The sequence below is a fragment of the Eulemur rufifrons genome, chromosome 3, assembly GCF_041146395.1.
Source record: "Eulemur rufifrons isolate Redbay chromosome 3, OSU_ERuf_1, whole genome shotgun sequence".
NCBI lineage: Eukaryota > Metazoa > Chordata > Mammalia > Primates > Lemuridae > Eulemur > Eulemur rufifrons.
This window is the reverse complement of record NC_090985.1, coordinates 80,443,063-80,515,151: the sequence shown is the minus strand read 5'-3', so window position 1 is coordinate 80,515,151 and position 72,089 is coordinate 80,443,063. Positions and strand designations below refer to the sequence as shown.

The window sequence follows — 72,089 nt, the reverse complement described above, 5'->3', positions numbered from 1 at the left end:
GCAGAAGGTGTTTTGGATCTCTTTTAGAGATGAGTAAAGCCTCAGAGAGCCTCAGAGAGCTTATGTGACTTTTCTGAGTTTGTGAGGCTTATAAATGGCAGAGCTTGGACTGGACCTCCTGTGTAGACTCCATACCACCACCTTCCTCCACGACCACAGATGCTGCTTGCTAATTTGTCCTTAGATTCACTGTTAGATGTAGCAAGTGCCAGAAAATTTTCTTGGAACATATCAGGTCTAGGTTGTTATTGACTTCTTCAATTACAGCTTTGAACAAGTCAATTAACGTCTCCCAGTTTCTGTTTCATTGTATGTTAAGTGGAATAATCATCATTACCCCAGCTTGCTGTGAGCATTTATAGAGATAACTATAACAGGAGCTCTGGGAGGAAACTGCTAAAGGGCATGGGTAAGAAGGCTAAAGAAGGCACATGATCTAGCTGTTACCTCTTGATCCAGATCTCTCTCTCTGTCTCTTTCTCAATTTAAAAGATATCAGATGCACACAAAGCTTCTTTGTAACTGTTTTGGCTGGTTAAATTCCTCTATCACTCTATCTTCATTCCTAAAGACAACCTCTATTCTAAACTGGTGTGTATCCTTCCCTTGCATGTTTTATAGTTTAACCCATATATACATTTCTATACATAATGCTATGTGCTTCACAGAGTTCCCAACATATGACAAGTTCCAATAGTGTCAGTAGGAAAGTCCATCTTTCTCTACATCCTGGTCAAATATTGATATTGCCAATATGATGAATTAAAACTGGTGTCCACTATTTTAATTGCATTTCCCTTGTTACCAATGAGGTGGTACATTTCATAAGTTTATTAGACATTTACTTTTCTCCTTCTAATCTTTGACCATTTCCCCTATTGGTTTATGCTTCCCTTAATGATTTTTGAGGTTCTTTGCTTATTCTGAATACAAATCAGTCAGTAATATTATAAGTTACAAATATCTTCTTTTAGTCTCTGATTTGTCTGTTGATTTTGTTAATGGTTTCTTTTATTATACCAATGCTATTCATTTTGATCATAGCAAAACATACCAACTTTTCCTTGGGGTATTGTGGTTTTTCTTACTTAAGAAATTCTTTTTCTATCTGGTATTAAAAAATATTCCTCCTACATTTATTCTACAAGGCTTAAGCACTCCCCTATCCCAATAAGGGTCTTTAATGGAACTGGCATTGGTTTTGTTTGTGGTATGAAATAAATAAATAATTCAGTTCTCCACAATGAAGGCAATTTCTTACAGCACCATTTATTGAATGATTCAGTCTACGTCTTCATATACAATGCCACACCCATTATGTACGAAGTTTCCATGTATGTATGTGTTCTGACCCATCGGTCAAGTAGTCAATCCCTGAATCCAGAGAGCATTTTTAATAACACGTAGAGAACACTTTGTTAATAGAATATAACTAACAAGAGGCTCTGCATCCAAGCACAGCGACATTATTGGCTATTTTTCCTTCAGATCACACTGTAAGGGTCTTTACCTCCTGTGGTTATGCAAAAGTCACCATGGCATGCTATCTACAAAGACTAGTTCCCTGCCAAATTAGTGCTGCCTTCTTGACTTACTACATACTTCAAAGGGTAACAAAATTCTTTAAAAGGATACATGAAAATGATCCAGCTGATCATAGTGCTCAGTTACAGATGTGATTCCTTCAAAAAGATCTCCTTGGAGGGTTAAAAGCTTAGAAAAATCTGTGGGAAACGTTCCTTGCTAAGACAAATTCCATGAAGCTTTGCCAACCATGGTGCTCTAACCTGTAGTAGTAAGCACTGCTTTTCCTAATACCTAATCTTTTTGTGTCTTGACCGGAAGAGAAGACCTCATTCAAGTTACCTACTTCTGTTTATGACTGGAATTATTTTCTACTTTTTCAATTGTACCATCTTCTGAACCTACAGCTAGAATCATTCCATTTCTTTAAGGTTTATTCAGGCCAGTCTTAGAAAGGGAGAGATTTGGGGTCCGTATAGATATACTTTGTCTTGTTTGGGCCTCAGAAATTGAAAAGAATATGACTTTGATATATAGAAAGAATTGAAATCCTCCTATGCATTATAAATTTTTTATCCCATAAACTAGAGCCAATAAAAACAATTAAAATATATGTGAAAATCTTCAACCTAGATAGAGTAATGGGGTGGAACCCATTAGTTCTAGTTTTATGACCAGATATTAATAGTATACACATTCGTCGCATCAAAAGCTGCATTTCCCCAGTGGTTTTTCCCTTCTTTCCCTTTATCCTATAATCCCCTCTGGCAGGGGATGCACTTGGTCTTGATAGTGGTCAGAAAGCCATCAGTCTGTCAAGACAGCCAAGAACCTCATCTCATGCAGCTTCACGGACTAATCCTCAGATTTTATCCAAAATAATGTAGCGATTCCACTGGAAGACAAATCAAGTACAAGACACTTTGATTAGAGTTCTAAGCACTCAACTTTTAGACATCATAAATACAAAGTTGACTGGTTGGATTTTATCTATAAACTTATTCTTCTATTTAGAACCAGGAATAATTGAGCTATAAAAACATAAGAAAGGGCATAGAAAATGTCCATGTGTGTTCAGTCCTCCATTCTTTTGAATTCATTAAGTTTTATTTGTTAAACTATGATTCTATCAGACTTCAGTCCAGAAGCAAAGGTTATTTCTTGTACTGGAAACCTACAAATAGCAGTGAACTAAAAAGAAAATAGTGTTAGTGAAGCTGGCAAAATAGGTGGAAATATTTTTTCAGAATATGGAACCGATGCTATTAGTTGTCCTTAGCAGGCATGATGGCCTTTGAGTTTGCCATGTTTAATTAAATGCATATAATAATGAAATTGATATCTTGAACACACTTTGCTTTTTGAGATATTATCTCTAGTGGTTAAACCTCAAGACTGGACTGACCTTTGGCTTTCACTGTTCTCTCATAGTCATGAAAGACATGAGTCTTACACTTGAGAACAGACCAAGTCAAACCAAATTATGACATTTTCCTGGCAGAAAACTCTTAAAGTTAGTGCAGTTTTAATTTTTAAAAATTGACGATGTTTTGCCAGTAATTTGGCTTAGTAAATGTATATGCATCAATACAGTAGTGAATTGGGTTTTTTGTTTTACTTGAGCTTACTTTTCAATAAACATGAGTAAGGAAAATTTCCTTCTAATATACCTTTTTATCTATTATTATGCCAATAATAATTTGAGGTTGCTCATTTTTATAATCACGCCAAGGGACTTTTATAAAAAGGTAGTTACCATGTTATTATAAAATGGATGAATAAGCAAAAGTTAAACTGATGAATAAAATACATTAGTAGAGGTTTGTTGAAACTCTCTGTAGGTATTTTCACGGTGTTGATTACCAATGGAACGCAACCAAAGTCATGTAGACTTATGCATCAGTAAGTCATAATTACTGAGTATTCATGAAATGCCAAGACAGAACTACTTCTGTCTAAGGATATTATATTCTCCCTTAGACAGCCACAGTAGTACGGTGACGCCAAGGTTATGCCACAAGCTGAAGATCAATAGCAAGGTATATTTTACAAAATGAAATAGCTAAACTTTCTTTTTTTGTCAGAAAACAATTCTTAATGAATGTTTAAGATAAAAACATGTTACTATTAAACATAAAGTGGAGCATCACAAAGTTTTGTCTTTCAAAAGAGATAGTTAGAAAGGGAAATTGTGGACAGAATAAAAAGGGAAACAGTAAGAGTTTATTGTATAACTTTATATTATTTTTCTCCGTGTTTGAATTCCTTTAATTCTATTCCTATCCCTTGGTTTAACAAAGAGAGCCAAGGGCAGATTTTAAATAAATTGTGAGAAGCCAGAAGTGGAACAGAAAACCTGGTTTGATAAAATAAAGACAATTTTTTCAGCATGTGGGACCAGTGCTTCATCTTGCTAATAGACGGTCTGTGAGCTGCATTGTTACTAACAGATAAGCTATTAATTTAAAATAGAAATTGAATCCACCTTATGGGATTTGCAGAAGTAATGGTTTTTCTTCCATGTTCCTTTCCAGATGTTCTTTATATAACTACAGGCAATCTTAATTTCCAAATATTCCAAATGTATAATTAAAGTTACAGTTTCACCTCAATTTAAAGTATTCAATCTTGAATAAACTTGGATAGACTGCTGCTTTGGCAAACCAAGAAAAGTAATCTTGAATTCTTCTGATTCCTCCTTCAGCCTCTCTGTCTGCCACCTGGACATCAGCCACTCTTCCCTTCTCAAAACATGCACACCTACTTCTTCCTTCCTGGCACAAGCTTGACCCTACTTTGCAGAACACAACTTCCTTTATATAATATTGCTGAGGGCAGAGAGCCTTTGTGCTTCATTCTCCCTTTTCCAATATCAAGAAATATGTCTGACCTTGGATTGGAGCTATATGCTTCCTGTTGTTCATGTGTTTAGTCAAGTGAATGTGCCTTTTTGCACCACTAGACCCTTCTAAACCCCAAGAATCTCGCTCAGATGAAGCATTCTTTCAAGGATTTTTTTTTCTACTGTTTTGTTGTGTTTGGGGCTTTTCTTTTATCATGTGCTTATTTCTTAAAATAGAACATTAGCTTGAGATTGACTAGAATAGAAATTGATTTAAATTTTCAAATCAAGAAATCCTTTAGGAAAGTGGTCCGCTTCTTCAAACTAGGAGCAATCTCTAATCCTAGATCACTGTGGAGCAGCATGATACAATCTTTCATCTACCATCTTCCTGTCATTCTTATAAGTTGAATCATATAGACACAACTTCTGGTATTTATTCGTTATTTTGTTAAGAGATACCAATTAACATATGGTCAAGCCTCTCAAGTGTTTAGTCACTAATGAGGGTATTTAGCTGTGAGTAAGATTTAGAAACTTTAAAGCAAAAATGCTTGACACATATGTTCTCTATTAGTTTGCTTTTTCTTATCTAGGGTTCCCCACTTCCAATGCCATTTTTGCATTTTCAAGATTCTTTTCTTGTACCTGAAATAGAAAGGCATAGTGGGGGTGGGAAAGTGTGGTGGTAAGGAGGGAAGGTTGTGGTAAGCACAATAGCTTTGAGAGAAAGGTTTATCAGCAAATTCCATTCAGGTCACAGTCTCTGTGAACCTCCATAACATTTATTTCACAGAGTTGTTACAAGGTTGATACATCAAATATAAAAGTATTTATTTACCAGTCTTTCCCTGTTATAGTTTTGTGCGACAGACAACATTAAAATCTTAGGGGCTTATTAAAACATTTATTAGGTATTCATGGATCTGTTTGTGCAATAGACAATTCAAAATACCCTGATTTCACCATCACACAGTGTATGAATGTATGAAAATATCACATATACCCCATAAATATGTACAGTTATTATGTATCAATAAAAAAGGAGTAATTTACCTTTTAGGAAGAAACAAATCTTAAATAACAATTATCACTTTATAACTGCAATTTGTTTACTATTTTCTTGATCTAGTCAATGTGAGGAGAGAAAGAAGAGAGGAATAAATAATGAAAGAAACCAAGTAAAACATTTTAAAAAATCTTAGGGGCTTATGAAAACATTTATTGGGTATTCATGGATCTGGCAGGTTGGCTGTGGTCTTGGCTGGCCTCAGCCGGATTGGGATGGACTCCAGGGTTTAGGTTAATTTAGACAGACTCAAACTAAAGGAGCAACAGCCATCTGGGCATGCTTTTCTCATGGTAGAAGGTAGAAGCTCCAAGAGGGCAGGCAGGAACTGCCATGCCCCCAAAGGTGCTAGCTTGATACCAACACTGTCACTTCCACCCACATTCTACCAAGCAAAGCAAGTCACATGGTCAAGCCTAAAGTCCACGGCAAGTGAAAGAAGATTTGAAGGAAAAATTCAATGTATTATTACCACATAGAATATAGTTGGTTTTCAATGAATGCTTTTTTAAAAAATGAAAAGTCACGTTCTTAAAAAGTCACATTTTTATATCTAACTTCTAGCACGTACATATTAAATTTAATTTTGCTGATTGTGAGTTTGGATTGCTAAATATTTATTTTAAATAAAGTAGTGTATACCTTCAAGATCCTAATATCTGGATCACCAGTGGAATTAAACCTTCCACTTAAAGAACAGGGTATTCTTAAATCTAAAAAACATGTTTTTCCTGTTAATGGTGGCTTTCCTTGAGTGCTTTAGGGTATGTGTAGATTTTAGAGTACAGGTAGAATATTTCTATATGAGGACAATTATGATAATTTATTGGAAGAACTAGGATTTGAGATTAAAGTTGAAAGGAAGGGGAAGACAGATACATGCAGTCACTGAGAGAGATGTTGTAACTTGGGGGAGAATTTGGGCAAATGACACAAAGACAGGAATATTTAGGAGGCAGTGAGATGCCAAGAATGGGTACCCAAGTTCAGGGCACAGCATATTTTCTATTTGTTCATGTGCTCTATTTATTGTTTATAAAGTCATTATTTATCGTACCAAAGCCTTTGTTTTGTAGCTATTTCATTTTATTAGACCAAAAGCATTTTTAAAATCTGTGTTAATTCTGGGGTCTACTCTCAGGAGATTAGTTAAAGGTAACATTGCAAGTGAAAATTTGCACATTTTCTTTCATATTTCCCGTGTTTTCCCCAAAATTTATCTAATTAACATTAAATTTTCTTAATCTCTCCCCTGCTATCTAGTGAAATAATATGTTTAATATTCAAACATTATACACACAGGCATATACACATACAAGTTTTTAATTGTGGAAGGTATGATTTTCTGGACAACTGGGATTTTAATTATTTCATTTTTGTTAAATATGATTCTTTACAATTACCATTAAAAGTGGACTGCAGGGTTTTTACCAACTATTTCTTCATGGGCTAGCTAACGACAGTTGAGAAAGCTTTCATCTTCCTTATATTAGGATGAAAAGCCCGTCTCTGACATTAATTCTGTAGATGAAAGGGTGAATACTTTTCCTTTTACAATGCTCGCCTTTCAACAGCCTTTCCTGGTAAACCTTTCAAGGCAACCTCTAACCCAGGCACATTGTGAAGCAATTCTGCAGATCTAGGGAGAAAAGAGATCATCAAAAGATGGAGCTGCAGCTAGATTTCTCATGTCACCCTGAATGTACTTCAGAAATACTTCTTTAATTTAAAAAGTTTTTACTATTACCTACTGTTCTGGATATTGTGATTTCAAGAAATTAAAATATAGTGTTTCAACTGGATTGATAGTTTTATATCAATGGGTAGCCATTTCAGTTTTATATCTATAGCTCTTGCTGCGACTCACAACGCTGTAGATGCTCATACTATGCATACACCAGCTCCTCACATAAGCAATAAAGAGATTTACGGAAATATAAGTCATCAATTGATAAAGCACATATAGTGCAACATCAATGAAGTAGAGCGTCATTCTGAAATACAACTCTTAGCAAATATTTGACTCATCTCTCTTTACTTTAGGATACATTTTCCTATCTTTGTTTAGGAAGGATATACTGAAAAAGATGAGTCTAGAAATGGATTGCATTCCCCTTTTTCTTTTAAAGTTTACATGCATAAATTTTAATCCCAATGAATGGCTTATGGCTGCACTTCTTAAACTGCTTAAACACTGAAAAGCTGTGAATGGTAGTCCATCTGGAGACACTGCAGAGAGGAGTTATGCCAAGTCCGGTTTTTACTTTTAAAATGATCTGAATTGCCTGTCTGCTCTATGGCACATGTATAACAGAAATTTTTGCTTTAATGCCTTCCCTCAAAAGAAAAATCTCCAGGTAAAAATCCTCTCTAGCATGCTGTGCTTTGTTTATTTCATGGACTGTAGTTCTCCTGCCCACGGTTTACACATCCAGGAACACGTGAGTACTCCTCTGAGAAATACAGAATATTCCAAAAATCCAAATTCATTTGTTCATTAAACATACATGGTAAGGAATAAAAATACAGAACCCGATCTCTGTTCTCAAGGAGCTTTTAGCATTGTTGGAGAAATACAACAAGCATACAAATAGCTATAATTTACAAAACAGAAAGTGAAAAGATTTAGAGAACAGTGAAATAACAGAGAACGACTGGTTAGATCAGCAAAAATTTTTGTGAGCAGGATATTTAGGGTGTAGGCACTCAGAAAAGAATAAATGGAAGCTACTTCAAGTAGTAAAAGTATCAAGAAAAGCACAGAAGCATGTACAGAAATTATTGATGTTTTTCAGATGCTTGGTGGGCAGTAAGGCTGGTAGGAGACAATTTAAAAATGCATCATTACATTTAGTGATTGGTAATCAGTCAAAATTCAAATGGACAACAAAATAGGTCTTCTACAAATCTAAAAGTAAGCTTAAAATGATTACTTTTCTACAATCAAGAAATAAGGAGTTTCCATTAATATGGATCTCAGCAGTTATAGTTTTAAATAATCCAACTAAAGCATTATAATAATTCTAGATTTAAAAAACAATGGCATTTTCTATCTCTTAATTCTGAAATTTGAACTTTCTTCAGAACAAATTCATGAAGTGTTTTTTAGTGATAACTACAAGAAATACAGATATAATCACTGTAATCTTATATTCCTCCTTCACATTATAACACAAAAAATCCATTTCAGATGGATCAAAGACCTGATTATAAGATGTAAAATAATAAAGCTAGAACATAACATAGGAGGCTTTTCTTCATGACTTTGGAACAGGCAAATATTTCTCTAAAAGATCCCACACAGTGCTAACCATAAAGAAAAAGATTGATAAATTGGACTTCCTTAAAGTTAGGACATTCTGTTGATCAAGAGACATGATTGAGAGATTCAGCAGGTAAAGCAAGGAGAAGAATAAGAAATTTACAGTGTACTTTATACCTAAAAAGTATATGTACGGCACACTTGCAAAAAATTCCTACAAATCAATAACAATTAAATTGTACATAACACGGTTTAGGAATCAGCAATTCTACTCAAGCTATATGGCCAATTAAAAAACAAGCATAAATCTGTCCAAAAAAAGACATGTATAAGAATGTTCTCGGTAGCATTATTTTTAATAGTCCTAAACTTAAAAAAAAACCCTAATATTCAACGACAGAAAGGATAAACTATGGTATGTTCATCAAAGAAAAAGAACAAATTACTGCCATATATGACAACATGAATGAATCTTATATACATATGGAATAAAAGAAACCAGACAAAAAGAAACCAAACACTGAAATTGTCTATTCTATGTTTCTAGTTATTTAAAGATGAGAAGCAGGACAAACTAATTTTAGATAAGAAATTAGAATATTAGTTACCTTTGGGGAGGATGCATTGGGAAGGAGTCAGAAGGAGTCTAGAGGGATGATTATGTTGTCAATCTGAAGTTATGTGGTTTTCACATAGGTGTGTTCACTTTGGAAAATTTCATTGAGATGCATGATTAAGATGTTTGCACGTTAATGCATATATGTCACATTTCAATAATAAAATTTTAATAATCAATTACATACTTGCAGTTAGAATAGAAAGGCTGTATATGTCATTCATTAAAATTTTGTCATGTAATATAGATGTCCTAAATATTATTGAACAGAGAACATTTTGAAATACTAAATGAATATATGTTAAATAATATATATATATATTCATATATCTTCAGATCATGAGGCAGAGACACGTGGCTGCTTTGGATAAGAATGAAAACCGAGTTCCACGGGAAGCATAATTGAATATTATTTCAGCTATGAGAAGAAATTCACTATACATTGCAAAAAATATTACAGACTGTTATCATGTAGCCAATTACTTCTATTTAAAAAAGATAAACTGTACTTCATTGAAATATCAAACCTTTTCATTTTCATCAAAATATCAAAACTTCTGTGTTGCAAACTAAACCATGAGGAAAGTAAAAAGACAATCCACAGTAAGGAAGAAAATATTTACAAATCATAAATTTAACAAAGGACTGGTCTCTAGAATACATAAAGAATGCTTACAGCTCAATAATAAAAAGACAACCCAATTTCAAAGTGAGCAATGAATTTGAAGAGACATTTCTCCAAAGAAGATATGTGATGTCCAATAAGCACATGAAAAGATGCTCAATATCATTAGCCACTAGGGAAATGCAAATCAAAACTACAGAACATCACTTCACATCCAAAATGATGGCTATAATCATAAAAAAAAAGACAACAATTGGCAAAGATATGTAGAAAACATAACCTTCACATATTGCTGGCGGGGATGTAAAATGATGCAGCCACTTTAGAAACCACTTGGGCAAATCTTCAAAATGCTAAATACAGTTATCATATCACCCAACAATTCCACTACTAGGATTTACCCAAGAGAAATGAAAACATATATACACACAAAGACTTGTATGTGAACTCTTCATAGCAGCATCATTCATAATAGCCCCAAATAAGAAACAATCTATAATAGATGTCCATCAACTAATGAATGGACAAATAAAATGTGGTATATCCATACTCTGAACTATTTAATACTTGTCAATAAAAAGAAATGAAGTACAGACACATGCTACAACATGGATGAAACTTGAAAACATTATGCTGAATGAAAAACACCAGTTACAAAAGGACAAATACTGTATGATTCCATTACATGAAATGTCCAGAATAGGCATAGCCATAGAGACAGAAAGCAGATTAGTACTACCCAAGTAGTACCCAAGGACTGGCAGGCTGGAAGGGATGAGGGAATGGCAATTACTGCTAATGGGTATAAGAGTTTCCTTTAGGGAAGATGGAAATGTTCTAAAATTATATTGTGGGGATAGTTGTACAACCTTATGAATATATATTTAAAATTTGAACCATATTATTTAAATGGATGGATTTTATATCATGTGAATTATATCTCAATAAAGCTGTTTCAAAAAAAGGAAGGAAAGAAAAAAATAGTTAATTTTTTAACTGTATGATATTTTGATTAATGCCCATTAAGTTTATAAAATAGCAAATATAAAGCCTTTAATTCATTTCTTATAGTAATTTATCCCTTATTGAGTACTTTCTACTTACCTGTTACTCTTTTAAGTGCTTTCGTGTATTAACTCAATATACAAAGTGACAATGTGAGATGGCTACTATTATTTCCCTCTAAAGAGGAAGGACCCAGGGCTCACAGAGGCCAAGTAGCATAATTAAGGTCTAACGACTAGTGACACTTCATGAATCTAACAGGCAGCTTAATTTAAACTCCATATTTTAAAACTTTACACTATATTGATTCTACCTCCCAACACAACAGGAGTTCTATTCTTATTATACAATTCCCCAGTGGAGCATGGACTTACCAATAATGTGGTGATAGAACAACTGTGGGGTCATGAAACTATACAGCAAATGAAATTTCTGGAGATGAACATATACTCACTTTTGTAAGTATATCGATAGAAAAACACAGAAGAATAGATTTAAAGATAACTCCTAAATATGCACACAGACAGAAAATAATAGCAGCATGGAAAAATATGACATTGACATAAAAAGGTATCTATTTTATATAAATGTACCTGTCAGAATCTTTTTGGCTGCAAGTAACTGAATATCCAAGTCACTGTGACTTAGACACTACATTTATCATCTCTTACAGCAAGGAAAATAGATGCTCCAGTGATTGGTCAATGGCATGAAGACTCAGGCACTGTTTATCTTTTTCCTTGGCCAGATTGATAGGTCTCTGCCCTCTGGCTTGTCCCTCTTCTTTGTACAATACAAAATGCATCTTTAAATTTTACAGATTTGCACATTAACACCTAAAGAGACATTTTCTCTTCTGCAGTTCTTTTTTTTATCACAGAAGAAAATCCTTGCCAACACTTCTCACCCCTAAGTAGGAAATCCTTGCCAACACTTCTCACCCCACTTCCTTCCTTTCAGCAGCAAGGGTTGCATGACATGCCCATGCTAAATCAGTCACCAGTAGTAGGGATACATTGTGATAACTGGCTGTGACTAATCAACATTTACCTCTTGAGGATGCCAGTTTGACAGCATGTAAGAGGGTGGACAGCCCCAGTAAATTGTAGGCTATGGGCTTGGAAGGAAGAAAGGGGTGGCAGGCTGGTTGTTGGTTAGGTGACCAACAGTGTCTGCCACAAGAAAGTAGTAATGCTAAAAACAACCATGCCTTTACAAGTAATAGCCTTAACCACAAACCAAAGTGCCATTTCTACATGAATTCTGTGTGGAGAAGACATTTTCTTATGTCTACACACAGATTTCTCAACAACAAATAAATATGTGAACAGTATCGTCTTTGAGTATTCAAGAATATTGTGTTTGATTTTCTCTTCGAAATGGCATTTCCAACATATATGCTGAATCAGGCATGGTAAGATATATCATTGAAATGTTAATGTTTAACAGGGTGAATATTTAAATCACTCTTTTATAATAAAATATGACCTGCAGTACCCAAATTGGAAGCCAATAGAAATACTGAGTCAAAAGATACATATTTTTTTCCTTGCCTAGAGAAAAATTTGGAATTAAAACCTTTAAAACCAAATTTATTTTCTTTAATGTAAGCCATTAGGTGTTGGATTCATACATTGTGTAGAAAGGTTTATAACTGAAACAGTCAAGAATTACCAATGCATTTAAGTTCATTTCCTCATCATTTTAATTTTCTTCTTTCCAATTTAAATTCTCTTTGAAAATATTTCAAGTAATTGTATTACTTTTCATGTTTTTTATTCCATACTCACTATACTTTTCAATACCACATTAAAATTGCAGTACAGAAACATGTTCTTCATCTGCTATAACAAAGACAGTTCTTTTAACATGAACTTTGGAAGTCTTCTATTAGTCTCTAGGAGGGGAAGGCAGTTTTCTGAACCCTGTGCATAAGAATTATGAATAACTACTTGAAAAATACAAACTTAAGAATCCCTTTGTTCTTAAACTACTATACAATTGCAAAACTACACTTCTATGAAAGGCTTATGTGCACCATTTTTCACCTCTGCGCCCTGCTAATAGGTGATGTTTCCTTTTTCTTCTTTGTGAGAGGAAGAAAGGTCTCACACGTATCTGAGGCTTAGATCCGAGTTTTTGGGTGTGATAGATACAGTGTAGTTGGATGGCAGAAAGAGGTAGCGGTTTGGGATGATTTGAGTTACTATCAGAATGTTTCACTTTGATCATACGCTAGATACTCTACATTTTAGAAATAATAAAAATTGAGATTACGACTCACTACAGAAGGAAAGCAAAGGTAAATAGATTAAATAAATGCTCTTTCAATAAAAAAGCAGCTCCATATTCAGTGGGGTGAGCCTTTGTGAATTTAAAATTAGTAATTTTCCTACTTCAGATTACAATTTGAACAACGGAAGAACTGAGTCTCTCCTTTTACTGTCAGTCCAGGGCTGGGGTTGGAATTCCTGTCAAAATAGCACTAAGGGTACCCTTTATATCAACTCCGTAAATGTATACATCATTAGGGGGAAAAAAATGCAGCGGTCACCTTGAGAAGACAATGCCTTATATTTTACGGGTGAGGTGAGGCTCTCGACTGTCTTACAATCCTGAGATCGCCCCAAATTCTGGGGACCCCATTCTCCATCTGGTTCTCATCCAGGTTTAACGAAGCCAAAAAGAACAACTTCTCCATTCTAGATGGTAGGTCCTGGAAACAGATGCGGACCCCTGGAGAAAATAAAAGGAAAAGGGTTTCTCTCTCCATCCCATCCCCCAGCTCTCCTGTGTCTCTAAGACTGAAGGTGTTAACCGACACCCCCTCCCCATGCCGTGCTCTCTGGGGCAGCTCCTTTTCCGTAAGGCCTGTTAAGGATGAATTTTAGCCTCTCATCAGAAGAGAACCAGGAGGAGGACCTTTGAAAGCAGGGGAGCTGTGAGGGGCGGGAGGAGTTGGGGGCAGTCCTCGCACACAGCTCCCGCAGGGTCCGGAGCTTCCCCGCTCCGCTCTCAGAAGCCCAAAGCACGCCCACAAAGGCCAGGCGCCCGGTCGCTGCGCCGGGGGAGAAGCAGGGCGGGCTGCTCCTCGCGGCTCGGGCGGGCCTCGGGCCAGGGCTGGAGGGAGGTGAGGTGGGGGTGGGGGTGGGAGCGGAGGCGGGGGTGGGGTGGGCGAGGAGGAGCGCTCGTGTCACGTGCGCTCGCAGGGGCTGTAATAAATGCCCGCGAGCTCTAGGGAGCGGCGGAAGCGCTGGGCGCCTGGCTTTGCGCGCGCGGCTGTGCAGAGCAGGAGCGCGAGGTCGCCGCCAGCCGTTGCCGCCGAGTCCGGCTCGAGTCCCCGCCCCTCGCTCCTGCAGATAATGCTCGGAGACGCTCGGGCGCCCACTCTGGCACGCTAACGAGGCAGCGAGCTCCCTTTCCGCCCCAGCTGCACCGTCTAACTTTGGAGCGCTTTCCTGCCACTTCTTCCAGGGTACAGGGAACCGCGGAGGCAGAGCCTCGCGTCCCCTTGCAGTCCGCGCCCTCGTCGCCTCCGGCCGCGCAGTGCCCGGGTCCTGCCCGAGCGGGGCGCTCTGTTTGCAGCAGTGTGTGAGGACGCGAGGCGGCTGCGGAGGCCGACGTCCTGCTCCGCTAGACTCTCCCCGGGAACTTCACACTGGAGAGGTAAGGGCGATTCTAAAATGCATCGCTGCGGGGTCAAGCTGCCAACTTTTCCCATCTCATTTTTTTTTTTCTATTAAAACCTTACTTAAAAAAAAAAAAGGCAACTTGTAGAGAATGATCAGGCACGGAGGGTGGGTGGGCTACTCGGCTAGCAGCGGCCTTGGAGATTATCGGAAGCTTGTTCTTGTAAGTGACTTTGTGGGTTCACCTTCCTCTGTCGCGCGCTTTCCTTTTGGGTTAAATGAATAGTGTGCGGCTGCAGTGTATGGGAGGAAAACTCTGAGGTTGTCGGGGAGCTGCTGGCATTCTCGGGTGCAAGCCACACGTTAGGCACAGACTTTCCAGGAAATAATGATTGAGTTCTTGACCTGCGTCCGGATAAGAGATTTCTCCCAGTGACCGGAACCATTCATTCTGAGTAATTCACAGGCCGCCCTGGATGTACCCATGGATACATGTATGAATAGCCTTTTATTAAGACATTCACCCTCAATTTGAGAATACTGTGGACATTATGAATGCATGTGAACCAGCGATGGGACACTGGAATAAAATATACCTTAAACGAAAAATAATACCTTAAAACTCACTACAGAGAAACATGGACCTCTAGACTAAAATAAAACATTCTAGTTTGCAGACTATATGTAATATATAGCCATTTAAATCTTGTAATGCAAATAGTATTTCCAAGTTTTGGCTCTTCTGGGCTACTTTGGCCATTTATTTTTGGCCTTACGGATATTACCTTGGGAAATATAGTTGTCTGTTTTCTGGAAACATACACTGTGAAAAGTCCTATGGAAGAAAAAATGGATTGGAGATAAGTTATTTCAAAAGCGGGTGTCTGTTGGTGTTATATAAACAAATCAAAGTGGCATACTCTCATTGTAACTTTTGCTTTTGTTATTAAAAAATTAATATCTGCCTGTATTTTCATCTTAATCGCATGACATGCCGTTATAGCCAAAAGGAGTGGAAGAGCCTGTCTTGGAGATTTTCCCGGGGAAATCCTGAGGTCATTCATTATGAAGTGTACCGCGCGGGAGTGGCTCAGAGTAACCACAGTGCTATTCATGGCTAGAGCAATTCCAGCCATGGTGGTTCCTAATGCCACCTTATTGGAGAAACTTTTGGAAAAGTACATGGATGAGGATGGTGAGTGGTGGTCGGCCAAGCAAAGAGGAAAAAGGGCCATCACAGACAATGACATGCAGAGTATCTTGGACCTTCATAATAAATTACGAAGTCAGGTGTATCCGACAGCTTCTAATATGGAGTATATGGTAAGGAAATTTTCAAGTGGTATGTACAAAAGAAATGTTTATTTATGTTTTCAGTCACCACGGTGAAATTTTCTTATGCTATTCTTTAATCTGTAACCATTTGTCCAGTATGGAATTTAAAAAAAAAGATTTTCTTCGAGAGTGTCTTCCTCTGCATTTTCTTTTATTAGCATTCCTCCTGTTTCTAAGAGCTCTTGGAATTTCAGAGTAGAATTAAATACCTTTAGATGCGATGTTCCTACTAAGTGCTCTAAATTCGACTTCTACCAGAAGGTTACTAATACTGAGAATGCTGAATAGTTGGTGTATTTGCTTTTAAGTGGCTTAGTAGACAAATTACTTCCTAATTCCTAACTGATAGAACCTTCTTATGAATAGTGGATCTGGAAAATTCAGAGAGACTAATAATTTCAAGAGCTTTCTGGAGTGCTGATTTTTATATATATGTTTATATATATATATATATATATAGTTTCTGATGGGCCTTTGTTTCTTACAAATGTGTAAATGACATTGTAAAGGTTACATTTCTATGGTTGCTATATGTTAAAGACTACTTTGGCAATGGCTTTTCTTTCTGGATTTATTATTTGTGAACTTTGAAGTGTGAAAATAAGCCCTGGCAAATGATTAAATAAAAATATGCAATTTATCCTTAATGATCTTGTACTTACTTTTAAAGTAAATTAGAAAGTTTGAGAAACAAAATTACTTCTTTAAAACTATCAGCATATAATTCAATATACCATTATTTCATACCCTGAATATTTAGACAACTTAAAAAAATCTATTACTTCCATGAATTAGGAATGCATTAGTAAAGCCTGATAATACATAATTTTTGGTGAGGGCAAAGTTTATTTAATGAAAATTGGAAATGACATTTCTCCTTGGGGTACATTGTAGGTTGCAATTAATTTTAATGCATTCTAGTTTTTCTTCTTTTCTGCATTTACTTTAGTTTTGATGGGTATTCTCCATTTAGGTAGCTTCCATGATACATGGAAGTTCTAAGTTCTCATTACCGATTACAAAATATGCCATTATGTTAACTTTTACTGGAAAAAAAATTTTATCCTAAAGAGCGTAGGTAGCACTCAAAAGAACTAATCAGACATTAAGAATTGGAACCCAGGAATCAGGCTGTGTAGGTTTAATTTATGGCACTGACACCTACTAGCTGTGTGACTTTGGGCACTTACTAATTTCTCTCTACTTCAGTGTCCTTGTGTCTAGTATGCGTACTCACCTCAAGGGGTTGTTGTGAAGATTGAATGAGATAACCTGGGTAAAGTTTAGCTCATTATCAGGCATACTGCAAGGTCTCCGTAAATGTGGCTAAAACATATATTCTGAATTTTATGTCTCCTCATACTGTTTAAATATGATATTCAAGGAAGTTGTTAGCTCTTCTCAAAATTCTATGCAGGATATGACATCTGTAATGTCTCCTATTTCTGCTTCTTGTGTATTTTAAAGTGTTTGCCCAGAGTGAAAAATTCTATGACTTCTTCATCTGTGAGACTTCAAACAGAAAAGCCAATTATGGAGTCTTTCCAACCAGGCCACTGGATGCTTATTCCATGTGGATAGATACTCAGTTGCATTTTATTTAAAATAAGAACGAACTTGGGAGTTCAAACCCACCAAAAGTAATCTGAGAATATTTGTATGTGTTTTAAGTAATATGGAAATCATGAAAGAACAGTTCTGTGATTCGTTTTCATGTCTGACTTCCAAAAAAAATAACTGCTTATTGTATGATGTCTGGTCTGGGATGTTTATATGAGTTTCATTTTAGTTTCACTGGTTTCATTCTATCCTTGAAATGTAGATTCAGAAACCAGCCAGGGTTTATATTGTGTTGCCCTTAGATACTGTTAGCACTGGAACGGTATCTCAGCCATTACCTAGGCTGCAGAGGAGTACATTCCCCAACTGTAAAACTGGAACACATTTTCTAGAATACGCATTTAAGGGAAGTCTAAAATAATAATTCTATTTTATTTGAGATACTGTTGATTTAAGTATTTAATAGCAGTGTAAGTATAAATGTAGATCATTCTTAAAAAGATACAATTTATTCAGTTACTTAAAGTGTATTTATTTGAAAAAACAAAATTAAAAACTGGCTAAAGAGCTATTTCTTGTAAAATTTGCAGTGTTCTATGATAAGTGCCACCACTGTTGGCCACTTGTACCCTATATGTCATTTCATGTTAAACGCTTGAATAGCCAGTTACCTTATTTACACTTAGTGTGTATTTTACTCTGTTCTTTGTCTTTGAACCTATGGCAGACAAGTTACATCCATACTTACTAACATTACATTCCTATATCACTGCCCCTAAATTGTAGTGTTAAAAATTGAGAATGGAAAGTCGTATCTTCCCTTGAAGAGCTTATGGGTTGATGGAGAAGAAAGAATAGACACATTTGACACATTTCTAGTAAGCAAGGACACAAAAGTCTTTGTTTATGTGTATGAATAATGCCAAGGGAGCACAGAATAATGGAACATTCCTAATTGTGAGAGTTAATCAGTGGGGAAGCTGAGCTACATGTTGTTTCTTGAAGGTGGTCATGGACATGAATCGTAAGAAAGGGTGGAAGGTAGACATCATTTAGAAGAAGAGGAACAGAAAAACACAGGGTGGCAGGAATTGGCAGACTAGTTGTAGGGAATGGGAAGCAGATTAGGCTGATGAAAGTGCAGATCTTGTGGCAGAATTAGGAAGTAGACAAATGAATTGTTGGTGATAGAAACCAGTAATCCTAAGTAAGGAGATTACCTACATTTAATTTAGGGTAAATCGAGAAATGGGGGCTTTTAGGTCATCCAGTGAACCTGTTGCCTCCAGATTTTGGAGGAAGAAATACTAAGCATTGTTTTTCTCATTGGTAAAATCAGTGAAAGAATATAAACCTCACAGGTTGTAATGAGATAAGACATTTTTGATACTTCTGAACAGATTCACTTTCTTCAAGCTCTTTCTTCCGTGGGTTTTAAGACCCCATTGCTTGGTTCTTTCATCCCCATGTCTATATTTCCTGCTTGTCTCTTAAAATTAAAGTTTGTTCCCTAGGTTTTCACTTTCGTCCTTCTCGCTTCCTACAGGGCCTTACCTACTGCTTTGACTTTTAAGTACCATTGTGGCTCTGTATTCTACATCTCCACCCAACGACAGTGTCTTTAAGCTTCATTTTCCTGTTTCCTACTGCCCATTGGATCATGTCCACGTGATATTACTCCACAGTTACATCAAGCCAAAAATGTCTAAAAAGAAACCTGACTGCCTTATCCTTTTCCCCTACCCTCACCTGTCTAACCTACTTCCCTTCCTGGGTTCGTTCCCAGTGAATCTCATCAACATCTGCTCAGTTGTTTCTAAGAATCATACAAAACCTCCTGCCCCCAAATTGGACACATTCTCAATTCCCACCCCTCATTTCCGTGTAACATACACACGTAAACATAAATACACAATTACTTTCCAAGCTTTATAAATTCTATGTCAAATGTCTTTGGAATCCATCTCTTCTATTTCATCCTAATATTTGCTCCTTGTCTCACACCTACCTTGGTACTACAGCTTCCCACCTAGCAGACCATGCCAATATCTTCCTACTTTATTTCTAATTTAGCCCACTCTCCTCACTGTTACTAAAGCTGACTTTTCCCCTCACACAAATCTGCGCTGGTTGTTCAGCTGCACAAAAGTTCTTTTGACTCCTGGCTGCTCACAGGTTAAAGCCCACCATGATTAGCTTCTACATGGAAGCACATGTGGTACAGTCTGCTCCATAGCCGTTGACTTCCTTGTGCATATTTAAACCTGTGTTCACATTGAACTTGCTGTTCTTAGAGATGGTCATGCTTCCTCATGCCTCTGTGCCTCTTTGCTCATTTAGTGGTCTCTGTGCCTGGAATGCCAGTCTGTCTCCTCCTAACAAACTTTTACTTATCCCTCAAGATTAAATGCAAACATTGTCTTTCCTATAAAGCTTCCTCTGATACACCTGTTCGTCTGCCCCACTCCTAAAGTACTTTATTGAAGCCTATTTATAGTATTAAAGTTTTGTTGCAATGAAATATTTACATGTCTGTTTTCCTTTCCAAGACTTTGAATTCCTAGAAGGGTATGGGTCGTACCTTATTTACCTTTATAACCCAGAACCTGGTGCATAGAAGAGGTACTCAGTTAATGTTTGTTGATTGAATATTGTTGAATGCTCGATAAATATGTGTTGAATGAAGGGATGGATGGAAGAATAGGTAAGATCATATATGAGACAAATACAGAGGACAGGTAAGAAAGAGGAATTATAATAACAAAAGTCTGAAAGGTAGAATATCACCAAAACCAGAGATATTGATGCAGGAAATTGGAAACATTTGAGAGGAAGGCATAAGTCCTTCAAATAATTCAGGATCTTTTTCTATTTTTCAAATAATTATTTTATAATATAGAGCCACTAAGCTAATACTAAAGGTATTCAAATGTTGCAGAATTTAATAAAATGAATTAATGGGTATTTACCTCTTATTACAAATTTTTAATCTATAGCCTCTAAAACATTATAGATTGACTAAAATGCAGAGTAATTTACAATTATACAAAGTGCACCTAAGTCTAGAATGTACTTTAGCTACCAGGGCACTTGACCTAAAAAGGACACACCGGCCAATGATATAGACCATCTCTCCCTGTTACTACTGTTTCCATGTCTCTTTGAGAACTGTTGGCAGACACTGTGGTGGGAGGGCTGATGGCTGTGTATGTTTCCTCTCTCACCTCACTGACGGGTGAGGATATGGGCAGGACCTTGGCAGGCACTTTTTGAAATGTAGAACAAAATACATCTGAATACCTCTCCTTTTGCTAGGCAACCAGAGGGTGTGAGTCAGATAACCAGTGGTGCTTTCAGGCCGTGGTGTATGTTGATGTAAATGATGGCTGGGTTCCGGTTTGTTACTTACATTTTTTTCTAAGGCTATGCTTAAAAGTGGAACTCATGTTTTGCTTTGTTTTCTCTGTGCTTCCGTACAACAGATAGTTCCAGAAACTGAACAGGGGACAACCTCGTTTGTTGAACAGGGTGATTCTAGTCTGAAATGTGCAAAAGTTATTTTTAGCTTGTGTGTGTTGCTCTGTTTATTCTCCTAAATCCATATTTTCTGACATTATTTACCATCAGTCAGTGACATACATCCAGAATAAATACAGTTACAGAAATGATGTCCTTACAATTTGTTTACCATAGCACATGTCTTAATTTTGATAAAAGTGTCAGGAAATCATTGCAATTAAGGTTTTATTGCAATTAAGGTCATTGCAACTCTTGATTCTTTTTTTGTTGAGACAGAGTGTCACTGGGTGTCCTGGGTAGAGTGCAGTGATTGTAGTCACCGTAAGCTTCAGGTCCTGGCTTGCGAGCGATCCTTCTGCCTCAGCCCCCTGGGTAGCTGGGACTACAGGCTCATGCCACAACGCCTGGTTGGATTTTGTGAGCTGCAGCGATCCTCCCACCTCGGCCTCCCAGAAAGCTAGGATTACAGGCGTGAGCCACTGCGCCTGGCCACAACTCTTAATTCTTAAATAATAGTTTTCTCTCTGTATACTGGTGCTTGCCTGGTAATTTTCAAAAAATAATATTTTTACCTTTTATTGATATATAGTATCGACATGCACTTACAGGTGCATGAAATCTCTTTGTTGATTCAAAGAATATCATCAATATTTAAATTACTATATTTTTTTCCTAAATTTAAAATAGCTGGTTTAATTTTCATGAAGTGTTTTTTATTTTACTTTAGTATCATTTACATACAATAAAGTTTTTTTTTAAGCATCTTTGTCTATAGAGTTTAAAAAATTACAAAACCTTAATTTGAATAGTATCTGTTAAGACATTGACACTGTAATGTATTTTTCTTTTTGAAAATTACACCATAGATTGCAATGCCTCTAGGAAGAAAATAACATTACAGCCCGGTTGTATTGAAGTTAGTAATTAATTACCCTGGAGTTCTGGGAGAGTAAAGATTCTTCCATAAATGTTAGGCATAGCCATATGTCTAAGGGTTTAGATTGGCAGGAGAGAAAAATAGTTTTAACAGAATAAGGGAATAGACCAAGAAAAATGCCACAAAATTTTGGAATTGTATTGTTATTTATTTCTTCATCCAGCATATATTGTGAGTTTACCATATGCCATACACTGTATAGGGCCCAGCAGTAAACACAACAAACATTCTTCCTTGCATGAAATAGATGTGAAGACTTTGAATCCCCTGGACTCAGCAAGGGGGCCCACGTGTATGAAAGAGTGTGAGCATGGGAAGTGTAGGAAATGAGATCAGAGATTTAACTGGGGAGGGCAGATGCAGGTCATTGTAGAGACCCTCACTTTTATTCTGAGTAATAAGAAACCATCTGATACATTTGGACAGAGCAGTACATGATCTTACTTATACTTACTCAGGATCATTCTGGCTTTGTTGAGAACATACTTCAGGTGGTAGGAAGAAGGGCATGGCTTTGAATAGGAAGACAGTGATTGCAATAATCCATATAGCAGTTGATGGTAGCTAGGAATGGAATGGTAGTCAGGAAGGTGGGGAGAAATGTTAAGAGTGTGAATATAAACCCCTTTGTGATCATAACATTAATCCTGAAAAATTTAAGAAGGCCTTATTGCAAGGTGAATGAAATTGACTTGGCTGTGAGGCAGCCAGTAGGCTGGGATTTCCTGCATCTGATGCAAGGTCTAAATCTATCCAAGCCTTGGCTACAGTGTTCTGAAAACTGATGGCAGTTTCCACTCTGGTTTAAATATCAGTGGGGAAGATTCTGGATCCTTTAACTTGCAGGGACTTCCAGAATGGTTGCAGAGATTCCAGAAATCACCAGTTACTTGGTACCTATTTTACCAACATAATTCCAAGAGATTAGAGGAGGTGAAACCCAACTTCTGCCTTCCCACACTTCCTGGGCTAGAGATACGTACGCCTTTCCCACCTGGTCTGCCCTTCCCTCCCCAAACCCAGTTTTCTTCCTCCTTCCCTCCATAAACAGAAGACGAGAACTTTAGCATAAGTAAAATAGGAAGTGGTCCAGTTCCTGTCCAGTAATCACCAATTTTACTATCATGGGGAATCTCATTGGGATTTTATCTGATTTTGGAGGTAGCACAGACAGATTTCAGATGGGAGGGGGAATGTACAGTTGAGGAACTGGAAGCATTGGAGTTGCCATTTTCTAAAGTAGGAAATAGTGTAGATAGATCAGCTTTTGGTAAAGAAAGCTGAAACTCAGTTTTGAACATATTAAACTTGAGATTTAGCTTAAATATCCAGGTGAATGTGTCAAGTATGCAATTAGATACATGTAGGCCAATCTCAAACATAAAAAATTAGGATTCATCAGCATTTACATGGTATTTAAAGTCAAGAGGATGGATGAGATTGTCAAGGTAATGAATATAGATAGAGATCTTCAGGAAGTGAGCCCTTGACACATATTAAAGTGTAGAGGAAGGGAAGGTGAGGAGGAACAGGAAGGGGACTTGAGAATTAGGAATAAAACCAGAGGAGCATGAAGGCCTGGAATCCAAATGAAGAAAAGCAGAAAGTGTGATCAACTCTGTCAAATGCTGCTTATAAAAAATTCAAATAAAATGCAGATATGACAATATTATAACATATTTGACAATATGGGAGCCACTGGAGGTCTGATAAAACAGTTTGGGTAAAGTCATAATGGTCCAAGAGTGGTTCAAGAATGGGATGAGAGAAATTAGCATGCTTATTTGTCAGACATGCAACATCTATGGGCCAGGTGGTATCCACAATATTTTTTTTTTGTTTTTTGAGACAGAGTCTGGCTCTGTTGCCCGGGCTAGAGTGCCATGGCGTCAGCCTAGCTCACAGCAACCTCAAACTCCTGGGCTCAAGCGATCCTTCTGCCTCAGCCTCCCCAGTAGCTGGGACTACAGGCATGGGCCACCATGTCTGGCTAATTTTTTCTCTATATTTTTAGTTGTCCAGCTAGTTTCTTTCTATTTTTTTAGTAGAAACAGGGTCTCGCTTTTGCTCAGGCTGGTCTCGAACTCCTGAGCTCAAATGATCCACCCACCTCGGCCTCCCAAGTGCTAGGATTACAGGCGTGAGGTATCCACAATCTTAACTCTTTTCTAGCCAAAAGTTTTCAACTTTGGAAGAGCTTTGGAAGAGATAATTCAATTGGGGAATATATCTCAGATTTTATGATAGTCAATAGGAAAATGTAATTACTTGATTTTTTTTTGCAGTTGCCTTTACTGAATTCATCTATTAAAAACTGAAAATATTAATTTATAATCATATATAATCACAGTTAAGAGTGATGTTTAACTCAGGAACATTCTCTCTTTGCTATTGTTCAGCCTGTGTGCTCTCTCACATATTCCTTTCAGGACATTATACAACCAAATAATTGCACATAATTTAAAATTTCAATTCTCTTTTTTAATGATTTTTACTAACTCAGTTAAATCTAAGTGTTTATAAAAATGGCAATAGGTCATTGTTTTATATATATTATGTATACTATATACAATATGGATGATATATAAAATATATAATGTGTGTGTAGATACAATAGTTTATGGAAAGAAAAATGTGAAAATTCAAAAGGTAATGAATTATCTGGTGAAAATATTTCAATATTTATGTCTGAGTAACTCTGTCTTTATTTTCCTAAATATAGTTTAAAGAAGATACAGCAAAGCTTTTTTTTATAATTGATTAAAGCAATTTGTTGTTTTTATTGATAAATTCGTATTTAGGAAAATACATTTAATTCAACAAATATTGATTGAGTGTTTATGTGCCAGGCACTGTTCTTGATGCGGGGGAATACGTTAGTGTATAGAAAGTTTGGCAAGTTAATGAAAATAAGCAGAGTGAGATGACAGAGAATGATAGAAGTGGAGCTAATTGTAAGAGTATTTAGGGAAGGCTTTTCTGAGTTGGTGGCTTTTGATCTGATAGCTAAATTACAAGGAGTCAGATAAACAGAGAGACGTATCATTCTGGGCAGAAGGAATACCAGGCATAAAATCTTAAAGTCAGGAAGGAGATCACAATTCCACAAAGAGGCCTGAGTGGCTGAATTTTATTCTGGAATAGGGGAAGTGTTAGAAAATGAAGTAGATGTATAAGCATGGGCCAGAATCCTTTGGAGTCTTATAGGTAAAGAGAAATTTGTATTTTATATTGAGTGAAATGGAGAGCCATTGGTCATTTTCCTGCAAGGGACTGACCTGTTCTTATTTCCAAATTTTATAAAATTTCTCTGACTACCATACTGAGAATGGTGTGAGGGAGAGGCAAGGCTCGAAAGCAGAGAGCTGAGTCGGAAGCCCTTGCTGTGTTCTGTGTGAGAGATGATGGCGACTTGGACCAGGGTGATAACATTGGATAGCTTTAATGTGAACAGGAAAGGATGAAGAGGAATCTGGGATGTTCTTGGGTTTTTCAAGCCAGTTTGGGGGTAGCTGAAGCATTTTCTGAGATAGGAGAAGAAACCGGAGACAGTGAAGATAAAATTGGGAGTTTCTTTTTGGCTAAGTTTTGTTTGAGATGCATGCCATCTTAAGTTGCCTTTCATGGTCAGTGGAAAGGTGGAACTCGATAAAAATGTGAAAATCCTGTAGATACCATTAGGAGTCATCTAAACTGAACTGACTGAACATCATCCAAGGAGAGAAGATTTTTTATCCACAAGGCTTGGCTGCCATAGATTGATTGAGGACTAGGGCACAGCACTGTGTAGAGGTTGAGCAGAAAGGAGACGTTAGCAAAGCAGCTGAGAACAAGTAGTCAGTAAGGTTGGAGGAAAAGGCAGGAGAGACTGGTGTCCCCGAGGTCAGGAGAACAGAGTCCAACATGAGAGAAGTCAACTGTTTTCAATATTGCTGAGAAGCTGCATTAAATGAGGAAGAAAAACCAACAGTGGTTTTGTCAATACTGAGGTCATTAGTGATCGTCATAAGAGTGATTCCAGTGGTCAGGTATGCACGGAAGTCTCCTTTCGGAGGTAAGAAGAGAAGGGGAGGGGAGGGAGTAGAGAAGTAATTTTAACTCCTCAAGATGTTGCTGTGAAGGAGATCAGAGAAATGGGATAATAGCTAGAGGGAAATACGGGAAAGCTTTCGTTTTTGTTTTTTGGAGAGTATGTTTATATGTTGATGGCAGTGAATGGGTTGAGAAACCACTTGGTATGGGAGGAAGAAAATGCAAGTACAAAGTCAGTTCATTTATTCTGACAGGAAAGCCGGAGGTTTTTGTACAGAAGCAGGTAGTTTAGAGTATTTGATGAAGAAAAGAGAATTGTCATGTGAATGCTTCTCTTCCAGTTAACTACGAAGCAAAATCATAGTTGAGATGAGATTGAGAGGACAGAAAGAAAGAGGTCTGAGGACAGGACATCATGAAATAGCTTTAGGGATATTATGTAGAGATCTTTTGTGGTGTCACATGTATGGGAGGTTTTCGGGTGATATAAGTTCACTTGTTTCACAGTGCTTTAAGTTTAGAAGTCTAGTAGATATGGAAGAAATTTACTACATATGTCAAGGTGTTGCCAAAAATCAGAGATTTAAAGTAATTCTCTAATTTGCCATTGGTCACATTACTTTATAGGGTGTCACCTGCTTGACCTTTAGAGACCCCTGGAGATGAAAAAGAGATGATCAAAAATATGTCGGTAGGAGATTGATTTTTAAAGTATTCAGATGTGAGATAATACAGATCAAGCACAGATACAGACCAAATCGTGTGTTTGAGGTTCACCTTGCAAACGATGAAGAGGCTTGAACTATAAGGTTCCCCATGGCCTAATGTTTAAATCGATCTAATTGGAGGAGTAGGAAATGAAATCTCAAAATTATTTAATGACAAAGTTCTGTTGGATGGTGAAAAGTGAAGTGCAGCCAATAGTGGGGTAAACTTCAAAGGCCGTATGAGTGGGGAGGGAAGCAGTAGAGTTTCAGAGTGGGTAAGAGTGGGGGCGGCAACCAGGTAATAGGATAATGAGCCATTAGGTAAGACCAGGATGAACATGGGAGTTACTGTTTATGGATTGTCCCCGGTATGTTATCACAACTCAAACAATGCAAAGTAACCGCCAAAACACTGGACAATCTGGTAAAGGTGATGGCAATAAAACATAAAACTGTATCTTATACTTGCTCAAGACGTGGCAAATGCATGTCTGAAACACTGAATGAATGACAGATCAGATGTAGGCTAGAGGAGGGAAACCCAAATGATAAAAGTGTTGGGGGAGGAGCGGCTCTTGAATGAAGATGAAATAGGAACATCAGAATTCCTGTCTGGAAAGAAAAGATCAAGAGGTCTGTTAAATCAAGGGTTCTGCGGACAAAGTGAATACAACCCGAACAAATGAAAATCAGCACTATTTCACATGACCATCTTTGCTGGTGTTTCTTGATGCTGAACAGCCAGCCTGCTCCCCTTTGCAGATGTGAAAGTGCTTTATGCTTTCCTTGCTTTCTGTCTGCTGAATTTCTCCTCTTCCTCCAAGACTCACCTTAAGCAGAATCTGCTTTTGTCTACACCCTCCATACAGAGTTCGGTGCTGCCCCCAACCCAGTTCCCTGGTTTCCATAATCTCTTAGACATGACTCTGCCTGTGCTGTTTACATCCTTGTCTCTTTCTCCAGCCTTCCATTCCTTTGTGGCAAGGGACTGTGCTACAGACTTATATTCATCTCCCACTCTCCCAATTCCTGATTGTGTCTTTCACTGGCCAATCCAAGCAGAAGCCAGGGAGCAAGAGAGCCTGAGTAACTCATTAATGTGGAGTTGAACCTGGAAGACACAGAGCCTGGCAGCAAGGGGGTGCAAATGGCTATGTGGGGACAGATGAAAAATTTTCTTCTTCAAATTTTCAAGGACTTTTGAAAACTATATATATTTTAAAAATCATCACCCTTAGTCATTGTTTAAATGCTGAGGAAGATAAAGTAAAAGCGTATCCCTGAGGAATACCTGAAAATCTGATTGAGAATGCTATGGTTATTAAACCAGCTCGAGCTTCCTAGCAGTGGAGGAAAATAGGTTTACACAGCTCTCGCTCTCTGTTAGGAGGCATTTAAATTTGTCATTCTTAAGGCAAGAATTTATTAGTGAAAACAAACACAGAATTCTCAAAGAAGCAACATAGGAATAATGAGCAACGTTATATAGCAATTTCATTAAAAGTATGTAAATCTGCATTTGAATATTTCTTATATTAGTCTTTAAGTTGAAGTTTTAGTGTTGAATTGTAGGTTTCAGTTTCTATGTGTCCATAAACTTTCTCTTTTACTATTTTGTCCAAGAAGTTTTTCATTTGTTAGATATCTTTTTTCATTTTGAAAATTTGACATCCCCAAGTACAAAAAATAAAAGCAATTTTTTAAATTCACTTTCAAAACCTAAGTTACTTTTATTTTGACATTTAAATATAAAACGTAAACTAATCCATAAGTAGATATTATAAAGTGATTTATTCTGAGAGTTTTTCTTTCCTATCATGCATTTTTCTAGCCTTGACTTTTAGATCAATCCTGCATCTATCTAAAATTTACTGGTCTATGAATAAACTAAACACAGATGTTCATTCTTATAAGTTAATCCAAGGTCTATAGATAAAGACTTAAAGAACTGATAAGTTAGTTGGTACTTTTTAATTGCTAAAGGATTTCGTTAAATATTGAGGTCTCCTTAAATATCCAGAACATGATCTTGAAGATTAAACTACTTCTAATGACAATAAAAAAAATAATGAGGACATCATAGCTTTGGATTTATCAGAAAGTCAATAAGAAGATGTGACATTTACAAAAAGAATCCAAGTTCAACTTTTCGGGGCTTTACCTATGTTTAACATAGGTACATTATCAATACCCTCCCATCTGCGATCATATTGAACGTGTAATGTAGGAGGCAAAGGAACTTAGGCTCTTAGTCTCTGACCTGTTATTGCCCATTCCCAGGCAACTGTGGGACTAGAAATAGTAAGTACATATTTTGGTGATCTATGATAAGTCAGGTTTTACAGTAGCTACACAAAAAACGTAAGACACAGTTTTGCTTTAAATTCTAGTTTGGGAATTAAAACCCAAAGCAATAGAGCTAGAAGAGTATATAGTAACTGGGGGATCTTGACAGTGAGATGAGATGAATCAGTAGACATTCTATGGAAAATATAAGGATTATGTCAAATCAATGGCTCTGCTACTCCAGGAAGACAATCAGCCCTATATCTTGCATCTGGTATGGTATCTGTATAATACTGAAATAACAGGCTTAATTGAAATACTTTTGTGAGTTTATATACATATTAAATTTCCCTTTCAAAAATATTTTAATTTTAATAAAATGAAGAAGCAGTTGCCGAAATTATTAGGTTGCTATTTTTTTTTTTTTTTTAAAGGTTTTAAGGCTTTGTTTTAAAGTAGATTTTAAGTCCAACACTGCCACAGGTGCCTCACATCTCTGTAATTTCCAGGAGACCCTAAAATGTGCTTTGCCTTGAGGTAATGCAGCTTTCTCTGTAGCTGGCAGTGCCTCTGTGCCCCATAACACAAGTGTTTCCTTTGAAATCTGAGCCTGTGCATTTTTCCTATAACTACAAAGTCTTTTTAGAGCAGGTGAAGCACAGCACTTAAATACCTTAGGTAATTGAATTGTGAAGAATGCATTACAGCTGTTTTCCATAGTGCTTTAGCCGCATGATTCAGTCACAAAAGCATCAGACACTCTTTCAGCACAGATTTATTTACTTATTAATTTCATTGATGTCTGTTGGAGGGAAAAGAAAATGGCTTTAAAGATATTATAATGAGCCATTGTATTTGGAATTTGAATCTAATGTCTCCTGAACTGTCAAGTGTGTTACTTCCATAGCATAATGAACTATTGGGCTATTTTGGAAATCAAGTTATTGCCATAAAAAAGATCACATTGAAAATTTACTAATCTTGGGATTGTAGTTTCTGATTTAAATAGGAAAACACAACTGATTTGGGAGGGATTTAGTTTTGAACTAAGGTGGATAATTTACAAACCTGTTTTTCCAGAAGTGGTGGCATAGCAAGAATTATACTTTAGAGGTGGTACTTTAAAAAAGATAATTGTATATGTTTGATTTTTTTTAACCACTTCTACGTTCATGAGCTGACTGAAAAATCCTAGTGTTCTTGTTAGCTGTGCAGAAAAATTACACATGGAAGTCAATGCCTTATTTCAAATATTTTACCATCCTATTTTCAGGACAAAGTTAAAAAGAGGCTTGGTTTTTGCTTTTTATTAAGAATATCTTATTTAACTAATTGGGAAGTTTTACTGAAGGTTCTCTGTTGTATTTATCTGTTATTAACAATATTAAAACAAATGATTCAGAAACAATTGAGCTCTGCTTTCATAATTAGACTCACAATTAGAAAACCTCCTTGCAGATGACAAAATAGCTTTTGCTTCTTAGATAATAGATACCCTTAATTATCACCAGAAGTACTATTTTACAGTAAATAATTCTTATGAGGTGTTACAAGCAATACAGGACATTCTTTTAAGTACAAATAATAGAATTTTAAAGCTAAAAGTCTTATTCTAGCTCCCTAATGATAGAGATAAGGAAATAGAAACCAAACTTCACATAATCAAAGAGATAAATTTGGGAATATGCAATTTAAATTAGAAAGAAAACTCTTCCAGGTGTATCATATATTTTAATTCTCTATTGTTTAAGTAATTTAAACAAGTGCATACTTATGTTTGTCTCTGTCTATATAAGAAAACAAGAAGAAAATTTATCATGAATGTCCTTGCTTGTATATGTCCAGAATACATGGCGCTAAGGAAGGGGTATTTTTAACACCATTGAAAGCTAAGGTGCTATCATTACTTCTGACAGCCATTGACCATTCAGAACTGGGGTAGGTAGGATTGGAGATAATGGAGTGGTAATCTGAATTAAGCATGCAGATATCCATGTCTCAAAAGAAGGATGTTTATAGAATTAATTGTTAAAAATTCATTGCAAATGCTAAGGCACTTTAAAAAAATAATTTCATCATATTATTTGCAGTTTTCAGAAGTGGGAAGGTAAGACCAGAGCTTCCAGCATAGATCTGGGCTTTCAGCGTAACTGCCTTTTCAAAGCCACCATGCTTTCATTAGGTTATTACTTTGTCAGAAAGAAATCCTTATTTTTAAAATCCATATTAAGTTGCAAATTCTATCATAGGCTGTTTTTTGTCATTTAATTAGACTACCTAAGTGTGATAATTGGGACTTTTTTTGCGTTTATTTTTTTTTGAGGGGGGAGGCTGAGTCTCTGTTGCCTGGGCTAGAGTGCCATGGCGTCAGCCTACCTCACAGCAACCTCAAGCTGGGCTCCAATGATCCTCATGCTTCAGCCTCCCCAGTAGCTGGGACTACAGGCATGCACCACTACACCTGGCTAATTTTTTCTATTTTTAGTTGCCTGGCTAATTTTTTTTTTTTTTTTTTTTTAGTAGAGATAGGGCCTCGCTCTTGCTGAGGCTGGTCTCAAACTCCTGACCTAAAGCAATCCTCCCACCTCAGCCTCCCAGAGTGCTAGGATTACAGGCGTGAGCCACTGCGCCTGGCCTATCTTATATCTTAAAGCTGCATCAATTTTGCAAAATGTTATAACAAATCAAATCATTTATATATTAACTTTGTACTATTTAGAATTTTAGATAATTAATTACAATTATTTCTATTTTTTAATTTTTTTGAAAAAAATTTATCTTACCTATATAAAGACAGTTTTCTCAGCATGTCTTTGAAAAGATCTATGGTAGCTTCATCCACTTTGGTGGGATTTTCTAGAATGGTTGAAAATCTTATAATCCTATTTCTCCCTACAAAGAATAGCATCATGCAATAACATAATTATGGAATTTTGTGGGAGTTTCTAGTCAGTAATTATTTCTGTGAGGCATTTAAAGGTGTTAGACCATCCATGCTGGTCAGTTTTCTGTTGAAATTCTTCATTTTCTTCACTGGTAAATCTAAAGAACTCTATAAAACAAACCACTTAAAATCTTCTGTGTCATCTGGGTAAATGAATTATACTTTCTTGAATAAGTACTTACCAATAACTTAGTGAATAAATGAAGGCCTATCACCTCTACCCTGCCACTAATCCTTGGGGTAACTTATGTATGAGAAGTCTAATCTAATTACACAAGTTTGTATCAACCAGGTAATCTCACAAAACTTTACTCCATAATCTTTAATATAATCTAAAACAATGCTAACTAATGAAAAAGCTCTTTAGCATTAGTTTTCTTTGCGAAATTAATGTTTGATATTTATTTGAAAAATAATATGCCTTCCATTTTAATTTTTTATTCACATTCTTGAAGCTTCAATTATCAGAAAATATTTATCTTCAGAAAAATTTTTAGTGACTAACGTTGGTCTTCAACTCTTGTTTAAGACCAATAAAAATTTTGAAGTCATAAAGAGTAAACAATTCCCAGGACATGAATTTTCAAATTATGTAAATCTGGAAAGAACCATAAGTTTACTGTTGTCAAGAAGATATATTACATTTGAAAATACTTAATCCTTTTTAAGAGAGAAAACTATTCTCAGTATCAAAGAGAAAGAAAAAATTATGTCACTAATGGCTGTTTTTGCCTAATATACAGAGATACAACTTATTGGTAAGCTAGCAGTATTAACTCTACCTAAAACTACTAGATTCTTGGAATGATTTCCAACTGTCTATTTACTAGAGCAACATAGTAGGCATTCTGTTAGGAATATGAATTGTACATGCTTATTCATATTTCACAAAGGATAATAGTATATTAAATTTTCCATATGTCTAGATAGCAACATAATATCCAGTTTCTACAAGTACAGTATTTTACTAAAATTACTATATATTTCTAGGCTTACTTTTGAAAGTCCTTTTTCAAGATTCAGATTTCTCATATACACACATACACACAACGCTTGAAATGAGAAAGCTGCCATGTTAAACCAGCTTAAAAATACCACTGGACACAAAGAATGTCAATAGTATTCTAAATGTTCCTTTTAGTAATAAAACTTCATTGAATACTTTACTATGTTCTAAGAAGGAAAAACTTACAGATGTAGTTGGAAAATAGAGTTGTTTTTATTCTACACACCTCAGATACCCATTTTATAAAGAAATGGCAATTTTAGTGTGGTTTGGCTTTAATTTAGTGCTGGGTGAATAGTTCAGAGAGGGAAAAAAAAGAAGCCCCTTTGGCCATCTTGATTTAATTTGCAAACTTAAATTTAAATAGAAATGTGTGGAAACAAACCTACATTTAAATGGGATGGGTATGAGTTATTGGAGGTCTTAAAACCTGAAATATTTTGATTTAGCATAAAAATATATGTACCATATTGTTGTTATATCCTGATAATATTTCTTTCAGGATAGCTGTATTTTCTGTAAGTTTATTTATTTATTTATTTTAGAATCTTCTTCATTTGTATTATTGAACTTGACCTAAACACCTATGCTTGATTAGATTCTTTGAATAATTACTTTTTAAATTGTCACTAATTAATAGTTATTAAATATTGATAAAGAACTAAATTTTAGTTCTGCTCTGCTTCACTTCTTATATTAAAATAATGTATGACTGTATTTTAGCAGCATTATAGTTTATTCAATATGCTTTTTCTCCTATTTTAATGGATTAAAAAACTTAAATCATATCTTAAAGATACCTTATCCATGGTATATATTCAGCAATAGAATTTTAGTCCTCAGTTACCTTCTATTTCAGCTGACACATTTCAGTGGTAGTTTTTATTCCGGTTTCTATACAACAGAGATACAAACAAACTTAAAATATAACAGATTTGTGAATTTGGAACTAGTTGTATATCCTTTCTAAAAAGGATCCATTTTCAATTTCATAGGAAAAACTGACATCTAATATTGTAGAATCATGTATAACAGAAAAGTAAATTGACCTGAGTAAGGGACTTAAGGATTTTCTAAGAGCTCAGCTGGGTGGTCCTCACTTGGGGTCTCTCTCATGTTTGTCCTGACTTGAGCTGCCGTCATCTGAGGGCTTGCAAACTCACAAGTCTCATGCCTGGGCTAGGAAAACTCAAACCACCAGGGCAACTCCTTTGTCTCTGTCTCTGTGTGGTCTCTCAGCATTGTCTTTCTGGCTACCTCTTCACGGTGATTGGACTCCTAATTTGTTGGCTCAGATCTGTCAAGATGTATCTCAAAAGAGAAAACAACAGAAGCATTATTTCCTAACCTAGCCTCTAGAAGTCTCACAGCCTCATTCTTTCTGTTAGACATGAGTCACTATCCAGCTAAAACTGCAGGAGGGAGGAGGGAATTCAGCTCCACCTTTGGTAGGAAGGGTATTTTAAAACCATCACAATGGTTTCAAGGCAATGTTTTTAGCCGTCTAGGAATTGTTTATATTTTTTCTGTGGTTCGTGGAGGCTCTTTGAATATGAGGTTGCTATAATAGATTAGGAACCTGTGGGTAAGTGAAGTTTGTTTCACTGTGCATGTGACTAAAGTAGTATGCAAGAATCTGATTTCCAGGATTGAAGACAAGAATTTATTTTTCCCTTAAGGACAACTTGCTTTCCAGGGAACCCTACCTGGAAACCTGCTTACTTTTGAGAGATTATTTCTTCCACTTCCTAGATATAAAATGAAATCACATTTTTGCCCATTTTCTGGGCCTTCAGCCAAATTCATTGTTTCTTACTTGATTTTTCTTTGGACAAATAATGACCATAATTTAAATTATATCTTTTTATAATAAATAAAATATAATTATAAAATTAGGTCAAACTTAAATAATAAAGTTAATATGCTCATAATTGGCTTGTCAAATAAAGTGCTTGCCTGAGAAATATTTATTTATAGCATTCATTTCTGATGTCTTTATCATAAAACTGGCTATCTTGAATATTTGACATTATTTCAAAGTAAAATTAAAGCTTTTATGAAAATCAACTACTTTTTTTTTTTTTTTTTTGAGACAGAGTCTCGCTCTGTTGCCCGGGCTAGAGTGAGTGCCGTGGCGTCAGCCTAGCTCACAGCAACCTCAAACTCCTGGGCTTAAGCGATCCTACTGCCTCAGCCTCCCGAGTAGCTGGGACTACAGGCATGCGCCACCATGCCCGGCTAATTTTTTGTATATATATATTTTAGTTGTCCATATAATTTCTTTCTATTTTTAGTAGAGACGGGGTCTCGCTCTTGCTCAGGCTGGTCTCGAACTCCTGACCTCGAGCGATCCACCTGCCTCGGCCTCCCAGAGTGCTAGGATTACAGGCGTGAGCCACCGCGCCCGGCCGAAAAACAACTATTGCTGCTCTTATTTTTTTACTTGCATATGAATATACTTTATTTGGTATTTTTGCTGGATAAATAAGATGTACCATGATGACAATACACTTATTCTAATTTTGTATAAATTTTACTCTGTGACTTTGAAAACATGATTTTCCATATTTCAGATCCACTATGGAATAGGGAGGAATGTTCATTTATGAAAAATTAAATGAATGAATTAAGAAACTTGTCTTCTCCAAATGTTCTTTTTCATGGCTCTTTCCCCATAGTGTCTTTTCCTTTTGGCCTATATAGTCTTTGTTAGGTTTCTTCTGTCCTTTAAAAATCAAAACAAGCAGATTCTCCCTAGACCCTGGCCTCTTACCTGTAGTTTCTGCCTCATATCTCTTCTTGCTCTCTAAGTGTTAAGAAAGTATCCCTCACTTGCTTTGCTTTCTCCACTTCTTTTCATTCATGTATTAACCCTCTGTGTTCTGATTTCTCCACCTGTCATTGATTGGAAATTACTCTTAATCATGAATTAGTACTTAGCAAATCTCATCATTCTCTATGGCATTTGACCTCATTTCCCATTCTCTACTCCTGAAATTTCTTATCTCATCACTTGTGTAGTTTAATACTTTAATGTATCTGATACCATTTTCCCTGGCTTCTTATACTATCTCATTATGTTTTTTTCCTTTAATTTTGATAACCACAGAATTTTCTATTCCTCTTCTCATTCTGTGTCGTATTCCTGAAGAAATTAATCTCTGGGTGAAAAACTTCAAAATTCATATCTTCAGAGCATAATTTTTTCTCTGGATCCGTGGAGAATTTGTCTTCCATGAAACTTGGTGGGGGGCACAGCAGGAGGTGAGCAGAGTGGGTAGCAAACGAAGCTTCATCTATATTTTCATCTGTATTTACAGTGCTCCCCATTGCTAGCCTCACCGCCTGCCCCTGGAAAAATTGTCTTCCATGAAACCAGTCCTTAGTGCCAAAAAGGTTGGGGACTGCTGCTCTACTTGGCATATCTTCCCTCTTACATCACCCCTGAAATATGCTTAGAAAAACATAGACACACACTTCTATTACAACACTCTGTTTCTCTCTCCTTTCTCTCAATTTGGTAACATGATCAGTCTTCACCTTTGCTTTCCCTCACCATCTACCTCCAGTCATTTATCCATTGTTAGTAATTTAAATTCCTAAACATCATTTCATTGTCTGCTCTTTTCCAACCTCATTGCTGTCACCTTAGGTTGTGTCCTCAGGTTGCATTCCCAGGATTGTCTTCTTATTCTTTTCACATGCCCAGAGTGCTGTAATTGTGGTGCCAAGATTGAGCCCAGGTCTACCTGGCTCTGTTTCTACTACCACACTTATTAGACTGCCTGTTTTTCAAATTAATAGCAAGTTGGATGCTAAACCCAGGATGTGCAAAATTATTTCAGTAATCAATTCACCGAAATGATTTAATCAGTAATATAAATTATTTCTTTATAAATTATTTTAAAAGTATTAATTAGTTACCCTCATTTTATGTTATATATAAAAATACATTTATGTTTATATGAATCAAATTTATTATTCATGCATTCGACAAGCAGTTATTAATTACCTTGTTCATATGACAGACATAGAAAATACACCAAAGTTGCTGGCATGAGTTAATAACTGCCCCATGCAACTCACAGTCTCGTGAAAGAGATAGATGTATAAACAAATACATTGCAATGTAAGAAGTGCTAAACAAAGAAATACAACAAAGATTTAAGAGCCCCAAGAAGGGAATAGCGTACATCTAAGAGAATTGAAAAGATGTCACAAAGAAAGTATTTTATATAACTGGATTGTGAAGAAAGAGTAAGTTCTGTCTGACAAATAATTGGGAGGAGGATGTTTAGACACAGGAAACAATGCTAGCAAGAGTTTATATGACAGAGAACAGCGGGACCAAGGATCTTGGACTTTATGTATGTGGGAATTTGTTGAATGTGTTTAGACAGGGGAATCAGTTAGGTATATTTGTGTTCACTTATATAATTCTAAACACTTGTGGGGGGAATTGGAGAAGTAAGAGATGGAGGCAAGGAGATTGATCTAGAGGCTAGTGCAAAAACCTAGGTGACTTTGGAGTCTGGTGAGAACCCAGACTAAGTTGTTGACTTTGCAAAGAAGAAGGAAAAAAACGTAAGAACTGATCAACACTATATTCTGAAGAAATGTCTGAACTCTACATGTGCCTGTTGTATTTTTGTTTTAAACTGTAGACATGGGATGTAGAGCTGGAAAGGTCTGCAGAATCCTGGGCTGAATCGTGCGTGTGGGAACATGGACCTGCAAGCTTGCTTCCATCAATTGGACAGAACTTGGGGGCACACTGGGGAAGGTATTGGAAAGCACAGCTTTTTGTTTATGAAAAAATAAGTGAATGAAATGCTTATTAATTCATCATTGCAAATTTATAAAAACTGGGTGCCTGAAAGAAAAACAAGTAATCACCAGATAAATAACAACAACAACAACAAAAAAACCCACAGAATACTCAGCAGTTTTTTTACTTATTTTTATTTTAAATCATTGATATATTAGTAATGTAATGAGCATAAATATTTAAGATTAGTAACTTACACAAAAATATCTTTCTTCCAAACTTTACCAATCTATTTTGCAATATTTGGTTTTACATTTTCTCCAACCTAACTTGCTCTTTGTGATATTTTCTTCCTAATAGATATAGACCTCCAACGTTTCATGTACAAGCATGGTATGATGAAGTGAGAGATTTTACCTACCCATATGAACATGAATGCAACCCGTATTGTCCATTCAAATGTTCTGGTCCTGTGTGTACTCATTATACACAGGTATGTTTTGGGTATATTATACACCATTCCTCCAAATTGAGTTAGTGTAATTATGGGGGAACTTAGACTACTGAACTTGAGTCTTTCTTATGTCATTTGGTATGGTTATTAAAAAACAACATGGTTGTTGATTATGTGGAATAGGCTTACAAATTTTATAAACAATAGAAGTAATAATCATTAAAAAGCCCACGTATCTACTTAAGACATTATTTCAAATATTTCCCATATGAAACATTTTAAATATGGCCCCAATAAATGTATATGGAGAGAAATTTATTATCTGCAGAGTCAAAGCTTTATTAACCAAACAATAAAAATACAGTTTTAGTTACCAATTATATTCCATCTTTACACATGTGCAACATTTATATATTTTTTTATATTTAGTGTTCACATTTGGTATGTTCTAAACTAAATCAAACAACTACAGGCAGATTCAACTAGATAAAGGTCAACACTGATCTGAGTTTCTAGAATTTCTATGACCTATGATCAGTGAATGTAAAGCAGATGGATCATTGTGTATGCTTTTACATGCAACAAGAGTAAGATCAGCCTCAAACCACCTAAAAACCACTGGCACAATGAAAAGATGGTGTTGTGTAAGGAATTTGAACTCTTAAATTTTTGCTCCACTACTTTCAGGATGTGAAATTCTGTTCCTTGGTAGGGAAAATTTCTTCCTAGAAATATTAATTTGACATTTAGGTTTGTGACGATGTAACTTTTGAATTATTTAGTAAATGTGCATTTGAAAATGCTTACATTTTATGGCCAGATACAGTTATTTACCTGTAAATCTCTTTCTTAAGATAAATTAGGCACTACCCAAAGTCTCTGGAAAAAAATACCTTTTTTGATATTGCCTTAGTTCATTTTGAATGATAAATGCTGGTTTCTCAAGTTCAGATTTTCTACATTTTTCTCTCAGGTATGTTTTTGTCTTATTTCATCTCAACCTGCTTTTTCTGAGTCTTTCTTTTCTCTGATGTAGGTGGTGTGGGCAACCAGTAGCAGAATAGGCTGTGCCATTAATTTGTGTCACAACATGAACATCTGGGGGCAGATATGGCCCAAAGCTGTCTACTTGGTGTGCAATTACTCCCCAAAGTAAGTAGACAAGACACTACATTCACACAGAAATTTTTCTTAACAACGTGAAAATAACTTTATATTCCTGATTTTTTTCCCATCTTCAGTGTGTATTATTGAGTAAAGTGTATTATTTTAATTCAGTTTATTTAATATGACAACAGTTATAGTTATCTAATACATAAAATGAATGCTTAAAGGGAATATGAAATTTGAAAATATGATCTTTGTGAAGAAGGGAATCATATTTTTTAGTTTTACTCATTACTATTCCATAAATATTTAATAAATATGATTTATTAGAGATTGACAACTGAGAAATGTATTTTCATCTGTGTAAAGACCATTTAAGTGATTACATTAAAAATATTACACGACTAGACTCAGAATCAAATTTAAGTCTAAGATATGTTTTTATTAAAACAAATGGAATATAGGTGAATATATAGCAGAGTTTGGTTTTCTACAGAAGTTTGATTTTATAATTTTTGACTATATATGGCAGATTATTTGAGAACTTTCAAAAGACTGAGGCAGTAATTTAAATTGAAACCTAGTAACCAAGAGAACTCTGTGCTAAAATAAAAAAATGTTTTCAATCTCCACACAAAATCATTACTTATATTAGAATATAGTGTTATTTTGTATTATCTTATAAATTATGCTGTTAGACTGCCCCTTGACATTTCGGTTTGTGAGGATGTAACTCTTGAATTATTTAGTAAATTTCTTAATCATCTCTTAAAGGGGCAACTGGTGGGGCCATGCACCTTACAAACATGGACGACCCTGCTCTGCTTGCCCACCTAGTTTTGGAGGGGGCTGTAGAGAAAATCTGTGCTACAAAGGTAAGTGCTATTATATTGTAATAGTCACTTTGATTTATATTTTAATCCACCTTTTGCATTACTTGTGTTAAAAAAGCCAAAATGCACTTAGTTATTACATGAAAAGTTTCCAGAACTCTATTTCAAACATTTTGAAGAAACCTTTTAAAAATATTTATATTATTAAGTGTTTTACACCAATATGAGTTTAAAAGAAAATTTCATGATTTCAGATAACTACTTCTAATTCTACTTTGAAATTACTCCAGAATGACAGTATATTGATATTCTTAAAAGTCATCTCGTTGTATTGTTCACTGGAGTTATTTCCATAACTCTCATCATTTTTGAAGGATTTAGCAACTTAACACAATTTTTAGCACTTTAAAAGTTTTTGCCCAAATACTCTGTTGTATATCCTATTGAACCATCTCAATGAATTATACCGATTCTACACTTCTTACTGCAGACTATGCAGTTTCTCATGCTACAGTAACAAAAAAGTATAATAGTAATGTAAAACTATTATAAAAGTAGTAGTGCTCTCAAATGCATTTGATGTTTGAAAAATACGTATAAATACAGTGTCCTATTTATAGCACGTGAAGATAAACTGTTTGACAAAGCTTTGTGAAAAGTCATGCTCTTGGGCATTCAAGTGAACATTATTTACTGCCTTGTACTTTTTTCTTAACGATTATTAAATGGGGAAAAATGTAGAGTGAATGTATTAGAAAATATTTGAATAATTACAGCCCTATTTCAGTGCTCATAATGAGATGTGTCTCTCTTTTTTTCCTAATGACTGAATGCTCATTAGCTATAATGAGTAGACACGAAGTACTCAGATATGTCGCTCTGTTGCATAAGCCATTTTTAAATTCCTAGAAGCATTTGCAGCATTTTTTCATTGCATCAGTGTCTACTCCAAAACCTCCAGCCTACCTGCTCCTTCACCAGTGGCCACTATATTTTTTTTAAAGCTGACTTTCCTCTGCTTCTGATTTCATACTTCCTTTTTTTCTAGGTTCTGAGTTCTTGGGCACACATGAAAACAATACCCCTCTCCAAAATGTGCCATTGTCAAGCCCTTGCTATAGGTCAATCTGGAAAAAAAATTAAATTCAAATTTGAAATTATTTTCCATTATCAAGTTTAAATTTCTGCACGTTGAATTTCCTTCTAACAGAGAAAAACCTTTCCATAGAAATGGATATTGTAGTAAATAACAGGCATGTCAATCCTTCTTTAGACCAGATTTCCATTTGGAGAAATTTTAAATGTGATTCTTCAGAATATATTAAGAATACAATTTCATTTGAGACTACAAATGCAATTTTACTAAACCCTGACTTTATTAGATCACTGTGGAGATTTCATTGTGAAAACAAAACACTGATAATTTAAAAGTGACTCCATTAAATATTAGCCAAACATTAACATAAATGAATCATAAGGGTTTTTGAACTTAAGGGTTCAAAGGCTTATGTGTACATTTCATTTACTCCAATGCGGTGCTTAAGGTCACCACCTTAAGCCAAAACCTGTGCCAAAAAAACAGTACCAACTTTACTGGTTTTAAATGTTAAATAGGAATATCAAAGTGTATCATTATATGATAATTTCTGCAAATATAAAATGGCATTAATATTTCTTAAATCTGTTTTCTCTAACAGAAGGGTCAGACAGGTATTACCCTCCTCGAGAAGAAGAAACAAACGAAATTGAACGGCAGCAGTCACAAGTCCATGACACCCATGTTCGGACAAGATCAGATGATAGTAACAGAAACGAAGTAATAAGCACACAGCAAATGTGTAAGACCTCTGCATTACTGAGAAAAATTATATGGCATATCCATCAAGATAATAGTAATTTGAATATTTTTAGAATGGAAAAAAAACTTGTCATTACAATATATATAACAAATTACAGCAACTTTCATATTTTCTAAGTTATTCTGGTGTTTTTTTTTCCTTTTAGCCCAAATTGTTTCTTGTGAAGTCAGATTAAGAGATCAGTGCAAAGGAACAACCTGCAATAGGTAATATTTATTATTATTCTGAAAATTAACTGACAAAGTAGAAGAAATATTTTTTATTTTATACTGACCTTCAGAGAAACTAAATTTTGTTCCCAATTACTTTGATTTAGGTATGAATGTCCGGCTGGCTGTTTGGATAGTAAAGCTAAAGTTATTGGCAGTGTACATTATGAAATGGTAAGTATTATAAATGTAATTATTTGGTTCCATATTATATTTGATTTTTTAATGTGGAAAAATAATCTATATAATGTAGATATTTTGCTCAGAAATGTTTATTTAATTTAAAGTCTCATAAGCAGTAAGAGGCTGTGCCTTATGCAGAAGCCTAATATTTTAACATCCTTTTATCTTCTCCTTTTCTCCAAGCAATCCAGCATCTGTAGAGCTGCAATTCATTACGGTATAATAGATAATGAAGGTGGTTGGGTAGATATCACTAGACAAGGAAGAAAACATTATTTCATCAAATCCAATAGAAATGGCATTCAAACAATTGGGTAAGTACCCAAATGATCTTTTGGACCACATGAGTTTAAATTGTAACAATGAGCCAACCCATTTTTTTAGAGGAAAGCATAGAAGAATTTAATCTAAGAAGAGAGAAGTTGGTAATTTTCAAAGTTCATTTTAGCTACATAATTTCCATAGACAAAAAGAAGAAATAGCATCTAAATTCAAAGTTGAACCCTTTTGCTTGTAATAGACATGCTAAAACTCCAAATTTTCAAGTTTAAGTAAAAATGTATAAATCTGTAGTTAATTCCCAATATAAAGCAATACATTTTTTAGCTATGACAGAAAATACTTTAAAAAAGGCTAATTAATTGGCATATTCTTCCTTCCCTGTTTCGGGAAAATGGCTTATTTCATGCAACAGTAACTTTGTTAAATTACTGTTAAATGTAATAATGTTAAATTATATTAATGGGTGAAAGAGCATTTTGAAAAATCTAAATATATAATATGCTATGTCATCTTTTTATTCATTTAAATGTAATTTAACTCAAAAACATTGGTTAACTTTTAAAATGTTTCTCATATTAAGTATACTAAATACCTTATTCTAAAACACTGCATTTTATATGTACTCTACAGAAAGTAGAAAAATATAGGCATTTGAAATGTTTTTGTAGTGCCTCTTTTCTTCTAAGTAAAAAAATAAACATTATTGAATCTTATATGGAATGACTTTTCTCAGGGTATAGACATAGTCTCTTTCCTTTGTAACTATACAGTTGGATGAAACTCCACAGTGGGGTTAACTATAATATAAAAAACAATTTGTTAAAAACTCTTGCAAATTTGTAGAATGACCTCCTATGTATACAGTTTTGTTCAAAGGCTTGATGTGTAGTTTTCAGCCATTAGCAACAACTCTTTTTAGTAAAAGCTTTATATACATATTTACTGATTAACTTATTCATTCAGCAAATATTTATTAATTACTTTCGATAAATACTAAAGATTAGTTATTAGTTTTAGTAAGCCAAGCACTGTATTAAAGAACATTTATCCTATTTATTTTTTTTCTCTTAAACTTACAGAAACTTTCTTGAAATTCAAAGGCTACATTTAATAGCTTGTATATTTTGTGCCTCAAAGAATGTTATTTCTTTTGGGTACATTATAGATGGTGAATATTATCATAATAATGAATGTATTATTATAGATTAACATAAGAGTGTCTACCATGTTAAAGCACCATCATAAATAAGCCTTACCTTTTGTAATAGATGGTTTTTCTGAAAATCTGGGTATTCATAAACCAATTAATATTTTGATATATATGGGGTGCCTAATCTTATATTTCTGTTTTTTATAATGCATATAATGAGGAAAAGGTCATTCCTTTATTATAGACATTTTACTAGATACTAGGGCAAAAAAATGAATAATGCATACTCCCTTAAGGTACTTATTATTTTGTAGTCTTCTTACAACACTGCCTTGTATTTACTATTGTGAAGGATTCAGTAGTTTGCCTGTGTGGAGACAGGGAGTTGGTATTTGAGAATTTTAATTTTGATAGAAAACAATATATATATATATATATATATATATATAAAATGTATATTGGTTTATGCTCTTATCTGTGAGTTTTCCAGATTAGTAATGATGAGAACAGCCTCTAATATTAAGAATGGTATTGATTTGGTTCATACATGAAGGTAATATGGATTTAGCATAAAACTGATGATATTTTCTTATATCACTACTTATGTAGCTATTTTAGCAAAAATATTTTAAAAAATAAGGTATTCATAGACCTGAAAGATACCAGAAATTAATGCTGCTGCTGATGATGCCTATAAGAAAATGATTGACATTTCTTTTTATCTTCAGCAAATATCAGTCTGCTAATTCCTTCACAGTCTCTAAAGTAACAGGTAAGAACTTTTTTCATCTTATTTTCTTACAACTATATAGTATGGTATTGCTTTCAAGGGATTCATTTACTGTTTTGTGTTTTAATTCCTCAGTTCAAGCCGTGACTTGTGAAACAACTGTGGAACAGCTCTGTCCATTTCATAAGCCTGCTTCCCATTGCCCAAGGTAACATTTTCTAAATTTTCTCTCTCTCTTTTTTGTTTTTTTAGCCAGGGCACATATATGGGGCTTTGGCCCTGGGATAATTGTTTTTGCCTGAATTTCTTGCATCTCTAAGATTCAAAGGATATATAATGTTGAACTGCTAAGCAGGAGGGAGCAATGGAACATCTCAAACTACATGCACTCCATGCAGGCCTAGTGTGCTTTCCTCAAATGCAAAAGTACTTGCTGTTAGTCTATAGTATCAGGGCTTATGGATATAACCTGTATGTTTACCTGTGCTACACAGAGTCCTGTATTCGTCCGCTTGAGCTTCTGTAACAAAATACCATTGACTTGGGTGGTGTAAACAACAGAAATTTATTTCTTCTTAATTCTGGAGTTTGGAGGTTCAAGATCAAGGTGCTAGCTGATTTGGTTCCTGAGGAGGGCTCTCTTCCTAGCTTGGAGGTGGACACCTTCTCTTTGTGTCCTCACATGGGAGAGGGAGAGAGTTTGTTCCCTTGTATCTCTTCTTATAAGGACACCAATCCTGTTGAATAAGGGCCCCACCCTTATGACCTCATTTAACCTTAATTACCTTTATAAAGTCCCTGTCTCCAAATTCAGTCACATTGGGGATTGGGACTTCAACATGTGAATTTTGAAGGGACAAAAACTTTCAGTTTGTAACAAATTCTTACCCAAAAAAAACTAAAATGATATAACTCATATTTTTTAACATTGAGTTCCTAAATTAGATCGATCTGATTGCATTTGGTGAGTCAAAAAACCCATCTCTGCCTTTCTTTTATTTTTGTTTTATATTATACATTCTCTTTTATAAAATTATACAGGAGTTTATCTACTATAAAATGACAAAAACACTTTATCTTGGCCAAGCTAAGATGAAAATTGTTAGAAGTATTATGGCCACGAACCATACTCAGTACATAGGAAAAGTGAAGTATGTCCCTCTACTTCCAGTCTTAGTTCTATCCACACAATTTTCAAAAACCAGTAATGAAACTTAGAGATATAATTATAACTTTCAAACTATATTTGATAAAAAGTTGAAGGAGCTTAATTTTTATGGAGAAATTTATTTACTTCAGAAAAGCTTCATTACTCGTCCTTTTAAAACTAAAGCAATGTTTCACTTAAAGAATGAGATTGATTGTTCACAAAGGACATAGCAGAACCTTTGTAACAGAAGACTGTGATGTCTATATAACAGGTGAATACTTTCTACCAGTATGTAGTTTCTCAATTATATATGTAATATAAACGAATATATAACTTGTTTGCTTTCAAAAATCAAATCTTTTTGTCTCTACTCTAATGTGAGACTCCAGTTGTAATATTTTTGGTCGGTTAACTTGATGTGTGCTGATTTGAGAATATTGAAATTACTCAGCATGTGTCTTTACTGAAATCAGCAGATCTACAAAGAGTGTAGGATAATTTCAGGATCCCTTAGTATGTGAAGTTTATCATATACTTTTTTACCATCTTACCACAAATGAATTATATGCCAAATATTTTGTTATAAAAATATAATCTCCTGTTACTAGAACTTCATTAATTATGGCCTTATAAGGCTTACAGATTTGATTAAATCATGGTTTCCTTTGTAATCTTAGAAAATTTTGTAGTAACTTTTTTCAGATTTCTCAAGCCACTATACTTATAGATTATATTTTTATAGAAAGAAGAAAAGATGTACTATTAGTTGAAGCTGGTAAATCTTAGCATCATAATATATGGAAAAAACAGGAATTTTAGAATTATACATTTATAAATATTGGTTAAATACCTACCTTATACCAGTATTTTGCTAGACCCTGTGTTAGCCATGTAGCTAGGTTTATGGGGACCAAATAATAAGGACAATCGCTGTGGAGCATTCCAGCATAAAACCTTCCTCAACTAAATACTCAATAAGTGGTACTTTTGTATCTATAAAACAATCTATATAAATATTGCTCCAAAAGAGAAAAATCATTCACGTAAAATCTTAATACACAAGTTTTCTATTTCTTGGCTTGTTCTAAGGGGACTATCAAAAAAAAAAAAAGAAAAAAGAAAATGATGTGCATTTTTAAAATTAGTTTTAGCTTTTACTGTCACTAATAAATCCATAGAAATAATAATTGATATAAAATTTTGACCTTAAGTAGTTTGGAAAGTTTTCCTCCTTTTTTTTTTTATTTCAGAGATTAGTGAAATGGTTTGTCTTTTCTTTTCCTCAGCTAAAATTTTTGATAGTTTCATAAATTATTTGTATGACAGTTTATAACTTTTGGGAAACCATATGATTGGTACATCTGTTTTAGAATTTCTTATCCCTTAAATAAGTTGAAGCATAGTCCTATTCTGGAGAAAAATTAAAGGAAATTAGCTCAAGAAAAGCTTGAAGAAACAAGATTTACTTGCATGGCCATGTCCTTAAGAAGTTCCATGGCTGGCAGAACAACCCAAAATAAACTATTAATATCATAACCTTGTGGAAATTGGTGTGTGTCTGTGTCTTTTATTGAAAATCTTATCCTGTTTTACATGTATCTATAAAAAATGAGGTCTTTAAAATCTATTGAATGCTCAAAACATGCAAGTAGATATCATTAAAATATGTCAGCCTTTTGATTCAGAGTTTAGAGGCAAATTGTAGGTAAAGAAATGTTTACTAGACCACTGCCTACTTCCTCAGTAATCTGTAACAAGATGTCAGAAACGGAGATTAGAAGACAAACAAGCAAAACCTCCCCCAGTCTTTGTTTTACCTGAACTTACCTAAGTAGAAACTAAATCAACTTGGAACTACTGACCTTGGCTTTCTGCAAACCAAGTGCTAAATATGGGCAAGGTAAAGTTTGCACAGCATGATCCTAAGGGCAGAGCAGATGGTTTTACAACCAAAAGGTTGACAGTGAATGCCCAGCAGTTTTCAAAATGATGAGATCATTTTCTGGTCAGAGGGGACACCCTTCCTCCTGCTAAACCCCAGACAGCATCTTTTATAATAATCAACCCTTTAATTCAAAGCCGTAAAAACTTAGATTCATTTATTACTTATATTTAAATGCTCTGGTTTAGATGTTATGTGATGTATATACACTTTACACAATGGCATATACATTTTATAAATAACAACTAGCTATTTCTTAAAAGCTATCATTAAGGAATACCTGCTTCAATTGGCAAGTGTACTTTCAACTGAAGTGTTTTTAGAATAGTTTTAGGAAAGTCATTGATGCCATCATCCACCAGTGATTCTCATGTAGCCGTTAGTTGAAAGTCTCATTTACTATGTAAAATGAATTGCGTTTTTTCAGTTTTAGTTCCTATTTCCTTTTAGTGCATGGGTATGTGTGTATATGTGTGTGTGTATTCAAAAGAGCCAATTGATTTTTTAAAAAGTGTCGTCTGACAGTTCTTAAACTCTGGGAATTGATTTTTTAAACTATCATGTTATTTATTAAACATTGATAATTTATTTGTGTTTAAGTAAAAAGCTTTTGGAAACTTGTTTCAAATGAGCTAAGCCAGTCAGATATCAGTAAGGCAGTAGGATTTCTGGAGGAAGAGTTGTCCATGCAGAGAGGCAGATAAATGCAAGGGCTCTGAGGCAGGATCTTATTGTGTATGTTTGAGGAAGAACCATTAGGCCAATGTGACTGGAGCAGGGTGAGAAAGTAGCAAAGAAGTAGGCTATAGAGTCAGGTGATTGGGGTCAGAAGGTACAGGGCTTATTGAGCATTCTAAGGATCTGTCATTTATTTTGAATGAGATAAAAAGCCACTGGAGTATTTGGAGCAGAGAAATGACATGTTTACTCTTTTTTTTTTTTGGAGACAGAGTCTCGCTCTTTTTTTTGCCCTGGCTAGAGTGCCGTGGTGTCAGCCTAAGTCACAGCAACCTCAAACTCCTGGGCTTAAGCAATCCTTCTGCCTCAGCCTCCCAAGTAGCTGGGACTACAGGCATGTGCCACCATGCCCAGCTAATTTTTCTATATATTTTTAGTTGTCCAGATAATTTCTATTTTTTGTAGTAGAGCCGGAGTCTCACTCTTGCTTAGGCTGGTCTCGAACTCCTGACCTCCTGCCTTGGCCTCCCAGAGTGCTAGGATTACAGGCATGAGCCACCGCGCCAGGCTGGAATGACATGTTTGGACGTGTATGCTTTAATATATGTGTGAAAAATGAGTTGGAGAGGGCCAAGGTGGAAGCCGGGAGAGCATAGGCGAGCCTACTGCAGTCAGTCAGACAGCAGATGACAGAGTCCAGAGTGACCATGACTGAGCTGCTTAGGGATGCTCTGATCTTGGATATGTTTTATGTGTAGGCAGTGGAAATTGCTGATGGATTGAATGTGAGGTGTGAGATGAAGGGAGAGACCAAGGATAGAATAAAGGTTTTCTGCCTGAGCACACGGAATCATGGAAGTGCCATTTATTGCAATGAGAAGCCTACAGAAAGAACAGATTGGGGAGTAAAGGACAAGATTAGAAATGGGTTTCGTACGTGCTAAGTTTGAGATGTTTATTAGATCTAAGTGGAGATGTTGAATAAGCAGTAAGATATACAAATCTGGAATCAAGAGAAATCTCAACTGGAGACACAGATTTGGAAATCAAAAGTTTATGGATGATAATTAAAACCATGGGATTGGATTAGATACCAAAGATGTGAACTTAGAGAAGAGAAACTGACATGTATGAAGCAATGATTCAGATTTTCCAAGTTACCTGTTTACTAAATTCTGCAGACACATTGGATGCTAAGTTCTCAGATACATAGAGATGCTTCCTGGTGTTTCTTTCTGCTTTAAGTCCCCAAATTTAGAAAGCTTCCTAGCTAAATTTAAAAACAAATCACATCTGTGCCAAAAGATGGAAGTAGATAAGGTAAACAGAAGCAATAGTGTCTATTGCCTGGTTTGTACAATTCAACAATTTCAGGAGAAAAAAATGAATAGGGTTTAGATTGTTGAGTTTACTTTTGTGTATGCATGTCTATGGTTTTACTAATAAGAAAGACTGAAGTAACCCACTTACTTGATATATATATATATTATTTTTTTCAGAGTATACTGCCCTCGTAACTGTATGCAAGCAAATCCACATTATGCTCGTGTCATTGGAACTCGAGTTTACTCTGATGTAAGTATCCTAATTTATACAGCTCTCATTATTCGTGTGTATATATATTTAAATGTATATATGTACACTGATATACAGAACATAGAAACATGATGATACACATATTCTCAGAAGAATTAATCATCAGTATCCCTGGAAATTAATGTCCATATGTAAATCTGAGTTCATAATCATTTATTTTTTTATTTTTTTTTTTTTTTTATTTTTTTTTTGAGACAGAGTCTCACTCTGTTGCCCAGGCTAGAGTGAGTGCCATTGCGTCAGCCTAGCTCACAGCAACCTCAAACTCCTGAGCTCAAGCGATCCTCCTGTCTCAGCCTCCCGAGTAGCTGGGACTACAGGCATGCGCCACCATGCCCGGCTAATTTTTTCTATATATATTTTTAGCTGTCCATATAATTTCTTTCTATTTTTAGTAGAGGTGGGGTCTCGAACTCCTGAGCTCAAACGATCCGCCCACCTCGGCCTCCCAGAGTGCTAGGATTACAGGCGTGAGCCACCATGCCCGGCCATAATCATTTATTTTAACTAAATTTTTTTTTTTCATATCCTCCCCATATATATTATGAGACAGTTAATGAAATAGTCTACAGATATTTTAGGGAAGGAAAATATATTTTTGCCTTTCTTTAATTTTTCTTTTGGCTCTTTGGTATTGAAGTCTCAACTGGACACTTAAGAACTGTCAAATGTATGAACAATACCTTCACTTACAAAGTGGCGTTTAAAAAGTAGCATAGAGTCATAAACAGATACTATACTAAAATATATACAAAAGGAAATTAGTTGAGGGGATGTTGTAATGGATGACTTTAGTGGGGTTGGATGAAGAATGTGAGCTGTGATGGCTTCAGGATGGTCACGTGCTTTTTGAACCAGGTTTGAAGTGTGGGTTGGTAAAGAGTGTCAGGGACACATTCTGGTTGAGATGAGTGGCATCTACAAGGACACAGAGGTGGAAGTGAATGAGCTGCATGTAGACCTAGCAAATAGCTCTGCTTGTCTCTGAGCTGCTGTGAATTGGAGCTAAGAGGGGCTGCAGCCAAGTTAGTCTGAGGAATAGAGAAGTCCAGCTCTTCAAATGGGTAGATAGAATCTGAAAGCACATGCTGATGAGTTTAGGTTTTATGTGGAAGACGTTTAGAAACTATTACAAATTTCTAAGCCAGAGAGTGGCAAAAACAAATTTAGGAAATACCTTCTTGATGCATGCATTCAATAGAATACTAAGGGAATTTGACAGTGTAAAGAAATCTGAAATATGGGCAGCATCACCTGTTCCTCTTGATGACTTCATTTAGGTCCGGTTTTTTTTTTTGTTTGTTTGTTTTTTTAATTTAGCTTTACCTTTGAAATTATTCTCATTCTAAGTCTCTCTCAAGCTTGAAGTTTACATTATTTTTATTTGTAGTTTATCAATGTCCCACTGGTATCTTGACTTTGCTAGTTCTCACATTGGTGCTTATATTCTTGCTTCTGTTTGAGAGAAATGCTTTTTGAAATTTTTCTGTCAAAACCATTCTTCACATTCTAAGTTATTGCCACTTTCTCTGTCAGATATATTGCTGGATCTCCTAATCCAAGTCTGAAGTTGTCCTTCTTTCAACCCCTATAACTTTGTTTTTTTTTCCTTTTAGCATTTAGCTTATTTTATTAGGTATTATGATTGTTACCCTATCTCCTTTACTGGTTTGTAAGTTCTTTGAGGGCCACAGCCAGGCAAGTCATTTATCAATTTTTCATCACTAATTTGATGTGTGCCATGCTGTGAATGAGATAGGCTTTTTCCTGCCTTCATAGAACTTAGAGCACACAATGATATCAGACATTCAGCAAGTACCTTGCACATAAATATTTTTTAAAAAAACAAATTAATAAGTGTATAGGAATGTGCATATCTGGAATCATCAGAGATTTCCAAAGAAACCATACTTTCATACTTTCCAGATTTTCCTTTTAATCAGCAAATCTTTTCATTTTAGTTATGTCTTTCAGAATAGTCTACATACTTCTGTACTTGTAAGCCATCTCTTTGCTAGAGTTACGGTTTTGTCAGAACCTATATCCTGAGATCATTTTATCTTCCTACCTCAGTGAAATGGGTAGGTAATATATATTATCATGTAGGTCCTTTGAAGAGTAAGGTGGAAATATAAAGATTGCTCTCACATGATAAGTACAGAGTCAGAGATTGAACCATTAATTGCCAATCTTCCCTGTCCCTACAAAATACATTATCTCTTCAATGAGGTTAGTATGGACAGATGAGAAACAATCAACCAACATCTTTCCTCCCCTCCCTCTCCTCTCCTTCATTACTTATTTCCTTCTTCCCTCCTTCCATTCCTCTCTGCTATCGTCCTCCTCCTTTTTCTTCTTTCTCTCTCTCTCTCCCCATTTATAGAGTCAGAACTTGTACATTCTACTGCTTTGAACTTTTATCTACAGTTCACTACAGATTAAATTAATTTCTGCATTCATTAAAATATTCCACTCCTCACAGATAAATTCTTTCTTTTCATATATTAATTCTTACAAAGTGTGTGTATGAAAAGAAAATGTCTTCTGACCTTTGGACTCAAATAGGAATGCCTGCTGACTGCATAGTTGTAGGCAAAACAATAGTCTCAAAGCATTTTAAGTGCTTGGATTTAGTGAATGTTATATCTAAGCACTTTTCTTGCCTTGGGAAAAAATGCTGATAATACCTTTTTAACAGAACAGAATAAATACTGAAATGTGTACAGACTTATTTTTGATTCAGTCTGTTCTGAACCGTATGGGAGGCAAATATTAATTCATTGTGGGCCTTTCAATGGCGAATAAAATGCCTCCTCAGAGTAAAGACACAGGTTTTAGATATATGGTCTTTTGTGATATAGCAAAAGCATGAAAAGGATTAAACAGCCCGGCATTCAGGCTCTCTGATCTAATAAATACTGACTGACGCTGCAGAGTTCACAGCACAGTAATAAAGCAAGGTCATGTAAGAAACACATGCTCATGTGAACTTACAAAAGCATATTAAATCACCCACGTATGCACTGAGATAAGAAAAGAACACACCAATGCTATCAGAAAAGACCCATGGAGATATGAGGTAGATTGCTTTTTACTGAGACAGTTCAAGCATCTCCTTTTGTGGGATGTCCTCAGGCTACACTTGCCTATTGACAAATTTTGGTAGAACATTGGATTAAAGCAAACATTAAAATCCTTGAAAAGATTTTAATGGACCAAAAAAATGATTTGACTTTTAGAAGTCATTTGTTGTAAAAATTTGAAAGTATTAGACCTGAAACAGTAATTTTCTTCTCCATAGAAATCACATTCAATCCAGATTATATGACTGGTACAATATAACCTTAGAATGTCCCTAAGGTTCATGTCAGATCACTCAAAGCAGGGTGATAGGCAATGCAAATTTAGGTACAAGTTGTGATTGTTCTTCATTTTTTTCTTCTTAGGGTTATTCTTTTAGGCAAAATTTCTCTGCATAGATATTTTTTTAATAGGAAATAACTTCCCATTTAATATATACTAGTATTTTGGAAAAGCAGCCATAGAAATGTGCAGAACTATTGCTGAATTTGTATTAGGCAAAACCAAACACAAATCAGGTAAAAATAACCCAACTTGTCAACATTTGGCCAGAGTGACTCCAGTATGGACTAGCAAAGGCTAAAATTTAAGAATGACAAATAGGCCCTAGAAGAGATAAAAGGAGCTGACTTGCTTTGACACTCTAAAAGCCTGCAGTGTGGACTGGACAGGTCTTTGCTAGATTAGAGTGGGGAGGTGTCTTATTGCAGCCTCTCTGAAGGTCTGCCTTCAGAGCTGCTCAGAATGGGCTTTGAGTTTTGACTTTTGAAAGATTCCTTTATGTTCAAAACATTATCCTGGAGCTGCTCACTGGCTATCAATAAAGAGACACATTTCAGTGACTTCAGACCAATAGAAAAATAGGCTGGGCAAGTCCAGCAGGAATTTCCTAATAATGGTACGTTTTTTCCTTTCCTCCTCAGCTGTCCAGTATCTGCAGAGCAGCAGTACATGCTGGGGTGGTTCGAAATCATGGTGGTTATGTTGACGTTATGCCTGTGGACAAAAGAAAGACTTACATCGCTTCTTTTCAGAATGGAATCTTCTCAGAAAGGTAAAAACAAAACAACATATATATATATTTTTTTTTTTCATATACCAGCCATCTCTTTATTTATGATTGGGCCCATTTTACTGTGGGTTCAAAGTTAAGTGGCAGAGCCAGTATGTTTCCTTTGCACACTTTGGTAAACAGTCTTCCAGGGATGGGAGAAGCTGTAGTACCAGAGGTGCCTGTCTCCTGCTGGCTTGTAAAAATCAACATCAAAATCGGATTACAAGTCAGAACTACTCTTTTGTTAATTGATCGTGTAATTAGGAAATTTCTTTCATCCTGTTTTGGATTTTCTAGATTAGTTTTTATGTTTCATTCTTTCTAGGTGAGCAAGGCACGGAATATTTCTCTAATCCAGTTATCTGATAAAGTATTTGAGAAAAACAATGAGTCTGATTTTCCATAGAACCAAGTTCTCTTTTTGATTTGAAGTTGGATGCCTAGTATGATATAAATGAACTCTTTCAGGTCATCTCATACAATTTAGCCTGCCAGTATTATATATTTTAATGATTTGAGAAAATCCATGTGACTCACTTTATCACGTATTAATAAGCATTAAGAAAAATGAACCTATAATGATTTTTTAAAAATCATTAGTACTTATGGAAGTAATATTAAGTCTCATTTATTTGTTAGATACAGAAACTTTTAGATATTTTCCTGAGTTCTTCAAAATTGCCAATGGAAGGTTCATATATATAATAATTTCTCCAAAGGGCAGCAACAGAATATGCTATGCAGGGTATCTAGATTGGTTTCCACATAACCATCTGGGTGTTACCCTCATACTAAGACAGATCTGTATTTTTCTTACCTCTGAAATGCTGGGAATTTTTCAGAGGAGACTGTATCAAGAGGCCATTGTTGAGAAGGTGATTTCTCTATAACCTGGCTCATGGTCTCCTGAAGCAGATGTGATATATAAAATGAACTCCTGAGTTATAGAATCTGATATGCAACTTCATAAGCTAAATGCTAAATGGGGTGATATGGTTTCATTTACCTCTCATACTTCTTAAGTTTATTTTAAAGTATAAAATGATAGATGATAACCTAATAAAGCTGAGAATAATAATTATTTTTAGTACCTCCTATGAATATTCCAGACACTAGACACTACTGGGGACTTTAAGTATATTAATTCAGCTCCATCAACAGCCCTGTAATGTCAGTTCCATAAACCCTAATATTATATGTGTCGACTGAGACTCAAAAAGGTTAAATGATGTGTCTAAGTTCATATAACTTGTAAAAGCTCAGAGCTCAGATTCAACACTATATCTGTGGGCTCAGAGATATGCATTTTTCCAATATATTACTGCATACAAAGAAGAAACACACCAAACACATCCACTTCCTAGGGCACTTAGTCAGTCTGTTGCCAATAAATAAAAATAGCTTTAGGTTGGCTATCTGCTTATATGAAAAACTCAGTGTGCGTGCATGTAGGTATGTGTGTATTTATTTTGTGTGTGTTGTGTTTGCACACGTGAGATATCCTCATTCTTTTCTTACTTTAAAACTCTTTCCCTTTTTTTCTTACACATGAATAAATAGTAAAAGGGATTTCAATTTGTCTCTTTCTTAGCATTTATTACATTAATCTCTAAAAGTCTTTTTTCCAATTATTAAGCAAATAAAACTTTATGCAAAAATGTAAAAACTTCAAAAGTTTACAATTGATTAGAATAAATAATGATGAATGGCATTATCAATGTGTTAACTTTTAAAGATTTAAAAATATACCTTGGTTGATGTTGCCAAATAAAATATAAACAATTTAATAAAGAGTAAATTTTATGAGTCTGTATTACTTTAAACTTCCATTTTAAAAGTATCCCCAAAATGAGATTGAATGTCGTGTGTGTGTATTTGTTCATTTCAGTGAAGAAATTCTTAGGCGCTTTCAGATTTGACCATTAAATTTCCTCACTATCATTTTTCTTGAAACTATTAAGAGTATTAATCTATGTGATAGCAATGTAATTTTAATTTTGTCACATTTAGGAAATGATAATAAGCTAAATTGCCTAAGTATCGGCAACCATTTTAACTTGTAGCCATGCCTATCAGTTGTAAACCTTAGTCTCGGTATTGCCCAGGTAAAATAGAATAACAACTGCCTAACTCTGCTTTATTAAATTCAAAAAAGGTAATATATTAATAAGACATTTAGAATCTGTGAAGTTTTATAGAGACTACTATTATTACCATTGCACATCTTAAATTTCTTTAGTAAACTTGCAGTCCACCATACAACCAAGACTTAAAGAATTATGTCATCCTCACTCAAGTTTTCCAATAACAATAAATTACAGTAACCTAAGAAAGTTGACCATCTGGATTCATATTCACAGAGCTGCTTTCTTGACTGTCATAAGAAAGCATGATTTATTGGAAGGATTATTTGTGGAGATGACATCAATATATTTCTGTATTTTTTGCAGTTTACAGAATCCTCCAGGAGGAAAGGCATTCAGAGTATTTGCTGTTGTGTGAAATGGAATACTTGGAAGAGGATCATAAAGACTATTCCAAATGCCATATTTCTGAAGTTTGTATAAAACTGTAACATTACTGTACAGAAGATATCAACTATTTTCAGCCCAAAAAGTTCCAAATGCATATAAATCGTGATAGACAAAGTCTATGGAATAAAACATGGGACATTAGCTTTGGAAAAAGTAATGAAAATGTAATGGTTTTAGAAATCCTGTGTTAAATATTGCTATATTTTCTTAGCAGTTATTTCTACAGTTAATTACATATTCATGATTGTTCTACATTTCATATATTATATGGTGCTTTGTGTATGCCACTAATAAAATGAATCTAAACATTGAATGTGAATGGCCCTCAGAAAATCATCTGGTGCATTTAAAAATAGGCAATTCTAAAGCTGAAAGAAACCTTATCATCACATGTTCCCCAGTCTGGTGTTATGCCATTACCTACTCCAAGTAATCTCAAACTATTTTCCACTTAATACCTGTACAGTTTTTTCTTCTGTTAAGTTTAGGCATCTAGAATATTAAGTTCTGATATTGCACTTCTTATTTTGTATAAAATAATCCTTTAATATCCAAATGAATCTGTTAACATGTTTGATTCCTTGGGAATGGTCTTAATTAGTCAGTTAGTGGTATGAAAACATTCCTGGTGATCGTATAGTAAATATAGGGTAAAGCACGGGCAGCCAGAGCTTTCTATGTATTGTTAAAATTGAGGTCACATATTTTTTTTGTATCCTGGCAAATACTCCTGCAGGCCAGGAAGTATAATAGCAAAAAGTTTAACAAAGATGAGCTAATGTATTGCATCACCATTGCCACTGATTTTCTTAATGGTAAATGGACTTGTGTATAAATGTTGCCATATTATGGTACCTATAGTGGTGATATATTTGTTTCTATGAAAAATGTATTGTGCTTTGAGACGAAAAATCTGTAAAATGTTACTTTTGGTAATTTTTTGTCTGCTGGTGAATTTACTCTTTTCCTATAAACATATTAAAATGAATCATGTTTCTAAATCTTATTTTCAGTTCCCTTTGCATGCTTATTTTAATTTAGAAATCATTTTAAGATAAATGAACAAAATTATTTTAAGTCTTTGAAATTGGGTTTATTAACATTAGTGTAAATTATATACTTAATAGCAGAAGTCTACAAAATCAACCTAATTAGGTATTTGTGTATGAAAGAGAAAACATTTTTAGAAGTATTCTAACAAGGGAGAATTTGAGTAGAATGAGAGAGATGAGTTTTCAAAGTATAAGGAAAGAATCTGAAAGATATCAAGTGATTATGAAGGAATTGACAAGACAATTAATACTTCAAATATTTTCAGCAATATTTGTAGGAGTTGAGCAGATAAAAGTGAGATAAATCACATGTTGGGATCAGGAGAGCAAGAGAGCTGGATGATACAAAAGGAAAAAAGAAAGAAGAGAGGGTCTCACACAAATAGACACCAACATCCATGATCATTTATCAAGGATTGGCAGGGAGGTAAGTGGTTCAAAATATTGATAATCAAAACTTAATGATTTATACATTAAAAAGTTCAAAACCTAAAGCAGATTTTAAGGGGACATCTTTTCCAAAAGACACATTACCACCTTCATAAATAGTGTGACTTTACCCAGGCTCGTCCTGCAGTATCAGGCTGTTCCTTACTGCTCTCCCCTAATAGGAAGGCCCCATCAGCCCCATCAGTATATGGGTTCTCACATTGGCTCCTAGTTTCCATCTCCATCATCACTTTCCTGCACTATTGCAGTGTCAGCTGGAGCCTCTGCATTGTATCTCTTTTCAGTGCATCTGTATTTCTTTCCCTCTGCTGGGATTACTCTCTTCCATGAGTTTCCATTACTTAAGAAAACCAACCACCCTTGTAAAAGCATTTAGGAACCTTCATAGTCTTGTTGGTATTGTTTACCTATCTTCTACACAGGTGTGGCCTTGGGTAAGTTATTTCACTTTCTATGCTTCAATTAGCTCACCTGTAAAATGGGACAAATAATATCTCATAGAGATTGCTCTAAGAATTGAGACATTATATGTAATGTCCTTAAAGGAATATAAAACACATAATATGTATTCAACAAATTATTTTCAATTATTATAATCATTATTTTTGTTTTTATTTACGTTGGGCAAACTATGAATATATCATACTATGCTATTGATCCTCTGGCACTTAACTAAATGTGATATTCTTCAGGAATTTTCCTGCAGTTTTGGTGAGAATTAGATGCTCTCTAATATGATATCCTTTTAATTTGACCATATTAAGTATTTAATTTGCCTTGTGCTATATATAGTTTTTTAAACTTAAGGATAAACTCTTTGAGAATGGTAATGCTCTTATCTGTCTTTCTACCCAAGAGCACAATTGTCTCAGGGATTTTTACTTCTTGCACTCTACAAATGGTGGGTCAATATTGTTAAATGAGTGATTAAACAGTTTCTAATTTTATTTGTGATAAGTGAATATTTTTATATATTGTCGTAGTAGGAGTTCAGCATTAAAGTATTATAGTCAAAGAAAATAATTTATGGATAGATATTTTATATGTAGTCAATAGTTAGTATTAACATCATTATCTTAGCTTTTCAAATTTACCCAACCATATGTTAATTACCTTAATGTTCTTCATATATTAAATATAATCTAGAATTTTACGCAGAGTATAAAAAAAATTCCTCTCCTAATATTTTAGATAATTTGCATATTACAGCATCCACTTTTCCATTCAATATTGTATTTTAAAATCTTGACTGCTTTCTAACATTTCTAACATGTTTTTAAAAGAAATGTAAGGTCTTCTAAATAGCATGGGGAGCTAAGCAAAGAAACAGAGCTATCATTTTTGCAAACATACCAAATTTCAGATTTGGAATTTAAGCTAATTTATTGCACAAAGAATGACATTGTTTAAGTTGGTTTAAAAAACTTATCTGAGGTGATATTTCTACCCTGGCACCATAATATTCAGGAGCTGAAGAAATAGTTTAGTGAAATAATCTGATCCTCTTTCATTAATTTGTTGGAATTAAGTCTAAATTATATCAGTTTGAGGTTTCAAAAAGGCAGGCAAACTCTTCAGAACACTGCTGTTATGCTTAGCAATTAGATATTCTCATTTCCTCTTATCCCCCAATCCTATGTCACATTGCACGGAATAATCAGAGTGTAAAACAATTCTGGTAAGCAAACATCCTTGCTTTAGATCATTAAGTTATGGAAACTGATTTTTCAATAATTAATAAAAAACATTTTCTAATTGAAACCATAATGAATAGTCAATTATGTTTATGTCAGTGCTGATGAAGATGAAAATCAGAAGGCCTGTGCAAAACTGTATCTGATAAACTTGGTTTTTAAAAGAAACATGTACAGAAGGTGAAGTAGAAATCAGAATACTTAATGCTAAAACAATTAAGAATATTTTACAAACGATATGAGAACAGCATGGCTAGGAATAACATAATGAAAAACAATAAATAAACAAGTAATAGCTGCTCCTGAGGCTTTCTGCTTTCATTCACGCAAAAAATATTGAGTTCCTACAATCTGCTACAGATGGTGCTGATCACTGACATATGTTTATAAGCAAAAATGCCCTCAGGAAATTATATTCTAGTGAGGTAAATATTAGATAATCACACAAATAAACATATTATAAACCATGAAGATTGTAGAACTGCCTAACTACAAAGAAAATATTCATAGTACCACTAGAGTATTGAAAAGTGGGACTTGACCTAGAGTGGGGAATAAGGATGACTTTCCTGAGGAATTGACATTAAAGCTTAGATCTTAAGGATGAGTAGGAGTAACTAGGAAGGAGAAGAATTACTGGCATAAAACAGACTGTGCAAATATTAATATCTTATTGAAGGAACATTCTAGAAACAACAGTAACAGAAAGCCAAAAGGCAGTGTGTCTTGAGGGCAGAGAACAAGAGATGCTTTATGAGTCTGGACGAGTAAGTGTGGGAATAGGGAAAGCTGGACAATGTCTCTAGAGTTACAATGTACCATTGGTGCTCAAAGAGGTGCCCAGATTGAACAATACTATGACATGACACATACCAGTAAGCACTCAGGTATTCAGAGTTTGAGCAAAGAAGCAAAAGTATTGAATACACTGTATAATATCAACCTTAGAGTTTTATGGCACTTTATAATAAAGTAATATTTCCGGGATCTAAAGAATTTGATTCTTATATGATTAATATGTCTATCAGCAATGGATTTCAGATGATTGAGAGGGGCGAGAGAGGATGACATGTATTGATCACTCACTGTGTGTTAGAAACACTGCTATGCATTTCATATATTTTTTGATTCTTAAATGTGAGAAAATATTATTTTCTCATTCTTATATCTTAGAATGGAGATTCTAAGAGGTTAAGCTACACTGTCTTAAGTTTGAGAAATGTAATTCATGTCTTTATCTTTCTAAATCCAAAGCCCATGCTCTTGCTACTAGCTCACCCCTGCTGGACATTTCCATAGGGACAGAGAATAACTCCACTAGTTTCTTCTGCACTAGGTTTAGATGAACTCTTGTTCAAAATTTTATAATCCTTGAATATGCTATAAATTTGTTAGATGTAGGAAGATTTGTAAGAGAGGAATAGAGATTTAGCTTTCTTTAGAAATAGCCTATAAAAAAAGATTAAAAAAAAAAGAATATTTGTTCAAGGAACACCAGAAAAGAATGAGATTTGTGTTTCATAGATATCTGAATTAGTAGACTACTTTTTCAAGATAATAGACTGAATTACTTCACTTTCCCCAATTCATAAAAAAGGAAAATAAAGTGAAATAAAAATAATATGCTCATGAAGGCATGGATATCCTGAAAATGGACACCAGCTGGAATCATACCAGTGATGAGTTCAGAGCACATGGAGCCTGAGCTCAGAGCTCATGCTGGAGAAGGCTGCAATGGAGGACAGGGCTTTGGTTCATGGTGCAGCCATAAACCAAAGTGACTAAAGAATCTGCTTTCTGACTTCCATTCAGGTGGCCTCCTGGACTGCATTCCTTACTCCCCAACTTCTACCTGCCCACATTCCTACAAATGAGTCCAACTCAACATGCCACCACACACACGAACTTTAAGTCAGACCTCTCTCATCCAGTCGGCAGGTACACACAGTAAGACACCTTTGTTCATCAACCCAGTTCTTCAAACGTATATGTGAATATACAAAAAATAATTATCAGACATGAAAGCACAGATAACCAAACATCACATCCATTGACATCAGAAGCAGGAGATGTTTCAGAGAAAGGAAGAGCACCTGTAAAAACATTATTATTAATATCATCAGAGAGAGTTTAGAAGACGGTATATCCATTAAACAAGAAAAGGCTAGAATGGAAAAGAAACAACTGGAGAATAAAAGTACCGGATTTTGGAAGAGTCTTAAGAGTAATTAAGACTCAGTGATTCAACTCCAGGAAGTGAGAATGAGGACACCCTGGAAACTTGTGATGTGGATTAAAAGAAATTTTAGGAGAGGCATAAAAGTGGAAAACATACAGGAAAATTTCTTATTAAAGATAAAAATATAAAATGAATATAGATAGCCACATACATGATAATATTAGATACTCTCAATACTCATGTAAAATTGGTCATAAGCTGTGATATAATGCTGAATTTTTAGTGAGAAATTTTGTTTCCATATCAGCTTTACCTCTAGTTGGATAACGCCATACAAGTTTCATTAAACTTCTCTTAGACATAGTTTGCTCATACGTAATACTGGAATTACAATAATTTCCTCACAAGGTTGTTATGAGAATTCAATTAAATGAAAGAACACAGTTGAAATTGCCTAGCACTTGCTGAACACTAATTTAATGACAGCTCCATATGTGTTTGTGTACATATAAACGGACACATAAATACTTCATTCTCTCAGAGGTTGCAGGGATTTTATTTCAGATTTTCATGAGCTATATTCAATCATTTTAAGTCAAATGTATTGAGATATAATTTAGATACAAAAGATGCATGCTTTCAATTATTCATTTTGATAAGTGGTTTTAGTTTCCCAGGGCTGATAACGAAGTACTACAGAGTGCGTGGCCAAACAGTTCTGGAGGCTAGAAATTTGAGATCAAGATATCAATTGGCAGGGCCATACTCCCTCTAAAGATGCTAGGGAAGGTCTGTTCTATTCCTGTCTCCTATCTTCTGTCGATTTACTGGAAATATTGTGCATTCCTTGGCTTGTGGTATTAATCCAATTTTCACATGGCATTCTCCCTTAGTGTGGATCTGCTTCCAAATTTCCTCTTTTTATAAAGACGAGAGTCATACTGAATTAGGGACCTACCTCATATTAACTATGATCTCATCTTACCTATGATCTCATCTTAACTAATTATATCAGCAATGACTCTATTTCCAAATAAGGTCACATTCTAAGCTACTGGGAGTTAGGACTTAAACATATGAATTTGAGGGGGCACAATTCAAATAATGACTGTTGACAAATTTAAACATTCTTATACACCACCAACATAATCAAGACACAAAACATTTCCATATCCCCCCAAGTTCTCTGGTGCTTATTCCCAATCTCACAAATGTCTACAAGTTCAGGCAACCACTATTGTGCTTTTTGTCACTTTTAATTAAATTTATCTTTTTTAGGGTTTTATATAAATATAATTATTATCATTATTATTATTTTTTGAGACAGGTCTCACTCTGTTGCCCAGGCTGAAATACAGTGGCACAATGATAGCTCACTATAGCCTCAAACTCTTCGACTCAAGGATCCTCCCACCTTGGCCTCCCAAAGTGCTGGCATTATAGGTGTGAGCCACTGTGCCTAGCCTTATAAATATAAATGCAATTATATACTACGTAATGTCTTGTGCCTGGCTTCTTTTTACTCAGCATAATGCTTTTGAGATTAATTCATGTTGTTACATTTCTCAGAAATTTTCTCTTTTTTATCATTAAATTGTATTTTATTGTATAAATATCTATCAATTACCTTATCCTTCAATTATTGACAGATATTAAAGTTGTTTTCTGTTTTAACTAATATGAATAAAGTTTCTATGAACATTCACATACACATTTTTGTGTATGCATATATTTTGGTAAATAAGTAGAAATGTTGCTGGGTCAGAAATATATGATCAACTTTAAAAGATTTTGTTGAAATATTTTTCAAAGTGGTTGTGCCACATTACATTCCCATAGTAACGTATGAAAGAGTTCAGTTGCTCCACATGTTTGGCAGACTTAGGTATTTTCGATCTTTCTAATTTTGACTAGTCAATGTGTGTGTAATGCTATCTCATTGTGGTTTTATTTTGCATTTACCTGATGAATAATACCACTGTGAGGTTCTGTTCAAATCATTTGCTTATTTTTAAATTGGATTGGTTGTCTTTTTATTGTTGAATTATAATAGTAAAAGTTTTTTTATATTCTGAATGCAAAGCCGTTGTCAGATATATATAGTTCAAATATTTTCTTCCAGTCAGTGGCTTAATTCTTTGGTTTTTCTTTTCTTTTTTTAATGTGTATTTTGAAGAGAAAGTTTTAAATTTTGATGAAGTCCAATCAGTTTTTTTTTTATGTTATGGTTTATGCTTTTTGTGTCATATCTAAGAAATATGGTTACAGAAATTGTCTCCTGTGATTTCTCCTAGGAGTTTTATAGTTAAAATCTATGATCTATTTGAGTTAATTTTGTGCATTGTTTGAAGTAAGCGTGGTTTATTTTATTTTTTTCCATATGGATATTCAGTTTTCCAAATACTATTTGTTGAAAAGACTATCCTATCCCATTAAATTACCATGACACCTGTGACCACATATATGTGGATCTATTTCTGAACATACTACTTTAGCATCATCTAATAGAAGTTTAATGTGAGCCACACATACTTTACATTTTCTAATAACCCCACTAATAAAAGGAAAAAATTAGGTTCATGTTAGTACTATATTTTATTTAATCTAATATATCTATAATATTATTTAACATGTAATTTATATAAAATATTTGGTAAAATTTTGTTCTGAAGACTACTTTATTTGATATTAATTTTGCCATTCCAAGATTTTTATGATATAAGATCTTTATGTTTTACTTCTACATTATTATAAATTTCATAATACATTATTATGTTTGTTTTAAAAAGTCAAGTGTATCCTAAATTTTAAATGAAAAAAAATTATATTCAGTCACAAATTTATGATTATAGGTAGTCTTCAAAACTTTTTATTTTGCTTTCATTGCTGAGAAATATTTTCACTGGATATAGAATTCTAGATTGATAGTTGTTTGCTTTTAGCATATTAAAGATGTCATTTCATTGTCTTCTGGCTTATGTGTTTTCTGGAGACATCTGCAGTCATTCTTATATGTAGTTGTCTCTAGATAGTGGTTCTTTTTTTCTTTGGCAGCTTTTACGACTGTGTCTTTATCACTGTCTAGAGATATTATGCCCTTATAGTAGGTTCTAGTCCATCTGAGTTTTCTATTAACTGTTTCAAGTGATGAGCAAGGAATCTCCATTCTGGTTGATCACAGCTTGTCTGTCTGCTAGTTTGGAGTGAGCTGTGGAAGTGGTTCTGTTTACTCTTCTCTGATTGCTTTGTCAGCCTCTTGGAGTTTTACATTATGCATGAGTAGTTTGGTCTTCAGCAAAACTCAAGGTGAGCCCATGCAAATTTCTGGACCTTTTTCTTTGTATAGCTTCCTCTTTTCCGGAACTCTGCTCTGCAACTTCTGAAAGTCTCAGCCTCTTTGAACTCTAGTCTCTGGCTGCTTGCCTCAGACAGTGGTGCTCTGCCTGGGCACTTCTTTTCTGGACTAGAGAGGAATGTTTCTCAAGGCGCAGATTCGAGGAGATCATGGAGATCACCTTGCTTGTCTCCTTTCTCTCATACACTACAAGTGCTGCCTAACAACCAACGTCTGGAAACAGTTACTTCATACAGTTTTTCCTCCTTTCTATATACATGTGATGGGAAGAGAAGTCTAATCCCTGTTATTTCATCATGGTAAGAAGCAAAACTCCTTTTTTTTTTTTTAAAGAAAGGTAATCTAAGAAAAAGGTCTCTTCTGTTACTTTCCAATTTGATTAGCTTAAAAGATTTAAATAATAGTATCCAGTTTAGTTTTTAAAAATAGTATGATTTCCAAAACCGTTTTGTATTGCTTCAAATATGTGTGTTCCTAACTTCACTCAAATGTTTCTTCTCACAGAAACAAGCTTATCAGGTCCAAGAATTTGATGGGGAAGGTAAGAAAGCTTGCTGGAGGCTTAACTGGAGCTTGGAGGAACAAAGAAAGTGTACTCGACATGACAATTTGATCTCTAAACAATCAGAAATGTGTCCTTCCAAATAAGGTAAAGGCATAAACTGAGAACTACAAATGCTTTAAAACATTATCATCCTAAAATGGAAAAAGTAGAAAGGGCAAAACTAAAAAAAGCTAAAATATTCTAGATAAGGTTATTTTAAGAACTTAGAAGTTGGACTGATTTCTTTAATATGTTCTTGACATTTATAGCATCTTATTATTCCCTTAAAACACACTGTCTCGAATATTTGATATGATAGATATATTGATGTCTCATCTAAGTTATTTTGACAAGGCAACTTTTTTAGCTTGCATAAATTTATCTAACTTTAAGTTTGTTATTGTTTTTTCTTTAAAAATAGTATCAAAATGAATAAACTTATGAAATACCTAAGATAATAACAGAACAATTTAATATGTCACAGATGTGTTATATTTGCAATATGAATTTTATCTTATGATCTGGAAAACATCTTCAAGTAATAGATTTCTTTACTTATAAAAAAAATTTATTTTGCAAGAATGCCTTCCTAGATGAATGGGAAAAAGAATACACAGAAAATATTCTTTAAAATTATGCTTAATTCAAGTTTTCTATAAGCCTCTGGAAATAATATTATACCTATAGAATACTAATACTCTTGCAAAATTTGACAATTATCCATGCCCTGGAAACATAGATAAAATCATGTAGTTTATATGAAGAATTTTGGCAAACCCGAAAATGTGTTATAATCCAAATAAACCTCTAACAAGTTCTAGAAAAACTCTTCTTGGGGTTTATCTTGATTTCATTGGGAAGGACTGATAATTAATTTATCATTTAGCTAGATTGCTAGTGGAGAATGAAGACTAAGTTCTGCCTCGGTGATTCTACCAACTCTGATGACTACTATCTTGCCCACAGTGGCATTCTAATCTGTTTCTAGCCAACATCTCTGCTAACATCCGGGCACACAAATATAAACACCTATTGTATATCTTCGCATAACTGTATGTCCGTCACCTTAAAGTCTATAAGTCCAATTTATTATTTATTCTCTTCCCTAACAAATCTGTTTTTCTCTGTATTCCAGGTATAACTGAATAGTAACACCTTCCCTCAGCCACAAACTTCAGTTCTCTCTAAATCAATCGTTTCCTTTATTATGTTTAATCCATCACAAAATCACATTGACTTTATATAATTTGTTTCTTTTTGCTCCATTATCACTGCTGTTGTCTTACTTCAAGTTCTCAGGCTTTCTTGCTTGGATTATAGCAACAGCCACCTACGTGATCTACCTGCTGGTCTTGCCACTTTCAAATTCATTTTTTATAATATCACAAGAGTTACTTTTTAAACATGTATATTACATATTTTTCCATGCCCAAAATCTGTGAATGGCACCCAAATATCCACAGGACATAGAAAAATAAATAACACATTTGTTTATCTAGACCCAGAATATCTCTAATACATCCCTTGTCAATCCTGTGCTACCTCTGTTCTTGGAACTGTATGCCCACTAAGTACAACACAGCTCCTATCCACTTTGTGCTTTTGTAATACTATTCTCTTGCCAGCAATACTAGATCCTTGCCAACCCCAATTTTCCCTTCAAGATTCAATATATAATTTCTACTTCTGGCTATAATAGTGAAGCATATGGCAGACTAAAATACTCACCAAGAATTAGAATACTTCGATAACATATTTAACAGTAATAAATCAAAAACCCATCTGTTTGAAGACATATTAGAACACTACAGCAGCCAGGATTCACAGGGCCAGACTCCAGAGAAAAAAATAGATCACTGAGGTAAGCCCAACATTACATGTGCTCCTCATTCTCACAGAGCATGTGCCAATTTTGGTGTTGGATACAAAGCTGGAAGCTAAGTAGGAGAGTGGTTGATTGAGAGAGAGAGACCAGCAACGCTTTTTGCAAACTCAAGGAATTGGAAGGATAAAACTTTAGGTTTAAAGATGCTAAGGCAGCCAAATCCAGAGGGGCCATGTCTCACAGAGAAGAGAGGCACAAAGTAGTAAGCTCTGAATAGTTTTCCCCCCCTGAGGTCAGGGCATTTGTTGATTACACTCTCAAAGCAAGATGCTAAGAAACAAAGCAGAGAGTGGCTAGTAAGAAAAAAATATTTTTGCAATATCACAGTGATAGATAAAAATTAGAGTCAGGATTTGCTGAAAAACCCAGTTAATGGAATAATCAGACATTGACTTTAAATAGCTCTGATTAAAATGTTAAAAAAGATAGAAGACAAAATGGAGCACTTCCCCCAGAAAACTAGTATCTATAAAAGGGAATCAAACGGGTGATGACGCTATGATGTCATGATGTGCTATGTGATTGAAATGTAACTTTTGTTTTACAGCCACCCCTTTAAAATGTGTTCACCAGGGTATTTTCCTTGCCCTGGATGGAAACTTGGAAAGATTACATGACTATTTTGCTCAGTCTTCAGTAATAAACAGTCAATGATCACTTTAAGTTGCAAGCAAGAACTTAATTTTAAAAATTAGAAAGCGCTTCGTATAAGAAATTAACTAAATGTCTGTCAATCTTCATTCAAAAGTAAGACTTTTCCTTACCTTCTTACATCCATAGGTCAGTAGTTGGTGACTACCCAACTTCACAGCGGTGTCAATATCTGTTCTTTCTGCTGATATCCTATCCTCTTTGCTAGCTGTTGTTTCTGATCCCATCAGGGTAATACATGTTTTTGTGTATCCTATGGTTTCCCATTGCTAGGAGTCTCTTTTATAAATATGTACACACTTATACATATTTATCCTAGTAGTACTCCTTCCTCACATCCTCAAAATCAGGAATCTAGTTATAATTACTCGTGTAGTGCTTCTTCACCCTTTTAGATGATTCTGTATCCAAGAAAGAAAAATTTGCAACTTTCATGCAAGCCCACACCTGTCTATAAGAAACTCTCACACGTTTCTTACACTGACAAAATCTGGGAGTCTAGGGCCTTGCCCTCTCCATTTACCACAGTAGAATGATAGGAACTCACAGCATGACCACACTCTCTCTGATGACATCTCTTCATTCAATCCTTTGACTGTTCCTTACTCTGACTCTATTTTATATCTTTGATCTGTATCATGGGTGCCATGAAAATTGTTCTCACATGCCTTTTTGTAAGTATGAAACATCTTATAAATACCCATTTGGAAGCTCATATAACATCCCCATTTTAAATAGCCTATTAAATATATATTAAAAATATAACATAAATATATAAAACATAAACATATGAAAATTTGAAAATTGAGGAGTTGACTGCAAAGTTATTGTATAGGATTGGGTTGATTGTATTGATAAAATAATTAGTTTTTCATTAGTTAGTGGGAATGGAGTTCAATAATTCAAAAGAAGTACATGCAGTAATGAAAGCATACCAAATGCTATGTTTGCTTGTAACTGAGAGGTGAATGTTTTTTTATAGCTGTTAAATACAAAAAAGGTTTATTTTAACATAAAGAATTCCACCAGAACCACTCAAGTAATTGACTTCATTTATCATACATCAGAGGAAGAAAAGAATTGAAGGCTGCTATAACAGCTTAATAATAGAATTTTTGCTCCTAATTGACTTACTGCTTTGGCACTGTTGAGATATTCAATGGAAAGAAATTATTATGATAATATTATCCAGAACAGATGTACTGGAAATTGTCTCATAATTTTGATATGGTTTTAATTGACAATACAAAACAAAAATCTTAGGATACTTTGAGAACTATAGTTGGACAATGTTTGTCTACATGGTGTGTGTTTTAGTGAGTATATAAATTCACATTTTTGACAGATTAAAAATGTGTAAGAAAAATATTTTAGTGATCATATAATCTACCATTCATTCCCTCAGTTTGCAGATGCAAAAAATTGAAGATGCGCTGACTTTGCCAAAGCCATGTAGAATTGTGACTAACTTGAAATAATTTCTTCAGATTCCCAATTATATTTTCTATATTTCCCTGAAGTGAAGCCAAGAATAAGCCAAATTTAGAGTCCTGATGCCTGAATATTTTGAATATATCTTCCTGAACTTCAGAAAGTATCAAAAGTCAATGATTAGCGTATAAGCAGTCTAAATGTAATGTTGAGCACCACATTAATAACAAACAACTTAATTTGATAGTGTAGTGTGTCAATTTACAAACATGTATTTGTTGCATCAGAACTTATTTTCTAACAGGTAAAAATCATCTTAACTAACATAGGCGCTGTCTCTACGATACTAAAAAGCTACCAGACAACTGGTATGTCTGTGTGAAATATGCACAAGCCTATCAAGTGTTACTGTAAATGATACTAATTGTAGCTGTTTTCATAACCTTCTGGTTATGTGCCAGGCACTGGCCTAAGCAGCTTATACATAAACTCACACAACCCACACTATAACCCAATGAGGATAGTACTGTTATTATTATGCTTATTTTACGGCTGGTAAGAAGAATTAAGTAACTTCCTCAAAGCCACCTAGAAAATAGATATTGGAACTGGGATTTGAACTCTTAAAATATTGATATAGTTCTGTGTTTTTATTTAACTATTTCCCCTCCCACAGACAATATCTTTTTCATTAGACTGTATAAACAGCCTAATCTAATGTACATTGACTCTATGCAAATATACTTTTTGGAATAAAGTATGAAGATGTTTTTGTCTTAAGCAAGTGCTCTGAAGAAGTAAGTCATCTGTTGCTGAGAAAGTTCCCAATAACCAGGTGGACAAGCTCCCCACTGGGCTGCTAAGCAATAGCACCTAAACACATGAGCACCTTATCCCCTCCCCCATCCTCTGGGGATTCTGTTGACTCTTGCCCTTTTGGAAGGTGGCCCCCAAACCTTAGCCTCCAGACAGTCCCCCACACGAGAACCTGTCAAAGCGTTGCCCAGTGAGGCGTATACATGCTCCTGCCTCCTTGCAGTGATGTTATTTTTCCTCCATCAGCTCTGAAATCCCCTGAATTGCCTATACTTCTTTTATATTTTCCATTTGCCCATCTGTTTTTCATTCCTTTTAGATTTAAGTATTTCATTTTTTCCTTTTCCATTAAATTTTTAGCTCTATACTCTTATTTTTCTTATAATGGTAATTTCTAGAGTCTGTAATATGCATTTTTTCACTATAGTACAGTCTACCTTAAATCAGCTACTTGTTACTTCATAAGCAAACCCTTTGAGTCTAACTCCATTTACTCCACTCCTGCCTTTCATGCTTGTGTTCTCATAAATTTTACTATCTACATTTGTGATATGCCTCACAAGACATTATTATTGTTGTTCATTGACATAGTCAATGTTTATTTATTTCTACCTTTTCTAATGTTCATCTATTTCTTGAAGTTCTGTGTTTCCATACAGCACAATATTTACTTAATATGAAGAACTCTCATATTTTCTTATGTCGTGCAGCTCTACTGATCTTATATTTGCTCAATTTTTATTTATCTGAAACATCTTGGCTTCAGCTTCATTTTTGAAGGCTATTTTTGCCTACATCAAGAATTCTCGATGAATTGTACTTTTTTTGTTTTGGCCACTTTTGTTTTGGTCAAATATTCCTTTGTCTTCTGCCTTCCATAGTAGCAAGGACCATTAAATTGTAAGTCTTATTCTTGCTCCTTTGGAGGCAAAGTGTCATTTTCTTTGGCTGCTCTTAAAATTTTTCCTTCATCTTTAATTTTGGGCAAATTAACTGATAGCTGGTGCCTAAAATATCTAACTCACCTGTAGATATTATCTTACATTTTTTTTTTCCTTTTGATTTTTTGTCATTCATTTCTTTTTGTGTGCCTCACATGTTTGGATTGGTTGAAAAAATTATAGAGATTCTAAAAGACATCATCTTCCTCTAGGTAGACAGAATTTTCTTCTGTAAAATGGATACACCATCAGCGTATCAGTTTGGGTCAATTAAGGCTTGCTCTTAGGCTTTGTTAGGGCTAGTTATTTTATTTCTATCCTTATTCCCAAGGTGTGGTCCCTATTATTAGAACACAGCACTTCTGAAGTCTCAAATTAAAGCCTTGAGTACTTAGCAAAGCCACCCACTTTGGCAGGGGCTGAGCTCCAGCTTCTCTCCCAATACCATGTGGCTGCTGCCATCTCTGCTTTAGCATTTTAACCTTCCAGATGCTATTTCTACTAAGTGGTTTGGGTTTTAATTTTATTTATTTATTTATTTTTTGTTTTTTTTCCTGTCTGTTTGTTTTGGGTTTTTTGTTTC

At 34.9% G+C, this 72,089-nt stretch overlaps 1 protein-coding gene across 2 annotated transcripts; it reads left to right on the top strand.

Moving 5' to 3' along the window:
* Nucleotides 1-14,189: 14,189 nt before the first annotated feature.
* On the top strand, nucleotides 14,190-58,759 carry CRISPLD1 (cysteine rich secretory protein LCCL domain containing 1). 2 transcript variants are annotated; one of them, XM_069466341.1, is made up of 15 exons: nucleotides 14,190-14,609; nucleotides 15,576-15,895; nucleotides 37,563-37,681; nucleotides 38,027-38,159; nucleotides 39,157-39,272; nucleotides 40,002-40,102; nucleotides 41,758-41,898; nucleotides 42,065-42,125; nucleotides 42,236-42,302; nucleotides 42,495-42,625; nucleotides 44,472-44,515; nucleotides 44,609-44,681; nucleotides 49,743-49,818; nucleotides 53,844-53,974; nucleotides 56,425-58,759. In XM_069466341.1, exons 2-15 carry the CDS (start codon nucleotides 15,638-15,640, stop codon nucleotides 56,474-56,476), a joined length of 1,503 nt encoding a protein of 500 aa, XP_069322442.1. In that variant the 5' UTR covers nucleotides 14,190-14,609; nucleotides 15,576-15,637; the 3' UTR covers nucleotides 56,477-58,759. The 2 variants fall into 2 exon arrangements, with proteins under 2 accessions (XP_069322442.1, XP_069322443.1); XM_069466342.1 differs by lacking the exons at nucleotides 14,190-14,609; nucleotides 15,576-15,895; nucleotides 37,563-37,681; nucleotides 39,157-39,272 and having other exon boundaries at nucleotides 38,059-38,159; nucleotides 56,425-56,476.
* Nucleotides 58,760-72,089: the final 13,330 nt, after the last annotated feature.

Coding starts and splice junctions, on each gene's coding strand:
- CRISPLD1 (XM_069466341.1), top strand. CDS start 15,638: ATGAAGTGTACCGCGCGGGAGTGGCTCAGAGTAACCACAGTGCTATTC. Junction 41,899..42,064: donor AATAAGCACACAGCAAATGT/GTAAGACCTCTG, acceptor TTTTCCTTTTAG/CCCAAATTGTTTCTTGTGAA. Junction 42,126..42,235: donor AAAGGAACAACCTGCAATAG/GTAATATTTATT, acceptor ACTTTGATTTAG/GTATGAATGTCCGGCTGGCT.